Source organism: Balaenoptera musculus, chromosome 5, assembly GCF_009873245.2.
Source record: "Balaenoptera musculus isolate JJ_BM4_2016_0621 chromosome 5, mBalMus1.pri.v3, whole genome shotgun sequence".
In the NCBI taxonomy this organism is placed as follows: Eukaryota; Metazoa; Chordata; class Mammalia; order Artiodactyla; family Balaenopteridae; genus Balaenoptera; species Balaenoptera musculus.
Window position 1 is genome coordinate 71,583,922 of NC_045789.1, and position 72,089 is coordinate 71,656,010.

Here is a 72,089-nt window from a genome sequence, read left to right on the forward strand (position 1 = left end):
TTTAGAAGTATATATTTTTTTATTTCCAAACATTTGAGATTTCCCACAGCTTTTTGTTATCCATTTTTAATTTAATTCAATTGTGGTCATAGAACATACTCTTTAATATTACAGTCTTCTGAAATTTTAGGCAGTTTATGACCCAGCATAGGGTCCATCAAGGTGAATGTTCCATGTACACTTGAAAAAAAGTGAATTCTGCAGTTCTAAAGTGGATTGTTTTATTTCAGATATTCTATACACTTACTATTTTTTTTTGTTTTTTTGGCTATATTTTTTTCTTTCAAATACTAACAGAAGAATATTAAAATCTCCATAAACGGCTCTGGGTTTGTTTTTTACTCATTTAAATTCTGTCATTTGCTGCTTCATTATTTTAAAGGCATATTATTAAACACATACATCTTTAAGATTGTTAAGTCTCTTGATGCATTGATTCATTCATCGTAATGTATATAATATCCCTCTTTATCTCTGATAATATAATTTATTTTGAAGTATATTTTGATATTATTTACATGGTCACTCTAGTTTTCTTATGATTAATGTTTGTGTACTTTTTTTTATTCCTTTTAACTCTTAACCTATCAGTGACATTTTATTAAAATACATCCCTTGTAAGAAGTATGTAATTCTTTCTTGCTTTTAATCAAATCCAACATTGTATATCTTTAAACCAAAGATTTAATCAATTTATCTTTACTGTAATTGATTTGAGTGCATCTAGTTCTACTATCTTGCTGTTTTCTTTTAATCTGCCCAATATATTCTTTTTTTTCTTCTTTCCCTGTCTTCTTTGCATCAATCAAATATTCAAATATTTTTTACCATAGCATATGAGGGATCCCCTGCCCTAAATAGTACAAGATGGCCAAACACATTAAACCTAAATACTGGACATATAAGACTGGCAAGAAATTTTTAGTTACATATACGCATAGCCTCAGAGGAGGTGAACACTGCAAGCCATGCAGGGCTGCAAGGGATTGCATTCAGGAGCAGGGTGAACCAGCGCGGGCCATGGCTTTGTGGTGACAAGAGTGTGGATGACACTTGGCTCCTGCAGGAGAATGTGACTGGCTTGGTTGAATAATTTTGTGGGCTGGCAGAGAAATGAAACTTATTAGGTTACGACTTGGTAGGGTGCAAGTGGTCCAGCTGATAGGGAAACCAACCAGGCGGGGAGATTTTTCTACTGGGTGAGAGAGTAGGGGACCTCAAGTCTAGGCCTTTGGAGCCTTGTGAGGCTCAAAGATGTCAAGGATGTCTATCATGAATAAATATATACCACTTTACATACAGTTTAATAACCTTACAATGGCATAATTCTATTTACCACTCTTTTATATTTTGTGCTAATTTAAGCATTCATTTTATGTCTGCATATGTTATGGACTTCACAATACAATATTATTAATTTACTTTAAAACATTTTGTAAAAGTTTTTAAAAACAAGAAAAATACCTCATTTTACCACATATTTATAATTTCTGATGCTGTATTTTCCCTTGCGTAGACCTCGATATTCATATAGCGTCATCTTTCTTTGGCTTGAAGAACCTCCTTTACTACTTCTTACATGGTTAGCCTGCTGCGGACACATTCTTTCAGTTTTCGTTTTCCTAAAATGTCATTACTTCACCGTAATTTCTGAAGAATAGTTTAGCTGAATATAGAATTCTAGGTTGGCAGTTTCCTTTTTTTTCCTTTCTGCACTTTAATGATGCACTTCCATTGCCATCTGGATTACAGTATTCTTAACAAGAAATCAGCTTTTATCCTTACCTGTGTTCCTGTCAATGTTATGTGTTTATTTTTCCTCTGCTACTTGTAAGATTTTTTCTTTCTCTTTGATTTTCAGGTGTTTGTGTGTGATATGTCTATTAATTTTTTTTGTTGTTTTTATTCTCCTATAGGTTCACTGAGCTTCTTGGATCTGGGGGGTTATTTTTCATGAAATTTGAAAAATTTGTCATATTTGCAATGAATTTTCTTAACACAATATCTATTGCCTCTCCTTCTGGGTCTCTAATTACATATGTATATGATTGTTTGATATTTTTCAACAGGTCTCTGACAGTTTGTTGTTTTTCAGCCTTTTATCTCTCTGATTTAGTTTGCATGGTCTCTTCTTACTTGTCCACAAGTTTATAATCATTTCTTCTGCACCACCAGTTTTTAAATCCTAGGCACTGATTATTTTCAGATATCTCAATTCTCATTTCTAGAATTTCATTTGGATCTTTCCTATAGTTTCTATTTCTCAATTAATATTCTCCATCTTTCTTTTTCCTTAATAGTTTTATCTTTTTCACAGATCCTTAAACATACTTATAATTACTGTTTTAAAGATTTAATCCGCTAATTCAGTAATTTCTGTATTCTTTGAATCTGTACTATTGACTGTTTTCCTGTTAAAGCTCATGTTTTTCTGCTTCTTCATTTTTGATTGGATGTTGAACATTATGGATACTACATGATGACTGTGAATGGTGTTGCATCTTATTTTGGCAGGAAGCTAATTTAATAGCAGGTTAAATTGTCCTTTTGAGGCTTTTAAAAAAGATTTTTAAAGTATGAATCTAAAAAGAAGCCCATAGGGCTTCCCTGGTGGCGCAGAGGTTGAGAATCTGCCTGCTAATGCAGGGGGCACGTGTTTGAGCCCTGGTCTGGGAAGATCCCACATGCCGCGGAGCAACTAGGCCCGTGAGCCACAACTACTGAGCCTGAGCGTCTGGAGCCTGTGCTCCGCAACGAGAGGCCACGATAGTGAGAGGCCCGCGCACCGCAATGAAGAGTGGCCCCCGCTTGCCGCAACTAGAGGAAGCCCTTGCACAGAAACGAAGACCCAACACAGCCAAAATAAATAAATAAATAAATAAATAATAATTAAAGGTGCTAATAATTAAAAAAAAAAAAAAAAGAAGCCCATATTCTAAGGCTAGAGTACTCTTCTCCCCAGGCATGGTTTTTCTGCTGTCTCAACTGAATGCTCTGAGAGTTTAGTGGTCTCTCCACTCTAATTATTTTGGAATTCCTACATCTCCCCTAAATTTATGACCAATGGAATTTCCACTTGGTTTGCAGTTTTCCAATTCTCTGCTGTTCTCATCCTATGAATGCATAGCTTGAACAGTTGGCCTCCTATCTGATTCCTGTCCTGAAAATTACAGCCCCCCTCTGCAGCCTCAAACTTTAATCATCCCCTCCTGAGTAAGACTGCCATACACTGGGCTCCACTTCCTTTTGCCATTGTCCAGAAAGTGCTTCTAGGGTGAGAATCATATATATTTTTGCTCTCTCAGGGTTTATATCCTGCACTGACTTCTGTTCCATAGCCAACAGTTAGTTTGCATGCTTTGTCTGTAAAATGTTACTTCATGATTAAAGCAAGCACAAGTTGTGAGCAGCAATTTTCATTTTTTACTTGTTAGCATTGAAATTACAACCAGGTGATGGTATTATAGTGCCTGAAGCTTATAAAGTTTAGAGATTGATCTTTTTAAGATAAATATAAAATTTTGAACCAAGATTAGGCATGGATAGGAATATTTATCTAAAGAAATTACTGCAAATCACAATTTTTAAAAATCAGCAAGTAACATAAGTATCACACACACAAAAAACAGAAAATAATCTATTGGTTGAATTAATTATCTACCAATAATATTTTTTATCCTAAAATGTTGGACACTTTTAAGATTATCTCTTTGTAAGTCAATAATTTTGTTATAATTTGCTTTAGAGAGAACACCATGGTTGAATGAATTTTGTTTTTTATTATGAATAGTTTAAAATAGTTTAGTTTTACAACTTATAACTGATACTTTTAAGAATTTTTAGATTGTAGTCACATTTGAGAAAAAATCATAAACATTTTAATATATGAAGTACACTATTTCTCAGCATTTAAAATTTTCTTATGTAGTGAATAATGCAATCAAAATAGAAAGACATTCACATTTTCTAATGTTTTTTTCTAATGTATGTGATTCATTCCCTATGTTTAAATGCATAAGCAAATAATAAAAGAGCCTATCATTACGGTTTTTCAAAACTTCTCTCTCCTGTTACCAGATTGCTACCTTTGATATCATGAGAAGTTTTTACAATTTATTTCTGATCTCAAAATAATTTCTAACAATGACATCCCTTGATTTTATAATTTTTTTAGGTTTGACTTATTTTTACTTGATTTCCTTGAAATTCTTTACTGAATAAATGTAAATACACAAAAGAAGATATCTTTCATACACACCCAAATCAGAAGCCTATAATTTCTCATTTTTTTTCTAAAATGTTTTAAAAATGTCTGTGTAACTTGTAATTTAAAATGAACTACTGAGCTTTGGTAGATTTTTGATCAAATTGTTTGCATTTTATTTATGCAGGCTTCCTTCCCATGGATTTGAAAATATATTTTAGGTTCTTTAAAATGTTGTTGTAGCAATGTTCCAGGACTTGCACTATTTTACTATAGGCAGATCATCTCATTACAATTATATTAAAAGGAGTTGGCATGTATGCACAATACTTCAAATGCAAAAAGAAAACCTATTACTATTATAAAATATTCAAAATTGGCAGTAGCCTCAGGGACCGTAAATGCAGCTTTTTTCTTTGATGAGAATGAGGAAATAAGAGCACATTATACATATGCTGCCTACTTGTTAATGTTCATAAAGAGGGCATGCAGCCCTTTATCATCACCTTTCAGTCATATGACAGACCACAAATGTTGCTAAAGGACATTTTACAATCATCCCAAAGAGATTTATTTGGTGAAAAATATCACTGATAGATAATTTTCAGTTGGCAAGAAAGTTCAAAATTGCTCAGAGGGTTTCACATTATAATAGTAGTGCACAGTAATTATCAACTAATTAGTGTTTGTCACATCCAACATAGAAACTAAAATAATACTGTTTAGTGTCTGCTTTATCTGTTAGATTTATTGGTTCATTTTGTCCATGCTTTCCAATTATTTTGTTTAATTTCTTATAAACCCTTTGGGATAAATAAATCATATTTTGTTTCACTTTGGAATTTTTAAAAAAGTGCTTCTGCAAAATATTGATGAATTTCAACCATTATCATATCATTTCCATTACTTGAGCCCCTCTGCATCTTTCCTTATGAAGAGTAACTCTCATTTACTTGAAAACATAATAGACACAACTACTCCTTTTAGCACTTCAGAATAGAAGTAAATGGGGACTTCCCTGGTGGTCCAGTGGGTAAGACTCCGTGCTCCCAATGCAGGGGGCCTGGGTTCAATCCCTGGTTGGGGAACTATATCCCGCATGCATGCCACAACTGAGTCCACATGCCAACTAAGAAGCCTGCATGGCGCCAACTAAAGAGCCTGCATGCCTCAACTAAAGAGCCTGCGTGCCGCAACTAAGACCCGGCTCAACCTAAATAAATAAAATAAATATTTTTTAAAAAATAGAACTGAATGTTCTGTCTTGTATGTTCAAGATACTAGTCTAGTGAATTTTCATTTGATTTTCAAAATCCAAGTAAATACAGTTTTCTCTGACCACTGTCTTCATGACTTTTAAGGGCTATAAAAGTATTCATCTAGTCTGAAGATCAATCTAATGTTTACATGGTCTGTCTTGTTTATAAACAGCTGATAAACAAAAATATAAGCAAGTTTTAGAGTTGGAATAGACTACCAAATATCTGGTAAGAGTTTGACATATTTCCATATTTTTCCAAATAATTTGTTTGAGAATAAACTTTTTTTGCCATTATATATTCTTTGATTCTCTATAAATATTTTTAAGACCATGATTGTGAATAAACAAGCCATTATTAATTAAAGAGTGCTGAGTAAATTTATCCTCATTATGATACTTATTGAAGATCACAGTACTTACCAACATCAACAAAAGTTCATGTTCTGTTTCGACCATACATATTATGTTTTTCTTTATCATTACTGCTGTCTCCTTTCTGGGTATCCCCCGTCATTTGGATGTATCTTCATTCTCATAATTTTCTCTTTTTTCCACTAGCTTTACTGAGATATAATTGACATGTAACACTGTGTAAGTTTAAGGTGTACAATGCGTTGATTTGATACATTTATATACTGCAAAATGATTACCACCATAGAGTTAGCTAATACCTGCATTACATAGTTATCATACATGGTTACATAATTGCCATTTCTTTTTTATGGTAAGAACATTTAATATCTACTCACTTAGCAACTTTCAAGTATATAATACAGCATTATTAACTATAATCACTATGCTGTACATTAGGTTTCCAGAACTTATTCATCTTTTTTTTACTATATTTTTTAATAGATCTTTATTGGAGTATAATTGCTTCACAATACCGTGTTAGTTTCTGTTGCACAACAAAGCGAATCAGCCATATGCATACACATGTCCCCATATCCCCTCCCTCTTAAGCCTCCCTCCCATCCTCCATATCCAGCGCCTCTAGGTCATCGCAAAGCACCAAGCCGACCTCCCTGTGCTATGCTGCTGCTTCCCACCAGCCAACTATTTTACATTCGGTAGTGTATATACATCGATGCTACTCTCACTTCTGCCCAGCTTCGCCCTCCCACCCCATGTCATCAAGTCCATTCTCTATGTCTACCTCTTTATTCCCGCCCTGCAACTAGGTTCATCAGTACCATTTTTTTTTTTTTTTTTTTAGATTCCATATATATGTGTTAGCATACAGTATCTGTTTTTCTCTTTCTGACTTACTTCACTCTGTATGACAGACTCTAGGTGCATCCACCTCACTACAAATAGTTCAATTTCATTTCTTTTTATGGCTGAGTAATATTCCATTGTATATATGTGCCACATCTTCTTTATCCATTCATCTGTCGATGGACATTTAGATTGGTTCCATGTCCTGGCTATTGTAAATAGTGCTGCAATGAACATTGTGGTGCATGTCTCTTTTTGAATTATGGTTTTCTCAGGGTATATGCCTAGTAGTGGGATTGCTGGGTCATACAGTAGTTCTATTTTTAGTTTTTTAAGGAACCTCCCTACTGTTCTCCACAGTGATTGTATCAATTTACATGCCCACCAACAGTGCAGGAGGGTTCCCTTTTCATGACACCCTCTCCAGCATTTATTGTTTCTAGTTTTTTTGATAATGGCCATTCTGACCAGTATGAGGTGATACCTCATTGTAGTTCTGATTTGCATTTCTCTAATAATTAGTGATGTTGAGCATCTTTTCATATGCCTCTTGGCCATCTGTATGTCTTCCTTGGTGAAATGTTTATTTATATCTTCTGCCCATTTTTTAACTGGATTGTTTGTTTTTTTGATATTGAGCTCCACGAGCTGTTTGTATATTTTGGAGATTAATCCTTTGTCTGTTGTTCCACTAGCAAATATTTTCTCCCATTCTAAGGGTTGTCTTTTTGTCTTGTTTATGGTTTCCTTTGCTGTGCAAAAGCTTTTAAGTTTAATTAAGTCCCATTTGTTTATTTTTATTTCTGTTACTCTAGGAAGTGGGTCAAAAATGATCTTGCTGTGGTTTATGTCAAAGTGTGTTTTTCCTATGTTTTCCTCTAAAAGTTTTATAGTGTCTGGTCTTACATTTAAGTCTTTAATCCATTTGGAGTTTATTTTTGTGTATGGTATTAGGTAGTGTTCTAATTTCATTCTTTTACATGTAGCTGTCCAGTTTTCCCAGCACCACTTACTGAAGAGGCTGTCTTTTCTCCATTGTATGTTCTTGCCTCCTTAGTCATAAATTAGGTGCTCATATGTGTGTGGGTTTATCTCTGGGCATTCTATCCTGTACCATTGATCTATATTTCTGTTTTTCTGCCAGTACCATACTATCTTGATTACTGTAGCTTTGTAGTATAGTCTGAAGTCAGGGAGCCTGATTCCTCCAGCTCCGTTTTTCTTTCTCAAGATTGCTTTGGCTATTCGGGGTCTTTTGTGTTTCCATATGAATTGTTAAGATTTTTGGTTCTAATTCTGTGAAGAATGCCATTGGTAGTTTGATAGAGATTGCACTGAATCTGTGGATAGCTTTGGGTAGTATAGTCATTTTCACAATATTGATTCTTCCAATCCAAGAACATGGTATATTTCTCCACCTCTTTATGCCATTTTGATTCCTCCAATCCAAGAACATGGTATATTTCTCCACCTCTTTATGCCATCTTTGATTCCTTTCATCAGTGTTTTATAGTTTTCTGAGTACAAGTCTTTCCCCTCCTTAGGCAGGTTTATTCCTAGGTATTTTATTCTTTTTCTTGCAATGGTAAATGGGAGTGTTTCCTTAATTTCTCTTTCAGATTTTTCATTGTTGGTTATAGGAATGCCAGCGATTTCTGTGCATTAATTTTGTATCCTGCAACCTTATGAAATTCATTGATTAGCTCTAGTAGTTTTCTGGTGGCATCTTTAGGATTTTCTATGTATAGTATCATGTCATTGGCAAACAGTGACAATTTACTTCTTCTTTTCCAATTTGGAGTCCTTTTATTTCGTTTTCTTCTCTGATTGCTGTGTCTAGGACTTCCAAAACTATGTTGAATAAGAGTGGCGACAGTGGACGTCCTTGTCTTGTTCCTGATCTTAGTGGAAATGCTTTCAGTTTTTCACCATTGAGTATGATGCTGGTTATGTGTTTGTCATATATGGCCTTTATTATGTTGAGGTAGGTTCCCTCTATGCCCATTTTCTGGAGAGTTTTTATCATAAATGGATGTTGAATTCTGTCAAAAGCTTTTTCTGCATCTATTGAGATGGTCGTATGGTTTTTATTCCTTAATTTGTTAATGTGGTGTATCACATTGATTGATTTGTGTATATTGAAGAATCCTTGCACCCTGGATAGATCCCACTTGATCATGGTGTATGATCCTTTTAATGTGCTATTGGATTCTGTTTGCCAGTATTTTGTTGAGGATTTTTGCATCTATATTCATCAGTGATATTGGTCTATAATTTTCTTTTTTGTTATATCTTTGTCTGGTTTTGGTATCAGAGTGATGGTGGCTTTGTAGAATGAATTCAGGAGTGTTCCTCCCTCTGCAATTTTTTGGAAGAGTTTGAGGAGGATCAGTGTTAGCTCTTCTCTAAATGTTTGATAGAATTTGCCTGTGAAGCCATCTGGTCCTGGGCTTTTGTTTGTTGGAAGATTTTTAATTACAGCTTCAATTTCATTACTTGTGATAGGTCTGTTTTTATTTTCTAATTCTTCCTGGTTCAGTTTTGGAGAATTGTACCCTTCCAAGAATTTGTCCATTTCTTCGTGGTTGTCCATTTTATTGGCATATCGTTTTTTGTAGTAGTCTCTTATAATCCTTTGTATTTCTGCTGTGTCAGTTGTGATTTCTCCTTTTCATTTCTAATTTTGTTGATTTGCGTCCTCTCCCTTTTTTCTTGATGAGTCTGGCTAAAGGTCTATCAATTTTGTTTATCTTCTCAAAGAACCAGTTTTTACTTTTATTGATCTTTGCTATTGTTTTCTTCATCTCTATTTCATTTATTTCTGCTCTGATCTTTGTTATTTCTTTCCTTCTAGTGACTTTGGGTTTTCTTTGTTCTTTCTCTAGTTGTTTTAAGTGTACGGTTAGATTGTGTATTTGAGATTTTTCTTGTTTCTTGAGGTGAGATTGAATTGCTATAAACTTCCCTCTAAGAACTGCTTTTTCTTCCTCCCCTAAGTTTTGGGTCGAAATGTTTTCATTGTCATTTGTTTCTATATATTTTTTCATTTCTTCTTTGATTTCTTCAGTGATCTCCTGGTTATTTAGTAGTGCACTGTTTAGCCTCCATGTATTTGTGTTTTTTACAGTTTTTTTCAGAACTTATTCATCATATAGCTGGAAGTTTGTACTCTTTGACCAACATCTCCTCTTTCCCCCACCCACTAGTAATCACCAGTCTAATCTCTGCTTCTATGAGTCTGGCTTTTTTAGATTCCACATATAAGTGAGATCATACAGTATTTATCTTTCTCTGTTTGGCTTATTTCAGTTAGCATAATACCCCCAGGTAGGTACATCCATACTGCCTCAAACAACCGTATGTCTTTGATATTCTTCTTTCTCATGGCTTTCCACTGTGTGTGTGTGTATGTGTGTACACATCTTCTTTATCTATTCATCTGTTGACAGACACATAGGCTGTTTCCGTATCTTGGCTACTGTAGCTATGTTGCAATGAACATGGGAGTGCAACTATCTCTTTGAGAAAGTAATTTTATTCTCTTACGCTATCCAGAAATACAGCTGCTGGATCATATCGTAGTTCAATTTTTACTTTTTTGAGGAACTTCCACACTGTTTTCCATAGTGGCTGAACCAATTCACATCTCCAGCAAAAGTGCATGAGGGTCCTCTTTTCTACTCATCTTTGCCAACACCTATGGTCTTTTGTCTTTTTGATGATAGTCATTCTAACAGGTATGAGGTGATGTCTCAAAGTGGTTTTGATTCGCGTTTCCCTGATGATTAGTGATGTTGAGCACATTTTCATGTATGTATTGGTCATTTGTATGTCCTCTCTGGAAAAATTCCAAAAATTTCCAAAAATATTTCTTTGGAAATATTCAGTTCCTCTGCCTTGTTTGTTTGTTTGTGTGTTTTTTGCCACACCGTGCAGCTTGTGGGATTTTAGTTCCCCAACCAGGGATTGAACCTGGGCCCTCAACAGTGAAAGTGCAGAGTCCTAACCACTGGACCACCAGGGAATTCCCAATCTGCCCACTTTAACTGCATTTTTTGTTTGCTATTGAATTGTGTGCATTCTTTACATATTTTGGATATTAACCCTTGTCAGATATATGATTTGCAAATATTTTCTTATCTCATAATTCTCTTTATCAGTTCTCTTCTCATTTTAAAATCTGCATTTTCTTAGCAAGAGTGATTCTTTTCCTTATTTTCATAATTTTTGACCATCATTGGTTTTTAGTTTTCATGTTAAAGTTTTTTTGACATTTTGAATTTCTTCATTTATCTTTTTTTGGGGGGCAACAAAGGTATACGTTTTTGGCATGTATGAAGACATTTTTGGTATAATCAATCATTCTTAAAGTATATACAAAATTATTCTGAATTTAAGGCACACATAAGGACAATCTTGAAACAATTTTAAATTGCTGCCATTGTGTATTGAGCTACGTAAGTGTGTAATCAACTTGCTCGTACACTACCTTGACTTATTAATACATGAAATTTTGTCACTGAAACATTTGGTTTTTTTCTGGCTGTTTCTCCATGTCAATAAAATTTTGGTATTGTTTCACCTGGAATTACCAGAAGATGTGTCAGGTATTCCAAAAGGTGACCCAATATTGTGATCTGTGACTCATAAAACAGGTTATGTCACACATAAACATACTATTTGTTCATAGTACTGCTATGTGTTTTTGCCCTATGAAACCAAGAATTCTGATCAATTTTATTTCTTTTCATTCTGATCAAAAAAGGAAAAGGTGTAATTCATCTCTAACTGTGTACTCTGCATGTCATCCTTATTTATATACTCCAGACAGGATGAAACATCTGTTTTGCTTAGGTAGCACTAAGAACCAAATCCCATGCTTATAACTTTGCACATCCAATGACTGGAAAAATTTTTGACACAATAGCTTCTGACTTCATAAATTTCAAATTTGTATCTCCCCACTATACACATTCTTCTGGTGCCAGGTGCCATAAAACATGTTTATATCACAATAGGACCTTTGTTCCTTCACCTTCAGTCACTTCACTAGGTAAGATATAAAACTGAGCATGTGGAGTATTCTTGGAAGCCCTTACTATGTCAGAACACCTAGCAGTAAATTAATACACAGGATGACTGCAAACTACCTTAAAAAATATCCTACTAAATCCAACAAAATGTATCCCAACTCAATTTCCCTTAGTTAGCACTAAGAATGCTCATGAACACAGTAACACCATCCAACAAAAGTATGACAGAGGAAAAGTTAAAGTGGAGACAAAGATCTTAACCCATTATGGTTAAAATACATTATTTCAACATATCTTATGATATCAAATTACCATGTAAGTACATTGCTAGGATTCTTCCTAGAGACCTTCCTAGGTCCTTGGAAAACACTTGGTATAAACGAGGAGTCCTGTAACTTAAGCTTCGTTAGCCTCATGGCAAATCCACCTCAACCAGGTATTTAGATTGATGTCGTTCTAATGAATTTGTACCGTATAATCAAACTATGAGTGCTCATCAACTGATACATTTTATATTTCTGCCCTCGACAGTACTACCTGTCTTAAAGTGCCTTTAATCCAATACAAGTGGGATGAAAGCATTCATGACTAGCGGGAAGGAAATTTCATGACTATTACAGCAGGTCTGGTTCCAGGTATCTTCTGACTACCCCTCCCAGCAAAACTTTTCCAGTCTGTACTCCAATAATTCACGTTCATTACCTGATTTCTAATAACCAGAAAGATAGTCAAGTGGATTTTAAAAGAAATAGACCAAGAGAGCTGGTTAATCAAGCATTTGCTAAACTTCCAATTAAATTATCTGTCTTAGCTGGATCATAGTTGATGATATATTAATAGATACATGGGCTGTTGCCAGCATTTCTTCCCTTTTCTCAGACTCCTAACTAAACACATTCTGCCCTACTTTCACCAAATCATCTGACTCCTACTTTCCTTAGATTAACCCAGTATTGTTGCCTTCCTTCTTTCATCCTTCAAAAACGAATTCCCTTTATGACCTTGATTCAATTGTTCCCCATTCTTCCTTGCCACCCAGAGTTTTCCTCCTGTAAAATTCATTTATTGCTTTTGGTGAAGCTCTACTTTTACACAAGCTTCTTCCTCTTTCATATAAAGTCTTAGGTAACACCAAGCTCAAAACAAAGCTATTTATTTACTTGAATATTTCTGTGTGCTTACTCTGTGCCAGACACTTGATGAATAAGATAGACCAAGGTCCCTGTCCTTACAGAACATATAATCTAAAAGGAAAAACATGATGAAAAACAAAAAATACATACTATAACTCATGGAGAAATTAAGTGCACTGAAGAAAAAATTAAAGTATAAGGAGATAATGACAAGAAAAGTGGACAAGATATGTTAGACAGAATGCACAAGGCTTTGCTAAGTGAGTGCACAGCTCAAATGGAGTTGAATACACAGGGTGTTTAGGAAGGGCTTTCCTCAAGAAGTGACTTCTGAGAAGATCTGAATGTTGTGAATACCGAGAGAACCAAGGAAAAAGTCAGGGGGAACAGCAGATGCAAAGTCCCTGAAAGGGGAAGGAGTTTATTAGAGGCACAGCAAGAAGCCTGACTGGACCAAAGCAAAGAGGATAATAAATTGGTAATGATTAAGAATAGAGAATTGGTTAAATTAATTATGATAGAGCCAAACAATTGAAGCAATGTAGTCACTGTTTGTTGAATAAATGAATGAACGAATTAAGATCACAGTGATTTTCATCATCTTTTTAAAATAAATTGTTCAAGTAACATAAATACATGTTGTCTAATTTTAAAAAATAAAGCAAAAAATGGTGGTAGTTACACGAATTTCACATGTAATAAAATGACACAACTAGACACACACACTGTACCTATATCAAATTCCTCGGTTTGATACTATGCTAGAGTTAGTGTAAAAAATCACAGATCTCTTGGGAAAAACTGGGAGAGGGAACATGGGACCTCTCTGTAATATCTTCACAACTTATTATGAATTTATAATTATTTCAAAACAAGAAGTTAAAACAATATAGCAAAATATAAGTAAAGACCGTTTTTTCCATTACCACTTTGATTTATAGCCCCCTTTCACACTCATCCCACTTCCCAGATGTAACCACTGTTATGATTTTGGGGTCCATATTTCCATACCTCTTAAAATATTTTAAAATAAATATGAGGTAAGCCAGACATGGGTTCAAGATGGAGGAGTAGAAGGACATGCTCTCACTCCCTCTTGCGAGAACACTGGAATCACAACTAACTGCTGAACAATCATTGACAGGAAGACACTGGAACTCACCAAAAAAGATACCCCACATCCAAAGACAAAGGAGAAGCCACAATGAGATGGTAGGAGGGGCACAATCACAATAAAATCAAATCCCGTAACTGCTAGGTGGGTGACCCACAAACTGGAGAACACTTATACCACAGAAGTCCACCACTGGAGTGAAGGTTCTGAGCCCATCAGGCTTTCAAACCTGGGGGTCTGAAAATGGGAGGAGGAATTCCTAGAGAATCAGACTTTGAAGGCTAGTGGGATTTGATTTCAGGACCTCGACAGGACTGGGGGAAACAGAGACTCCACTCTTGGAGGGCACACACAAAGTAGTGTGCGCATCAGGACCCAGGGGAAGGAGTGGTGACCCCATAGAGACTGAACCAGACCTACCTGCTAGTGTTGGGGGGTTTCCTGCAGAGGTGGGGGGTGGCTCTGTCTCACCATGAAGACAAGGAAACTGGCAGCAGAAGTTCTGGGAAGTACTCCTTGGTATGAGCCCTCCCAGAGTCTGCCATTAGCCCCACCAAAGAGCTCAGGTAGGCTCCAGTATTGGGTCGCCTCAGGCCAAACAAGCAACAGGGAGGGGATCCAGCCCCACCTATCAGCAGGCAAGCAGATTAAAGTTTTACTGAGCTCTGCCCACCAGAGCAACACCCAGCTATACCCACCACCACTTCCTCCCTTCAGGAAACTTGCACAAGCCTCTCAGATAGCCTCAGCAACCAGAGGGCAGACAGTAGAAGCAAGAAGAACTACAATCCTGCAACCTGTGGGGAAAAAAAACACATTCATAGAAAGATAGACAAGATGAAAAGGCAGAGCGCTATGCACCAGATGAAGGAACAAGATAAAACCCCAGAAAAACAACTAAATGAAGTGGAGATAGGCAACCTTCCAGAAAAAGAATTCAGAATAATGATAGTGAAGATGATCCAGCACCTCGGAAAAAGAATGGAGGCAAAGATCGAGAAGATGCAAGAAATGTTTAACAAAGATCAAGAAGAATTAAAGAACAAACAAACAGAGATGAACAATACAATAACTGAAATGAAAACTACACTAGAAGGAATCAATAGCAGAATAACAGGCAGAAGAACGGATAAGTGACCTGGAAGACAGAATGGTGGAATTCACCGCTGCCAAGAGAATAAAGAAAAAAGAATGAAAAGAAATGAAGACAGCCTAAGAGACCTCTGGGACAACATTAAACGCAACAACATTTGCATTATAGGGGTCCCAGAAGGAGAAGAGAGAGAAAGGACCCGAGAAAATACTTGAAGAGATAATAGTCAAAAACTTCCCTAACATGGGAAAGGAAATAGCCACCCAAGTCCAGGAAGTGCAGTGAGTCCCATACAGGATAAACCCAAGGAGAAACATGCCGAGTTACACAGTAATCAAATTGGGAAAAATTAAAGACAAAGAAAAATTATTGAAAGCAGCAAGGGATAAACAACAAATAACATACAAGGGAACTCCCATAAGGTTAACAGCTGATTTCTCAGCAGAAACTCTACCAGCCAGAAGGGAGTGGCATGATATACTTAAAGTGATGAAAGGAAAAACCTACAACCAAGATTATTCTAACCAGCAAGGATCTCATTCAGATTCGATGGAGAAATCAAAAGCTTTACAGACAAGCAAAAGCTAAGAGATTCAGCACCACCAAACCAGCTCTACAACAAATGCTAAAGGAACTTCTCTATGTGGGAAACACAAGAGAAGAAAAGGACCTAAAAAACAAACCCAAAACGATTAAGAAAGTGGTAACAGGAACATACATATTGATAATTACCTTCAACGTGAATGGATTAAATGCTCCAACCAAAAGACACAGGCTTGCTGAATGGATACAAAAACAAGACCCATATATATGCTGTCCACAAGGGACCCACTTCAGACCTAGGGACACATACAGACTGAAAGTGAGGGGATGGGAAAAGATATTCCATGCAGATGGAAATCAAAAGAAAACTGGAGTAGCAATAGTCATATCAGATAAAATAGACTTTAAAATAAAGAATGTTACAAGAGACAAGGAAGGACACTGCATAATGATCAAGGGATCAATCCAAGAAGAAGATATAACAATTATAAATATATATGTACCCAACATAGGAGCACCACAATACATAAGGCAACTGCTAACAGCTAAAAAGAGGAAATCAACAATGACACAGTAATAGTGGGGGACTCTGACACCTCACTTATACCAATGGACAGATCATACAAACAGAAAATTAATAAGGAAACAGAAGCTTTAAATGACACAATATACCAGATAGATTTAGTTGATATTTATAGGACATTCCACACAAAAACAGCAGATTACACTTTGTTCTCAAGTGCGCACGGAACATTCTCCAGCATAGATCACATCTTGGGTCACAAATCAAACCTCAGTAAATTTAAGAAATTTGAAATCATATCAAGCATCTTTTCTGACCACAATGCTATGAGATTAGAATTCAATTACAGGAAAAAAATGTAAAAAACACAAACACATGGAGGCTAAACAGTGTGCTACTAAATAACCAAGAGATCACTGAAGAAATCAAAGAGGAAATCAAAGAATACCTAGAGACAAATGACAAGGAAAACACAACGATCCAAAACCTATGGGATGCAGCAAAAGCAGTTCTAAGAGGGAAGTTTATAGCTATATAAGCCTACCTCAAGAAACAAAACTCTCGGGCTTCCCTGGTGGTGCAGTGTTTGAGAGTCTGCCTGCCAATGCAGCGGACATGGGTTCGAGCCCTGGTCTGGGAAGATCCCACATGCCGCGGAGCAACTGGGCCCGTGAGCCACAACTACTGAGCCTGCGCGTCTGGAGCCTGTGCTCCCAACAAGAGAGACCACGATAGTGAGAGGCCCGCGCACCGCGATGAAGAGTGGCCCCCGCTCACCACAACTAGAGAAAGCCCTCACACAGAAACGAAGACCCAACACAGCCAAAAATAAATAAATAAATAAGTAAATTAAAAAAAAAAAAAAAAAGAAACAAAACTCTCAAATAAACAATCTAACCTTACACCTAAAGGAACTAGAGAAAGAAGAGCAAACAAAACCCAAAGATACCAGAAGGAAAGAAATCATGAAGATAAGAGCAGAAATAAATGAAACAGAAACAAAGAAAACAATAGCAAAGATCAATAAAACTAAAAGCTGGTTCTGGGAGAAGATAAACAAAATTGATAAACCATTAGCCAGACTCATCAAGAAAAAGAGGGAGAGGACTCAAATCAATAAAATTAGAAATAAAAAAGGAGAAGTTACAACACACACTGCAGAAATACAAAGCATCCTAAGAGATCACTACAAGCAAATCTATGCCAATAAAATGGACAAACTGGAAGAAATGGACAAATTCTTAGAAAGGTATAACCTTCGAAGGCTGAACCAGAAGAAATACAAAATATGAACAGACAAATCACAAGTAATGAAACTGAAACTGTGATTTAAAATCTTCCAACAAAGTCTATGACCAGCTGGCTTCACAGGTGGATTCTATCAAACATTTAGAGAAGAGCTAACACCCATCCTTCACAAACTCTTCCAAAAACTGCAGAAGAAAGAAGACTCCCAAACTCACTCTATGAGGCCACCATCACCCTGATACCAAAACCAGACAAAGATACTACAAAAAAAGAAAATTACAGACCAATATCACTGATGAATATAGATGCAAAAATCCTCAACAAAATACTAGCAAACAGAATCCAACAACACATTGTAAGGATCATACACCATGATCAAGTGGAATTTATCCCACGGATGCAAGGATTCTTCAATATACGCAAATCAATCAATGTGATACACCATATTAAGAAACTGAAGAAGAAAAACCATATGATCATCTCAATAGATGCAGAAAAACCTTTTGACAAAATTCAACACCCATTTATGAGAAAAACTCTTCAGAAAGTAGGCATAGAGGGAACTTACCTCAACATAATAAAGGCCATATATGACAAACCCAAAACAAACATCATTCTCAATGGTGAAAAGCTGAAAGCATTTCCTCTAAGATCAGGAACAAGACAAGGATGTCCACTCTCACCACTATTATTCAACATAGTTTTGGAAGTCCCAGACACAGCAATCAGAGAAGAAAAGGAATACAAATTGGAAAAGAAGAAGTAAAACTGTCACTGTTTGCAGATGACATGATACTATACATAGAGAATCCTAAAGGTGCCACCAGAAAACTACTAGAGCTAATCAATGAATTTGGTAAAGTTACAGGATACAAAATTAATCCACAGAAATCTCTTGCATTCCTATACATTAATGATGAAAAATCTGAAAGAGAAATTAAGGAAACACTCCCATTTACCACTGCAACAAAAAGAATAAAATACCTAGGAATAAACCTACCTAAGGAGACAAAAGACCTGTATGCAGAAAACTATAAGACACTGATGAAAGAAATTAAAGATGATACCAACAGATGGAGAGATATACCATGTTCTTGGATTGGAAGAATCTATATTGTGAAAATGACTATACTACCCAAAGCAATCTAGATTCAATGCAATCCCTATCAAATTACCAATGGCATTTTTTACAGAACTAGAACAAAAAATGTTAAAATTTGTATGGAAACCCAAAAGACCCCGAATAGCCAAAGAAGTCTTGAGGGAAAAAAACGGAGCTGGAGGAATCAGACTCCTCGACTTCAGACTATACTACAAAGGCACAGTAATCAAGATAATATGGTACTGGCACAAAAACAGAAACATAGATCAATGGAACAAGATAGAAAGCCCAGAGATAAACACACACACCTATGGTCAACTAATCTATGACAAAGGAGGCAAGGATATACAATGGAGAAAAGACAGTCTTTTCACTAAGTGGTGCTGGGAAAACTGGACAGCTACATGTAAAAGAATGAAATTAGAACACCTTCTAATACCATACACAGAAATAAACTCAAAATGGATTAGAGACCTAAATGTAAGACCGGACACTATACAACTCTTAGAGGAAAACACAGGAAGAACACTCTTTGACATAAATCACAGCAAGATCTTTTTTGATCCACCTCCTAGAATAATGGAAATAAAAACAAAAATAAACAAATGTTACCTAATGAAACTTAAAAGCTTTTGCAAAGCAAAGGAAACTACAAACAAGACGAAAAGACAACCCTCAGAATGGGAGAAAATATTTGCAAACGAATCAATGGACAAAGGATTAATCTCCAAAATATATAAGCAGCTCATGCAGCTCAATATTAAAAAAACAAACAACCCAATCCAAAAATGGGCAGAAGACCTAAATAGACATTTCTCTGAAGAAGACATACAGATGGCCAAGAAGCACATGAAAAGCTGCTCAACATCACTAATTATTAGAGAAATGCAAATCAAAACTACAATGAGGTATCACCTCACACCAGTTAGAATGGGCATCATCAGAAAATCTACAAACAACAAATGCTGGAGAGGGTGTGGAGAAAAGGGAACCCTCTTGCACTGTTGGTGGGAATGTAAATTGATACAGCCACTATGGAGAACAGTATGGAGGGTCCTTAAAAAACTAAAAATAGAATTACCATATGATCCAGCAATCCCACTACTGGGCATATACTCATAGAAAACCATAATTCAAAAAGACACGTGCACCCCAATGTTCATTGCAATACTATTTACAATAGCCAGGTCATGGAAGCAAACTAAATGCCCATCGACAGACGAATGGATAAAGAAGATGTGGTATATATATAGGATGGAATATTACTCAGCCATAAAAAGGCACGAAACTGGGTCATTTGTAGAGACGTGGATGGACCTAGAGACTGTCATACAGAGTGAAGTAAGTCAGAAAGAGAAAAACAAATATCGTATATTAACGCATATATGTGGAACGTAGAAAAATGGTACAGATGAACCGGTTTGCAGGACAGAAATTGAGACACAGATGTAGAGAATAAACGTATGGACACCAAGGGAGGAAAGCCGCGGTGGGGGTGGTGGGGGTGGTGGGATGAATTGGGAGATTGGGATTGACATGTATACACTGATTGTATAAAATGGATGACTAATAAGAACCTGCTGTATAAAAAAATAAATAAAATTAAATTCAAAAAAAAAAAAATGAGGTAAGCCAGATCACAAAAGTGATCTAGATATTGCCATAGACTGAAAGTTGTATTCCCTCAAAATTCATATGTTAAAACCTAATCCTCAAAGTGAAAAAATTTGGAGGTGGGGCTTTTGGGAGGTGATTAGGTCATGAGAATGGGGTTCTCATGAATAGGATTCGTTTCCTTCTAAAAGAAACCTAAGAGAGCTTTCTTTTCCCTTCTATCATGTGAAGACACAGCAAGACTAGGGAAGTCTATAAACCATGAAGCCAGCTCTCACCGGACACCATAACTGCCTGTGTCTTCATCTTGGACTTCCCAGCTTGCAGAACTGTGAGAAATAAGTTCTTGTTTATAAGCTACACAGTCTATGGTGTTTTGTTATGTCAGCCCCAAAAGAAGACAAATACAAAAATTGGAAAAGATGACTCTAGGTTTAGATTTCTTTTACTTCAATTTGCTATAAACCGGAACAAAAAATATCCAAAGACACATACCAAAATCAAGAATACAAATGAGCAAGTAAAGTTTTCTGATGCACTCTAAGATCGTTCTGATGGAAACACTCCTGGAGAAGTAGAATTGTCCCCAAAGTTTGAAATTTGGTTTTCAGTGAAGAGTCTTGGAAGTGATAATCCACTGATGGAGGAGCATAGAAATGGATATTTGCTGCATTTGCAGCAGAGTGGGGTATAAGCGGCCATGCCAGCATGTATGCATCTTCCACCAGTTCTAACATCCAAGGAAACTTTCCCTTGACCACAATTACATAGGTCATTATTCTTTTTTATTTTATCATTGGACCTTTTTCATATCTTGGCTTATTAAACCATAATAAACATATCATGTGCTTCGCATGCTCATTATTTACTTAAATTGTATTATCCTGTAATGAGTATTTACAAATTTGCTTTCTTTCCACTCAAAATATATATTAAAGAAATAGCCACATTAATGACCATAGGTCTTGTTCTTTCAGGTGCTTTGTAGAACTCTAATGTAGCAATGTAGGTATCATTTAGTCATTTCCTACAAAAGGACTTTAGGTCCTATCCAGTATTCTAGTATTGCAATTAATGTTACAATAAAAACATGTCTACATAGCTTCTTTTTTCCTCTGCTCTGTCAAAGATACATATTTAGAAGGGAAATAACCTACTTGAGGTCAATACAATTTTTGTTTTAAATAATACTGCCAAATTGCCTTCTAGAATGCCTGATTCAATTTATATTCCCTCTTTAGTGTCTGAGTAGCCTTTTCCCACAAGTTCACAAGCAATGGCTTTTACTAACTGTTTAAATTTTTCTAAAATTAAGGGTATAATTGTTTTAATCTTCATTTCCCTAATTATCTTCTGTTGTTTTTTCCTTATGTTTAAGCTTTAAATTTATTTAGATTTTAGTTTTATATGGTATGAGGTAAGAATCTAATTTTATATTATAATGATATTTTTAGGTTATAATGATCGCCTTTTTGACATTTATTGAACTGTATTTTCCCATGGCTTTGGTATTTCTTGTTGGTTTTTATTTATATATATATTACCTAGTTGAGGTCAATGAATATTTTTAAATATGAGTAAAATATGAAACATACATATATACATATACACATACAAATATACCTATTTCTGGACTTTCTATTCTATTAAGCTACTTGTTCACTCATGTACCAATATTCTATACTACTAATTTCCACAGCTTTATGATATATTGCTATATGATATAATTGCCACCCTTCTTTGTTATTTTCAAAATTTTTTAAAAACTTTTGCTGACTCTCATAGAAACATTAACCAAGACCACAACACAGATGAGCTTAGGAAAAATTGCCATCTTGATCTTGACAATGTTGAATATTCCATTTTATAAACAGGACATCAAAAACATTAGCTTGCCAATTGAAATCCCACACATAGATAGATATAGTAACAGGATTAGATGACATATACTACATTCCAAAATTATAATCACATTAAAATCACAGCAAGGACCTTGTTTTTCTCCAACACATGGAAAACTACCTGCCACATAGTGTATACCCAGTAAATATTTGTTGAATGAATAATTAATATATGAATATAGTATTGATATTAAATACGAAGCTGCTACATCACTCTCTTCAACAGCTATAACTACAATAGGTATAACTTCAGCCTCTTGAATTTTTTTTTAGTTTTTACTAAACCATGTCTTGTTAGTTTTTATTTTACAACCTATTTCTCAAAAAATAAGATACTTTCTAATTACATATTTACAGTCTCTGTCTTCCTTGTAAGGCTTCACTTCCAGTGGTGAAACCTCATTTAAGGTTCCAAATGTTCTACTGTAATTAAGCCACCCCCCAACATATCTAGATTTACTTTATATAGAAAGTCTTTCCATACTTGTATTGCCCCAAGTACTAAATATTTTAAATATTAAATATTCGAATTCATTTTCTCACCTGACTTCCATCTAAGAAGAGAAAAAAAAACTATCTTTGATCAATTGTATATCTTTATATTACTATATAGTTAGAAAATTTTCAAAGTCAGGTCCTAAATTAGAAAAAAAAAATGTTTTGACAGGATGAATGGATGAGGAAATGATTAGGCTAAATTTGCAAGTAGGAACCTCTGTGAAAGTTGATAAACTGAGCAAATATGATTCAAGAAGTCTCTCAGTCTTTGGCTGTTCTGCAATGCAAGGGAAAGTTTTAAAAAACAGAATTTTGAAATCAAGGTCATGAGGTAGTAAACCATTCTGAGGATAATAATGAGCATTTATGCTGTAGGACTCTCATTAATTTAAAAAAAAGGGGGACTGGCCACGTGGGTAATGCTTATATCTATTTGTGTTTTTCTTATTTGTTTCCTTCACTTTGTCTCCACCCTCATCAGCATGCACATAATCACGGAGGCAACAGAATTTACTGCAGGTCTGCCATAACCCAGATTCTAGACCAGATGTTGAGGATACAATGCTGTGTAAAATCAAACAGGTTCCCTACAGCCATGGATCCTGGAGTTCAGTTCACACACTGAACAGTTTCTGACTTCCTGCCTCTCCCCCCTTTGTCTGGCGATAGGTAAAATTTCAAAATATAAGCAGCCTTATTTTTAATAGTCATCTGTAATCACCACTGAAAGAAACTGTGTATGATCTGGAGGAACAGGGAAAAATTTTTTTTCACTTACCAAATTACAGGCATTTCCCCACTTCCAACTACTAGCCTCTGATTCATGATGTTCTGACAAAGCCCTTTGAAACTATGATATTCCTAGCTTCTCATACACTAGTATGACATCTGCTTAAGAATTTGTGCTACATCATCTGACCTACCAGATAAGGCCCTTTGGAAGTCACTGGGGGACTAAATTACATCGTTGTGTGCTATGATCTCCCCCTTCCATCAAGTGTTATGTTTTCATTCAATTTCTCTGTCATCCTTTTTTGAATATAGCTCTGTCATCCTTTTTTGAGTGGGTCTGCACAGTTGCAACTGCAAAGTCTCATTATGGCTTCTAGAATTTGGACAAGACATAAGAATTTCACAACATGCAATCTTTTTCTCTCCTGTGGGAGGAGAAATCATGACCAAAGGTGTGGTAGGGGAGGGAAACTATGAACACTCTATTTTGGAATTTATCTTTATTCTTATTTCCATAATTCTGATTAACTTTTTCCTTGTCATTTTATACACTAATAAGTAACCCAAATAATAATTTTACATTATCATATCCAGAAGCTAAAATATACTAGTTTCTGAAAACAGAGTTCCCTCAGTATTCTGTAATAACCTAAATGTACAACAAATACAATACCATTATTACACCTAAAATCCCTAAAAATAATTCCTTAGTATCATCAAATATACAGTCCACAATTGTCTTCTGTAATAGTTTGTTTTAATTGGGATCCAAAATTTAGAACTGCTAAAATATCTCTTCCCTTTTAAGCTACTTAAAGGGAAGAGAGATTTTATTTTTCCTCTTATTTTACCTTATATTTTTGTTTTTGTGGTTGAAAATTTTTTTCCTCTTATTTTACCTTATATTTTTGTTTTTGTGGTTGAAAATTCAGGTCATTTGTCCCAAGGGGTTTCCCACATTGTGGATTTTACTGGTTATATTATTGAACACTGTTTAATATGTCTCTCTTTCACAGGATTCTCCAGGAATTTGACAGATCTAGAGGCTAAGTGCGAGTCTATTTATTCAAGGATTTTTTTTCCCCATCACTCCGTGAGTAATACTGGTATTGTGCTCTGAGACTGTTGCTGGTGTAGGGTGGGATAAAGCAAATGAGAAATTACGTTGGTGACACTGAAAACAGAGGGGTTTTTTTTCTTTTTCTTAAGAGAAAGAAGATACAGTTTTAAGATGAATAGGGTTAAATTTAAAAATCCTACTGTCCTAAATCTGAGTTAGAACTATGAGTATAAATTTACGATTTTATATAGATACATACATATGTATACATGGGCAAACACACACACAGAAGTTGTGTGTGTGTGTATATGTGTGTACTAAAAATGCCTAGAGACAGTGACCACTCAGTAGCAATGAGCACAACTACTGTCCAGATCTTCATCACTTAAGTACAATGTCTCACTAAAAGAAACCACATTTTTTTGGAGAAATGGCAGATTCCTGATCTGGATTGAGATATGCACAAAATTAGTCTGGTATATCCTGTTATACCAGAAATTAAGGAAGCCATCAAAGACTACTAGTATCTTGTAATAGGCTCCCATTGGGCCAGATAGAACCATTTGAGTACCAATAAGATAATAAATGTAATGAATTAAAACATATTAAATATATTTAATTCCATCAGTTCGTGATGATATTTAAAACAAAACTCAGTGGTCAAATTTAAAAGATGCCAGGGAACCGAATCATTATTGTGAAAACTGGAAAATAAAGGGAAAAAAACAAAGCATTTATCCTGCCTTTCCCCCTAGAAAGTGTACCTAAGTTAATCAAAATTTGATGAGGACAAGCTTCTGTTTATAAAAGTCATCCAACTAATAAATGAAGAAAGAATGATATAATTAGAATACCATGATTTTGAAGTGCCTGGCAAATTAATGAATCAGGGCATTGATCATCTGTAGCTGCTAACATCACTAAAAGAGAACAATCTGGCATATGTGCCCTCTGATGAAGTGCACAATGCTATCTATGAAATAGTCTTGCCAAAAAAATAAGGGGTGGGGGGGATAATAAAGGAAGAAAAGAAAACCTTAACCACTTGAAAACTTTTAATGGCAATACTCAAAGTAGCTCAAACTTTATTAAACATTTACCAGGCCTCACACATATACCAGGGAAATGACATCTGGTACCTTTTTGGACCTCAAAGAAAATTGAACGACTCTAAGTGAATAAATGTATTTAAAATACTCACTTTGGATTTAGAAAATGAACTGTCAAAACTCTCAGTAGGAAATATTAATAGAAAAAGAGCATTGAACACATGATAACTGATTAAGAGGAGAAAGACAAAGATATAGTCAATATAATTTAAGCATATAGTCTTTTTCCAAGACAAAGCATATCTCTTATATAAAAGAAATAGTAAGCTTTAAAATTACTGTGACTCACTATTAAATTCAGCTTGCAAGCTTCTTTCAAAAATGATCATAATGAAAGGTATTTCTAAAGAGATTTTTGCTCATTGAAGTTTGAAAGTCGGCATGGCCACACAACCCCATGCAGGGGAGAATGAATGTGCTGAGGAGGTGACAAGCTCTTTGTTCACAGAGGAAGAAAAAAACTGTGTCATCCATATCTCTGCAAAAGCCATCCTGCTGGGCAGTAGCTTTGCAATGAGAAACCTCTTTGTCCACCCTCTTGGACTCATGGCTCTGATACACATAATACTATTTCCCATGTAGTCTACAGCATTGAGTATTTTGTAATGTTACAAATTATGTCTTGGCATTTTCTAAGAGATTATACAGAGTACACAGTCACACGCACATATTCACTTGCTCCTTCCCATTTTATTGTAAGAAGCCATTTTCTAAACCAGCTGTGAGTTTAGAGCCAAAGCAAAAATACAATTCTACTTGTACCAAAGAGGCATGTTCAAGAAAGGAACAATTGTGCTAAGTAAAACCATGTATTGGTTTTAGTAAAATTATTAATATAGTTTCAATTAATGAATAACATTTTATTGCCTAACAATATTACATAATCATTTGCATGGTATATAATTACCTTACCATTGACTCAAAGTTCACAAAGGACACAAAACTCGCTACCAACTAATTCTGCATCCTAGGGAAAGACATTTAACCTCTCCAAACCTCCATATCTCTCTCTGGAGAATCCAGGAAAACTGAAGTAAGTCATCTCCAAAAGACTTTTACTTCTAGAAGGTTATCAGTGTATGAAAATTTTTTATTATGCTACCTGCAATATCACAGGCAATGCCTACCTGTGCAATGTCTCTAACTTTGGCTTTATTTATGGGTACGTTAATATCAAGATTACCAACATGTTTTAACATATTTTTCTGGGAAGTCAAATGCGATGTCCACTATTACATGTGGTAAAACAACAACAACAACAAAAAGAATCAGACACAGATCCCACTTTGAAAGGCTCACACAGAAGGGTAAATGATGCAAAGAAAAGTAGATAATTTTCAATGCTCAGATGCAATATTGCTACCACAATGGTAAAGGCAAAAACACCCTCTCAGAATCAGAAAAATATTTATGTGGGTAGCGATACTTGAACTGAATCTTTAATGATGGAAGGGTCTGGTAGAATGTCTCACATATGTCTCCAAATACCTTTCATAGTTCCATAAGAGTGAGTACTATATCTCATTAGTCTTTATATTTCAATGTTGCTAATTATTGAGAGTTAAAAGTGTTTTTTGCATTCAATTGAAAATGGAGAAATTCTAAACCATCTAAAATAGCAACTAAAAGAGACATAAAAATAACATAGAACAATCCAGAGACTAAAAATAAAAATTTGAAAACTCTCAAAAAATGTTATGATTTTAAAACAACATTCTCAAAATTTCAAGAAACTTTTCAAGTTGAAAATAACCTCTGTAGGCAGTTCTGGTAATAAATCATCTTCATAATCAGCATATTTGGGGTTATTAATTACAGCCTAATGAATTTCTTTTAATAGTGATTAAGCCCACTTCTCATCATTCTTTATGGAGACAGAAAAAAGCTGCCACCCTATTGATGATATTCCTTTTTACAAATACAATAAGTTTAAAAATGAATATTTTGGGTATGGATGTCAGACAATTTGAAGAACACCAGAAACATGTCAAATTCGTTTTTTCCTATAATCTTAATTTCTAAATTGAGCTCCTATTCTTTGGATATATTAGATAGAACCTAAAATTGCCACTTTTGTAGTTAGAAAACATTGAATGTTTTTAACTAATAAAACCTTAATCATATTCAGTATAGGGATTTCTCAGTCAGTTTGATCTTTTCTCCACTCTTCTCCTTTCTCTCCCAAAATTGTCTGACTACATTTCTCCAAAGAAGACATACAGATGGCCAAGAGGCACATGAAAAGATGCTCAACATCACTAATTATTAGAGAAATGCAAATCAAAACTACACTAAGGTACCACCTCACACTTGTCAGAATGGCAGGTTTACAAATAAAGAGTAAAAAGTCTAAAAAGTCTACAAATAACAAATGCTGGAGAGGGTGTGGAGAAAAGGGAACCCTCCTACACTGTTGGTAGGCATGTAAGTTAGTGCAGCCACTATGGAAAACAGTATGGAGGTTCCTCAGAAAACTGAAAATAGAACTACCGTTTGATCCAGCAATCCCACGCCTGGGCATATACCCAGACAAAACTATAATTCAAAAAGATACATGCACCCCTATGTTCATAGCAGCACTATTCACAATAGCCAAGACATGGAAACAACCTAAATGTCCATCAACAGATGAATGGATAAAGAAGATGTGGCATATATATACAATGGAATACTACTCAGCCATAAAAAAGAATGAAATAATGTCATTTGCAGCAACATGGATGCAACTAGAGATTATCATACTAAGTGAAGGAAGTCAGAAAGAGAAAAGACAAATACCATATGATACCACTTATATGTGGAAGCTAAAATATGGCACAAATGAACGTATCTACAAAACAGAAACAGACTCATGGACAGAGAGAACAGACTTGTGGTTGCCAAGGGGGAGGGGGGAGGAAGAGGGCTGGACTGGGAGTTTGGCTTTAGTAGATGCAAATTATTACATTTAGAATGGATAAACACCAAGGTCCTACTGTATAGCACAGGGAACTATATCCAATCTCATGGGATAAACCATAGTGAGAAAGAATATTAAAAAAGAATGCATATATGTGTATAACTGAGTCACATTGCTGTATAGCAGAAATTAGCACAATGCTGTAAATCAACTATATTTCAATCAAACAATTCGCAAAAAACCCAAAAAAACCCAAAACTGTTTTACTAAACAAAGAAAAAAAGAGCTTAAAAATAGAAAACTTGACACAGCTCATTAGCCAGAGAGAATAGTTGCTTTAAAAAGTATTCCAAAACAAAGAGCAGGGGTCCCTAAAATGACAATGAAAACTGCAAATTTTGGAAGTGTCTTGAGTCATTTTTCCCAATTACTGCCACCATATGATACTCAGCTATTCACAGTGTGAGGTGAGCGTAAAAGGTTTTGATTATTCCGGGGGGCCATGGAGAGATCATATGGCATAGGAGGCCATAAATGAGCAGGAGCAGTTGAAGCCAGACATGCCCTGAGGAGATTTTTGCCAGGCAGTAAAAGCATGACTGAATGTTGGAGGCATAGGGCAGGAGCAGGTGGTGCTGGTCAGCAGTCCCCGCTTTGCAGCTCACTGTAAGGGGGACCCTGCTCTTCCTCACTTGTAAGGGTCTAAAACGCATTTAAAATCGAAATGAACTTGCAGTCCTTCTCCTGCCTCAATCTTTCTTCAGTGGGAAAAAAAAATCTTTTAAACGATGGGCTTCAAAGTACTAAATGACCCCTCTGAAGGAGTGAGTGTAATTCTTTAAGTGTCGTATATACAGTCGGAGAGCAACAGACACCAGGAAGAATCAAAGTCAGTGATACCTACCAATTTTGTAGAACCTTTATGAGAGACTTGGTGATCAGATGAAACGACTAAAGGGTGAAGTTCAATGAAAGGGCTCATTAATTCTATTATTGATGGATCTGCAAAGGGTCATGTCCATTATGCAGATGCAGAAGAGAAAAGGAAAAAGTCCCAATAGTCTTCGAATTTAGTTTATCATTTTTATCATTTTGGCCATAGCTCTTATTTAATATCAAAACTAATTGAATGTTTAAATCATTTGTTTTCCTTCTGCTTTTTCATATACGTTTTCAAATATATGTATTATTTTAAGTAAAAGACAGAGAAAAGTTCCCTAATTACTATCATATTTAGTTCCTTATGTGTTGGAGCATTTCTTAGTATGTTTGAGACTTTTTCAAGTTTACCTTCAGAGGACATATTGCCCTTGGAATAGATTGATAATAACTTCATACAAGAAAGTTATTTGTTATCTTCAATAACAGAATCTATTTAATGGGACCAAAGATAGACCTTCTTCTCAATGCATTCTCTTTAGAAAATCAGGAAATAAGTTTCATAGGCTGAATAATTCAGGCCTATGCTATTTCTTTATTTAACTAACTACAACAGTGAATCTCAAACTGTATCAGGCATCAGGATCACATGGAAGGCTTGTGAAAACACAGATTCCTGGGCCTCACCTCAGATAAAGAAGGTCTATGATAAGACCTGATAATTTACATCCCAAATAAAATCAAGATGATACCGATGCTATTGATCACTACGTAGACCACACTTTTGAGATGCACTGAATTAGAAGATAGGAACTATGTTGATTTAAATCTCTATACAGAAATGATTAAATGTAGAGAATCTTGGTAGCTGGCATAGGAAGAGACATAGAATCTTATTTGAACAAAGTGCAGCTTCAGAGGGAGCTAATGTTAGCAAAATCTTTTAAAATGAATAAATAGATATTATGATTGAATTGATTGTAGGGGGTTTAGGAAATAGAACTGATGTGTTATCAATAAGTTAACCTGGCATCAGCTGAGTATGATAATAAGTGAAATTAAAAAATAACTACAGCATACATGCACTGTGTCAAACCAATCACAGTTGAAGGTTTACGACACACAACTTGGTGTAAAATGAGTAAATCTCACTCATTAAACACTCAGTAAACACTGTGACTCAGTAAACACATTATGGATGACACATTATGGATGACACTCTGCAAATGTTGAATTTAAATGCATATTCCAGTTTTCATATCGGTTTTGTGAGATCATAAAAGCTATATATGCTAGTCAATTTATTAAGTGTATCTATTACAATGCAAGAATGCTACCTATTACCTTGATGATCACAGGTAGGTCCAATGGTGATAACACCTTAGCAATACCCCAAAGTACCAACAGGAACAATTAGAAATAGCATGACTTTAAATTGATAAAAAAAAAAAAAATCTTAAGATGACAAATACCTAGTAAACTTTCACCTAAAGCTCAATCCTCAGAAGGGCAAATTAGAAACCCACTACCCGGAATGTTTCCCCATGCCTAGAAAAATGCACAAGTAGGATTTCTGTTGTTCAACATAGCTTAGTTAAACAGAGTCAGATTATGTCATTTTTTTTTCTTGGCAATGGACAAGAAAATCAGGACTGTAGCTATAGTTTTGTCATTGGGATGGATCAACCATTTCAATATAGGTGAGTTTTCTCCCTCTTGTGCTCATATGGAGCCTTAACGGGTGGATAAACATGCTTCTTTTTCCTCTCAGAGTTTGGAACCAAGTGAGAGACAGAGAATATCCAGGCAGATGGAGGTCAAAATGAAAACTTCAGTTTTTAAAAGTTATGGGTCTCTTTGCAGTAACAATGGATTTCCTATTACTGTAAACAAAAACACCTTCCTAGTCACAAGTAGAGCTAGACATCTGCAGGTCTCCCCTACCTTACCTCCTGTCCCTATAAATGGACAGGATTTTAAATCCTTAAAATGGTAATGAAAAGAATTATTATATCACTGCATCGGTAAATCATTCCTGATAGTAAAACACACTTTCTGAGGTGAAAGTATCTAAGATAAAAACAGAAAATATATGTGATCAAAGTAAATAGGAGGTGCTATTTCATGCATGCAACATGACTCCTGCTTCTTCAGGAGCCTGGGGAACAAACGGTCCACATTTGAGTGACTGACTTTTATCAGAAGTACTAAATACTGAAAGTTCCCCATTCTTGGGACAATATGATGCTCCTAAATGTTTCACAAATCCAAGTGAGGTCATGCTTTTTACACTGAGGCATCAAATTCAAAGATAGCCAAAAATAATGAATATGGCTGTCAGACCGACTGTTTATCTTAGAAGCTTTAAAGATATAGAAAGTTGAAGTTTTAGAAGAAGAGCCCTGTTTTAGTCAGCTAGGGCTGCCATGACAGAATACCAGTCTGGGTGGCTTAAATAACAGAAATGTATTTCTCACAGTTCTGGAAGCTAAAGCCCAACATCAGGGTGACATCATGTTTGGGTTGGTGAGAGAACTCTCCTCCCTCCCCCCTCCTTTCTCCAACCCTCCTCTCTAACATAGGAGAGAGAGAGAGAGAGAGAGAGAGAGAGAGAGAGATGGAGAGAACAAGTGCTCTTCTTATAAAGGCACTAATTTTATCATGAGAACCTTACCCTCATGACCTCATCTCAACCTAATTATCTCCCAAAGGCCCCATCTCCAAATACCATCACACATATCACATTAGGGGTTAGGGCTTGAACATGAAAATTCTGGGGTAGACACAATTCAGGCTACAGCAAGCCCTAAAAAGGAAAAAATCCATCTCTGAACCCATACTTCTTGGTACGTTTTACAACCAGTGTCAGAACTGTCAGAGGATGGATATATGGCCCAGTATAATTTATGACAAGTGGCACTAAAGATCATGTTTTAGGAGTACATAACGCTCCTTCCTGATATTGATCTCAAAACATAGGTGCATCTTTCCCAAACATGGTGATTTCTCTTAATAACTCGTATCAGTTGTACCTCCAGCTGAAACCTCTGTTCTGGGCTCCAGACACCTGCCAAGTTGTTGACTTTCCATTTCTAGTTGGAAGCATAATAGACATCTCACACTTAACATACCCAAAACAGAGCTCTTAATCTCTCCTATTATTCTCCCCACTTTTCCTCCCACCATCTTCCCCATCTCATTTAGCACACTCCTGCCTTCTCTTTAAGCCCCCAAACCTTGGTTTCATCTTTAACTCCCCTGATTCTTTTATAATTCACACTCTATTAACAAATCTTGTTGACACTAGCTTCAAAATAGATTTGGATTATGTCCATGTCTCACCACCATCACTACGGCCCTGCTTCGAATCAACTGCATCCCTCCACTGTTCAGTTTGATTTACTACTATAGCCTCCAAACTGGTCTCCCTGCTTCTGTGCTGCCCCACCTGTTTCAGACTATTCTCCTTTCTGCAGCCTGAGGGATTCTATTAAAGCATGTCAAATTGAGACACTCTTCCTAAAACCCTCCAATGGCTTAATTCTCTATCTCACCTAGTGTATTTGTTTCCTAGGGCTTCTGTAACAAATTGCCACAGCTGGGTGGCAGAAACTTATTCTCTCACAGTCAGAGAGGCTAAAAGTCTGAAATCAAGGCATCAGCACGGCGATCCTCTCTCTGAAGGCTCTAGGGGAGAATTATCCCTTGTTTCTTCCTAGTTTCTGGTGGTTGCCAGCAATCTTATTGTTCCTTGACTTGTAGCAGCAACACTCCATTCTCTGCCTCCATCTTCACATGGCCTTCTCTGCTGTGTGTCTCTCTGTCCAAATATCCCCCCAGCCAATCTACTATGACCGTAGCTTAAATTGATTATATTTGCAAAGATCCTATTTCCCAATAAAGTCATATTCACAGGTACTGGGAGGTAGCACTTGATCTTTTTTTTTCTTTTTTGTGGAGGGGCACAGTTCAATCCACAACATTCAACGTAAATCCAAAATCCTCACAATGGCACACAAGCCCCAATTTTTTTGCTATTCAAAGTGTAATCTACAGACCAATAGTATCAGCATCACCTGGGAGCTTGTACACAATGTAAACTCTCTAGACTTCCTAAACCAGAATCATTTAAATGTGACATGTAGGTGATTTATATGCAAATTAAAATTTGAGAGGTACTGTCCCTCAAAATGATCCACCTACTTTTCCATTCTCTTCATAAACTACTGACCTCCACATCTCTCCATTACCCTGCTTCAGTCATACTGGCCTTTTTAGTGTTTCTGAAAGGCCTGGAAAATTACTCTCACAGATGTTTACATATAGTATTCCTTTACCTGCTTTGGATCTTTATGCAAATATCACCTCAGGGCAACTTTTCCTGGGTACTCTAAATGAAAGTCCTCATCAACCCATACATTTTTCTTGCTTTTTTTTTTTTTTTTTACTACAGAACTTCCCATCATCTAACATGCTAAATATTTTACTTATTAACTTTGTTTACTGTTTTCTCTATCAACTAGAATATAAACTCTTTCAGCACAAGGATTTGAGTCTGAACTTTAGGCTCCTGGAATGATATGGGACATTCAAGACAGGCCACACGATAAACATGCGTCAAGTGAGCCTGTAAGCTCATTTAATTTATTTGCCCACATACATTAAGTAACTCTTGTTATTTAAATCACCTGTATTATATGCTTCATGTAATGCTTTTTAAAAAAGATATGTAAGACTCATATAGGTGTATGATTTAGCAGGCAAAAAATTATAATTTACCTAAATATTTGTGAATCAATTTATTCTTATGCTTCACTACCTCTCATGGTAAAACACACCTTAGCCCTAGTACAATACATCCTGTGAGAATAGATAAATGCTTTTATGCATTCTAAATTTATCCCTTTTAAGCTTCACAGGATGTTCCTTTGTTCTATGACATAGAAATATGGTCACCAAGTACACGTGCACCATATCCTGCCTTTCTTACATTTTGTCCTTTTTCATTATATTTTCTTTCCATTTTCTTCTTCTCAAAATGAAGAGTCCTAATCTCATTTGGTCCTAATACATTGGGTCTCCTGGGAATATACTTCTTTCTACAATCATGACCTTTTAAGTAGAATCTCACAGATAAAGTTATCAAAGCACAGCCAAAAGGGAAGAACGCAGGCACCTTCCTCTCTCCCCTCTCCATTGAATCCAAGTGGGCTCAGCCTATGTTAGGTTTTGTCATTTTTGTTTTTTTCTCTGGAAAAGAAAATATAGTCTCTACCCTAAAGAAATGTACAATCTAACTGGGGAGATGTGACTTCAGAGTAGGGGATTTCTTAGTTTTAATTTTGACCATCTTACCTTCAGATATTTGGAAAGGCCAAAAGGCTGAACACCTATGGACTGAAAGCAGTATAATTGAAAAACAAAAGTAATAAATGTACATTAGTTAACAAATGCTTACTGAAGAAATGTTTACATTGAATATTATTAAATACGTAAATAAGAAAAAGCAACCGAGCCAATAAAGTTTAGGTCCCAGAAACTACTGGTTAGCTATGACCAAAAAACTCATTGAGACTTAATTCTCTATTGGTGATGCAGAAATTCATGAGGTTATTGGTTTGTAAGGACCCAAGCAGGGGCTAAACAATTTAAGAGCACAGAGATCTTTTCAAAGGATAGAGAACAACCTCCTTGTTCAGATGATGCTTTGAGATACGGCCACCCATTTTGGCTCCCTCTTTGCGGATTCCACTTGAGACCTTAAAATCCAATAGCCAAGAAAGAAGTAGGAAACTCAGTGTTTAAGCATCAACTTTATGCTATACACAGTATTGGATGCATATACATTATATGATTTAATCACGATAACAATACTATAAGTTAGGAATCATAACAGTATCCCAATTTTACAGATGAGGAAACTGAGGCCTAGACAAGAAGTTGAATAACATGCCCAAATTCATACAACTAATCATGGCAAAAACAGCAATTAATTTCAAGCCTTTTAATTTAATTCTTCATTTAATACTTTTTATTTTGAAATAATTTGACTCATAAGGAATTTAAAAAATAGTATAGAGAATTACTATTTTATCTGCACCTAGCTTCCCGCAATGATTGAATCTTACTTACATAACCATAGTGCATTGTCAAAACTAGGAAACTGACATTGGTATAATACCATTAATTCAAGTCCAGATTCTATTCGGATTTCAAAGGTTTTTACATTCAACCTTGTGTGTGTGTGTTGTGCATATAGTTATATGAAAGGTAGATTTACGTAACCATCACAAAAATCAGGATACAGAACTGTTTTGTCACCACAAACAAAATACCACGTTCTCATATTATGCCTTAATAGTCTACCCTAATACTTGGCAACAACTGATCTGTTCTCCATCACTCGAATTCTGTTATATAATTTAAGCCTTCTTAAAACCAAAGCCCATGATTGTTTAATGAATGGTCATTTCTTTTCTTAAGTATTATTTGCATTCTTCATAAATGGTATACCACAGCACATATTCAAATGTGCATATACATGTATAGGTGAGCTAAAGATTGAACATGGATTTAAATGCACAAAAGAGAAAAATATTATATGCTTTCATCTCTATATCCATATTTATAATTGTTCTAAAAGCTAGTTTTGGCTTTGTCTTTTATTTATAATATCTATCTGAATTATAGTCATTACTAAATAAGACTGTTTAAAACTTTATACATATGCCTGAATTTTGCATTTTGCTTCACAACTTTAAATGGTATTTAAAAGACATTTTTGGGGCTTCCCTGGTGGCGCAGTGGTTGAGAGTCTGCCTGCCAATGCAGGGGACACGGGTTCGAGCCCTGGTCCCGGAAGATCCCACATGCCACGGAGCAGCTGGGCCCGTGAGCCACAACTGCTGAGCCTGCGCGTCTGGAGCCTGTGCTCCACAACAAGAGAGGCCGCAATAGTGAGAGGCCCACACACCGCGATGAAGAGTGGCCCCCACTTGCCACAACTGGAGAAAGCCCTCGCACAGGAACTAAGACCCAACACAGCCATAAATAAATAAATAAATAAAATTTAAAAAGACATTTTTACATTTAAATACATCTAACTGATGGAAAAGGTAAAAATAAGTGATCTCAAATAAAATATAATCTTGGAAACTGCTATTTTTCCATTTTGAATAACACCACTGTTAGTCTTTAATAATCATGTATACTCCATGTAAAATCATGATTTCTCAAGAGGCAATAGACAGTAGAGAACAGGTCTACTCTAAGAAAACTTTTAATAAGTCAAAATAATTTTTGTCATCCTCTTTTCTTGTCCCAACTCCAGGTACTTGCACTCTGAGATCCACTTTGTGACACACATCCCAGCTGTCCACAGAGTCAGGGCATCCTCTATCTGCTGTTCCCTGGAGATGTCAGTAGACCTTGCCTTAGCTAGACTTTCTCAGTGCCTGCTTTCCTATTAAATGTGCAAGTCCTAGGGACTATTCTCCTAAGTTCTTGAAGGGTAATGCATAATACATCTTGTGCTAATTATCTGATGAGAATCACTAAATTAATATTTTATCATATCAGATAAAATATCCTTAGATCTAATGGTACAAGAATTTCCAATTATGTTAGTCCTTTGGATTAAACTCTGGGGCCAGTTTGAGGACTACATCACAGTGTGGAAATGCTAGGGACAGAAAATAGGATTTGTTCCCAGTTGTGACTGGACTGTCACTAAGACCACACTGCCACTCATTGCAGAGTGCTTTTCAGATAACAAAATAAATGCATTATTAAAATGAAAACTTGCTGTAACCCTGTGTGACAGGCAGGACCGATATTATTATTCAAAGTTTACAGATGAAACAGTTAGGTTCAGTAGTATTAAAAGATTTATCTCAGGTCATTGGTTTATTAAATGACAGGCTAAGATCAGAATTAAGTTTTATACTCATATTAGACTGTAGACAAGAGAGCTGAACCAAATAAATTATAAAATTTTGTTACAGCCCCAATAACTATAATTGACCATCTAATGATTTGTTTAATACCATCTATAAGACAAGGTCGATGTGACAAAACCAACATAATCTATTGATTAGATTTGGGTAATTTTTTTTTTATTGTTTGCTGTTTTAAGTTATGTTTTATCACACTAGAAGACACATTAATTCATGTATTTTTCCTTTATATGCTCATTAAATGAAATAGAGCAACTCCTTCCATGTTATTAACTAAAGGAACACCATTTAATAGTTATATTTATTACTATAAAAATATCACTTGGGTATGTACCTTTTGCAAAGCAATTTCTAGGCACAGAGATTACAAGAGGAAGTAAAACAGAGCCCATATTCTCATGGGTTTTATATTTTAGTGGAAGGAGGTAATGTGTAAATACACAAATAATTTAAGAGAATATCTATAAAGAACATCTATCAGCAGTAAGTACTACAAAAAGAAATAAAGCCAGGTAAAAAGATAGAGAATGGGGCTTCCCTGGTGGTGCAGTGGTTAAGAATCCGCCTGCCAGTGCAGGGGACATGGGTTTGAGCCCTGGTCCAGGAAGATCCCACATGCCATGGAGCAACTAAGCCCATGCGCCATAACTACTGAGCCTGCGCTCTAGAGCCCACAAGGCACAACTACTGAGCCTGTGTGCCACAACTACTGAGGCCCACGTGCCTAGAGCCCAAGCTCCAAAACAAGAGAAGTCACTGCAATGAGAAGCCTGCGCACTGCAACAAAGAGTAGCCCCCACTTGCTGCAACTAGAGAAACCCCGCGCATAGCAACAAAGAACCAAAGCAGCCAAAAATAAATAAAATAAATTTAAAAAAAAAAAGAAAAAAAAAAGATAGAGAATGATAGGAGGTTGCCCATTTTAGGTTGGGTAGTTACCAATAGCCTCTCTTAGGTGACGACATTTGAAGAAACCAGAATGATATGAGAGTGAACATGTAAATACCTGGAAGAAGATCTTTCAGACTGTTGTAAAAGCAAATAAAATGATTTTTAAGGTGGGAATTAATCTGTTGTGTTTGAGGAAGAGAAAGAAGGCCAATAAAGCAGGGTCAGACTGTATGACTAGAAGAGAGACAGAAAATGGGGTAAAAGAAATAGCCCAGAGTCTCATGGTGTCCTCATTTGTGGTATTGTGGGCCTTAGGATTTTACTCTAACTGAGATGGGAATCCATTAGAAGACTTTGAGATCCGTGCGTTAGGGGGTTGGGAGTATGGACAGGTAAGCTATGATATGATGGAGACATTTTAAAGTTTTAAAGGGTCTCACTGTTATTTGAATAGAGAACTGTATCAGTTTGCTAGGGCTGCCAAAACAAAGAACCACAGACTGGGTAGCTTAAAAAAACAGTACTTTATTGTTTCACAGTTCTGGAGGCTTAAAGTCCAAGATCAAGATGTCTGCAGAGTTCATTTCTTCTGAGGCCTCTCTCCTTGTCTTATAAATGGCCATCTTCTCTTTGTGTCTTCACATTGTTTTATCTCTGTACCTGTCGTGTCTAAATTTCCTCTTCTTATGAGGACACCAGTCAGGTTGGATTAGAACCCACCCAAATTACCTCATTTTAACATAATTAAAACTTTAAAAATCCTACCTCTAAATACAGTCACGTTCTGAGGTAATGGAGGTTAAGACTTCAACATGTAAAATTTTGGAGAACACAATTCAGCCCTAAACAGGAATGAAATGCAGGGAGTGTGCTGCTGGGACACATAAGACATTTCCTACAAAAGATCATTTTTTTCAGAGTGAAAAACAAGGTCATTTAGAAGGCTGTTGCATTATCCACCCACCCCCCCACCCCACGCCAAAAATGATGCTACTTGGACTACAATAGAGGCCATGTAAATCTGTCATTACATAAGCTACATAAAGAAAGGAATTAAGGACAGAGTTCCCAAGATGGTGGAGTAGAAAGACCCTGAGCTCACCTTCTCTCATGCGTACACCAAAATTACAACTATTTACAGAACTATCAATGAAAAAGACCAGAAACCTACCAGAAAATATCTTCTACAACTTAAGATATAAAGAAGGAAACACAATGAGACAGGTGGGAGGGGCAGAGTCGTGGTATAGTAAAGACCCATACACCCAGGTGGGCAACCCACAAATGGGAGAATAATTACAACTATAGAGGTTCTCCCCAAGGAGTGAGGGGTCTGAGCTCCACATGGGCTCCCCAGCCCAGGGGTCCTGCCTCAAGAAGACAAGCCCCCAGAATGTTTGGCTTTGAAGGCTAGTGGGACTTACTTTTGGGAGACCCAGAGGGATGTGGGAAATAGAAATTCCACCCTTAAAAGGCACACACAAAAACTCACATGCTCCAGACACAGGGCTAAAGCAATAATATGAAAGGAGCTTGGGTCAGTCCTACCTGCTAATCTTGGAGAGTCTCCCAGAGAGCCAGGAAGCAACTGGACTTCACCCTGGGGACAGAGACCCTGGTCGTGGCCATTTTTGGGAGCTCATTCTACCACATGGACACTGGTGCTGGCTAGCACCATTTAGGAATACTCTCTCTAGCTAATCAGCCTCAGGACCCACACCTGCCCTGCCCACCAGCCTGTAGGCACCAGTACTGAGATGCTTCAGGCCAAGCAACCAACTGGGCACGGACCAAGCCCCACCCACCAGCAGACAGGCTGCCTTAAGACCCCTTGAACCCACAGTCACCCCTGGACATTGCCTTGCCCACCAGAGGGCCCAGTGCATGTCACCGCATACCAGTGCACATACACTAGACCTGGGATACCTGGGGCCCTGAAGTTAAAGACCCTGACACCCAGCTCCACCAATCAGTTGGCAGGCACCAGCCCCAGAAACCCCTCAGCTCTGGCCCCACCCACCAATGAGCTGGCTCTAGCCTTGGGACAAGCTACATCTACCAGACAGCCCACAGTAGTCAGCCCACCACAACAGAAGGACCCACAGAGCTCACATAGGGGGCACTCCTAGAGCACATGGCTCTGGTGACAAGAGGGGAGTGTGCTGCTGGGACACATAGGACATCTCCTACAAAAGATCACTTCTCCAAGGTCATGAAATGTAACCAATCTACCAGGTACATAGAAATAAAAACAGCAAGTTAGGTAAAATGAGGTGAGAGAGGAAAATGTTTCAAGTGAAGGAACAAGATTAAAAACCCCAGAAGAAGTATTAAGTGAAGTGGAGACAGGCAATCTACCTAAGAAAGAGTTCAAGGTAATGATTGCAAAGATGATCAAAGAACTTGGAAGAATGGATCAACAGAGTGAGAAGTTGGAAGTTTTAAACAAAACTCTGGAAAATATAAGGAACAACCAAACAGATGAAGAATACAATAACATGAATAAAAAATATACTAGGAGGATAAAACAGTAGACTAAATGATACAAAGGAATGGATCAGTGAGTTGGAAGACAGTAGTGGAAATCACTGAAGCTGGATTTAAAAAAAAAAGAATAAAAAGAAGTGAGGACAGTTTAAGACGTCTGGCACAACATCAAGTGCACTCATATTCACACTATAGGGGTTCCAGAAGGAGAAGAGAGAAAGAGGTAGAGAAAATATTTGACGACATAATAGCTGAAAACATCCCTAACCTGGGAAAGGAAACAGACATCAAGTCCAGGAAGCACAGAGTGTCCCAAAGGGGACAAAGCCAAAGAGGACCACACCAAGACACAGTGTAATAAAAATGACAAAATTTAAAGATAAATAAATACAGAATATTAAAAGCAGTAAGGGAAAAGCAACAAGTTTCACAGAAGGGAACTTCCATAAGGCTATCAGCTGACTTTTCATCAGAAACTGTAGGCTACAAGGGAGTGGCACAATATATTAAAAGTGATGAAAGGGAAAAACCTACAACCAAGAATAATTTACCTGGCAAGGCTCTCATTCAGATCTAATGTAAAGATAAAAGTATTACAGATAAGCAAAAGCAATGAGAGTTCAGCACCACCAAACCAGCTTTACAAGAAATGTTAAAGGAACTTCTCTAAGCAAAAAAGAAAAGGCCAAAACTAGAAACATGAAAATTGGGAAAGGAAAAAGCTCATTGGTAAAGGCAAATAAATACACCAAAGGTAGAAAATCATCCATGTACAAAGCTAGTAGGAAGGTTAAATGACAAAAGTAGTAAAATCATCTATATCCACAAAAAGCAGTTACGGGATACACATAACAATTAGATGTAAAATATGTAAGAAACAGAAATCTTGAGGGGAGGAAAGTACAGATGCAGAGTTGTTAAAATGCATTTGAAATTAAGAGATCGGCCACTTAAAACAATCATGTGGGTAACTACAAACCAAAAATTTATAATAGACACACAAAAAAGAGAAAGGAATTGAAAAATAACACTAAAGACAGTCATCAAATCACAATAGATGAGAACAAAAGAAGAAGGAACAACAACAACAAAAAAAAACCTACAAAAACAACCCAAAACAATTAACAAAAGGGCAATAAGTACATACATATCAATAATTATTTTAATATAAATGAGCTAACTGCTCCAATCAAAAGAGAGTGGCTGAATGAATATAAAAACAAGACCCTTATATAGGCTGCCTAGAAGAGACTCACTTCAGATCTAAAGACACACACAGACTGAAAGTGAGGGGGTGGAAAAAGGTATTCCATGCAAATGGAAATCAAAAGAAAGCCCAAGTAGCAATACTTATATCAAACAAAATAGACCTTGAAATAAAGACTGTTACAAAAGACAAAGAAGGACACTACATAATAACCAAGGGATCAATCTCAGAAGAAGATATAATAATTGTAAATATATATGTACCCGACATAGGAGCACCTAAATATATAAAGCAAGTATTACTGGACATAAACGGAAAAACTGACAGTAGCACAATAGTAGTAGGGGACTTTAACACCCCACTTACATCAATGGACAGATCATCCAGAGAGAAAATCAGTCAGGAAACACTGACCTTAAATGGCACATTAGATAAGACTTAATAGATATGTATAGAATATTTCATTCAAAAGCAGAATATACATTCTTTCAAGTGCACATGGAACATCCTCCAGGATAGATCACATGCTGGGCCAGAAAATAAGCCTTGGTAACTTTAAGAAATTTGAAATCATATCAAGCTTCTTTTCTGATCACAATGTTATGAAACTAGAAATCAAATACAAGAAAAAAAACTGCAAGAAATACAAACACATGGAGGTTAAACAATATGCTACTAAACAACCAATGGATCACTGAAGAAATCATAAGAAATAAAAAAATACCTGGAGACAAATAAATATGGAAACATGACGATACAAAATCTATGGGATGCAGTAAAAGCAGTTCTAAAAGGGAAGTTTATAGTGATATAAGCTTACCTCAGGAAACAAGAAAAAACTCAAACAACCTAACCCCACACCTAAAAGAACCAGAAAAAGAACAAACAAAACCAAAAGTTAGTAGAAGAAATCATAAAGACCAGAGCAGAAACAAATGAAATAGAGACTTTAAAATAAAAAATAGAAAACATCAATGAAACTAAGAATTAGTTCTTTGAAAAGAAAAAAAAAAAAAGATAAACTGTTAGCCAGACTCATCAAGAAAAAGAGAGGGCCCAAATCCATTAAAGCAGAAATGAAAAAGAAGAAGTTAAAACCAACACCACAAAAATGCAAGAGATCATGAGATTCCTATGAACAACAATGTGCCAATAAAATGGACAACCTAGAAGAAATGGGAAAATTCCTAGAAATGTACAATCTCCCAAGACTGAATCAGGAAGAAATAGAAAATATGAACAGAACAAATACCAGCAATGAAATTGAATCAGTAATTTAAAAACTCCCAACAAACAAAATTCCAGGACCAGATGGCTTCACAGGTGAATTCTACCAAACATTTAGAGAAGAGGTAACACCTATCCTTCTGAAACTATTCTGAAAATTCCAGAGGAAGGAATGCCTCTGAACGCATTCTCTGAGGCCAGCATCACCCTGGCCAAAACCAAAACCAAAACCAGAGAGATATAACAAAAAGAAAATTAAAGGCCAATACCACTGATGAACACAAACACAAAAATCCTCAACAAAATATTAGCAAACTGAATCCAACAATAAATTTAAAGGATCATACTCCATGATCAAGTGGGGTTTATCCTGGGGGTGTAAGGATTTTTCAATATCTACAAATCTATCAATGTGATATACCACATTAACAAATTGAAGAAAACAATATGATCATCTCAATAGATGCAGAAAAAGCTTTTGACAAATTTCAACATGCATTTATGATAAAAATTCTCCAGAAAGTGGTTATAGAGGGAACATACCTCAACATAATAAAGGCCATATACGATAAGCCCAAAGCTATCATCATACTCAACAGTGAAAAGCGGAAAGCATTTTCTCTAAGATCAAGACAAGGATGCCCACTCTCACTACTTTTATTCAACATAGTATTGGAAGTCCTAGCCACAGCAATTGGAAAAGAAAAAGAAATAAAAGGAATTCAGACTGGAGACAGAGAAGCAAAACGGTCACTGCAGATGACATGACTATACATAGAATATCCTAAAGATGCCACCAAAAAAATACTAGAGCTCAACAATTAATTTGGTAAAATTTCAGGACACAAAATTAATATACAGAAATCTATTGAACTCCTATATAGTAAAAAGAAACTATCAGAAAGAGAAATTAATGAAACAATCAAAAATAATAAAATACCTAGGAATAAACCTACCTAAGGAGTAAAAAATCAGGAGGTTTTCCTGTGCTTGGAAAACAATAGGACACTGATGAGAGAAACTGAACACAGAACAACAAATGTAAAGATATACCAAGTTCATGGATTGAAATAATTAATATTGTTAAAATGACCATACTACCCAAGGCAATCTACATATTCAAAGCAATCGCTATCAAAATACCAATGGCATTTTTCACAGAACTAGAATAATTTTAAAATTTGTATGGAAACACAGAAGACCCTGAAAAGCCAAAACAATTTTGAAAAAAAAAAAAAAAAAGAACAGAGCTGGAGGACTCACAATCCCTGATTTCAGGCTATACTACAAACCTAAAGTAATCAAAATAGTATGGTACTGAAACAAAAACTGACATAGATCAATGGAACAGAATAGAGAGTCTGGATATAAACTCAAGCACCTGTGGTCAATTAATCTGCAACAAAGGAGGCAAGAATATACAATGGAGAAAAGACAGTGTCTTCAATAAGTGGTGCTAGGAAAACTGGACAGCTAAATTTAAAAGAATGAAGTCAGAATATGTTTGCATACAGTATACAAAAAGAAACTCAAAACAGATTGAAGACCAAATGTAAGACCAGAAACCAAAAACTCCTAGAAGAAAACATAGGCAGAAGACTCTGACATAAATTGTAGCAATATTTTTTTGGATCTGTCTCCTATGGCAAAGGAAAGAAAAGCAAAAATTTTTTAATTGAGACCCAATTAAATTTAAAGCTTTTGCACAGCAAATAAAACAATCAACAAAACAAAAAATAACCTACTGTAAAGGAGAACATATTTTCAAATGCTATGATCAATAGGGAGTAATATCCAAAATGTGTAAACAGCTCACACAACTCAGTATCAGAAAAAACAAACCACCCAATTCAAAATGGGCATAAAACCTGCATAGACATTTTTCCAAAGAAGACATACAGATGGCCAACAGGCACATGAAAGGATGCTCAACATTGTTAATCAGAGAATGAAAATCAAAACCATAATGAAATATCACCTCACACCTGTCTGAATGGCTATAATTTTAAAAAATCACAAATAACAAATGTTGGCAAGATTGTGGAGAAAAGGAACCCCTTGTACACTATTGGTGGGAATGTAAATTGGTGTAGCCACTGTGGAAAACAGTATGGAGGTTCCCCAAAAACTAAAAATAGAACTACTATATGATCCAGCAATTCCACTCCTGGGTATATATCCAAAGGAAATGAAAACACTAATTCAAAAAGATACAAACACCCCAATATTCATAACAGCATTATTTACAAAAGCCAAGATATGGAAGCGACCTAAGTGTTCATCAATAGATGAATGGATAAAGAAGATGTGGTATAAATATGCAATGGAGTACTACTCAGCCATAAAAAAAGACATTTTGCCCTTTGCAATATGATAACCTGGAGGGTGCTATGCTTAGTGAAATAAGGCAGACAGAGAAAGACAAATACTGTATGTTATTGCTTATATATGGAATCTGAAAAATAAAACTACTGAATATAACAAAAAAGAACTGACTCAGATATAGAGAAAAAACTAGAGGTTACTAATGGTGAAAGGGAAGGCAGGAGGGGCAAGATAGGGGTAAGTGATTTTTTTATACACAGTAGTTTGTACCTCTTAAACTACAAGTATATATTGGACAGCATAGTGAATGTAGCCAATATTTTATAATAATTATTAATGAAGTATAATCTATAAAAATTTCAAATCACTTTGTTGTACACCTGAAACTAATATGATATTGTAAATCAAATATACCTCAGTTAAAAAAAATTTACACAGAAAATGAAAAAAAAAGAAAGGACTTAGGGTGTTTACCAAGATTATCTCATGAAATCCCCCTAACAACATTTTAGGTCTGCTACTGTTTTCCCTATGTTGACTGTAATTCATGCATAAGGTCACACAGTTAGAAATTCACAAGCTAGAATTCAAATGTAGATGTGTCTGATTCCAAAGATCACATTCTGTCCTCTCTAGCAGGCTTTCTGGAGGTTGAGTTTTATCCTCTTAGAGGTATTTAATAGTATGTGTATACAAATTCTTTTAATTGGGAGGTCTTTTACCATAGAACTAAAGGAAGGGGGGGTATTTATTTTTTCTTAAAGAGATAATGTATATTTACATTGTGGATTCCATAATAAATACTGTGAGGAGTCAGAAGATATGGCTATTTTTGCTTTGAAAGAATGTCTCATGATGTTGAGAATAAAGGTTGATATAGGCACATAAAAATATGGTATTTGCTGGATACCAAATGAGTTAGCTGACAAATAGTACTAGAGGAGGTCAAAAGAAGAAAATCACTCCAGGCTTTGGAAGAGTAAAAATGAATTAGGTTTAACTTCCAAGAATCTGTACAAATCCAATCAATACATAAGGCAATTCCTAATAAATTCAAGTTTACAAAAGTAGACAATCTTACTCTTTTCATTCCAGGTAGGCAAACGTCTTCTCTCTTGAAGTTCTTTGTAAAAATGAAACCTATGGTTTAGGCTTCCAATCCTGTCTTTTGCCTTCCTAGCGGTCCTCATGTTTGTATTTTTTGGTTTGTTTGTTTAACATTGGTAAGCATCTTGAAAGCTGGGACAGATCATATTCTAATTCCCTTTTTACTCCCCCATTACACAGGAAACATTGTGGGCAAGAAGTCAATAGATTAGGTTCAAAGACGTAAAAAGTTGGCAAGAATAGTAATCAGATAAGTCATTTATACAAAATGAAACTATTCGGAGGTAATTTTTCCTAGTCACTTCCTTATGAAAATATCAGATGATGTTATGCATACTAATCCACACATTTTTTGTTTTATGGCTTAACCACAAACTATGAATGATTTCCCATATTAGTAAATACATGTAAATAACATTATAATGGCTCTATAATATTTTATTGTGTGATTGTGTGAACTCAGTCAATGAATGCCTACTGCTGAACATTTAGGTTCTGACTGTTTCCTTTTACAAAAAAATGGCTACATCATATATTTTTGTATGTATTTTAAGATGTGTAGATGCTGGGACTACACAAGATGTGAATAACTTTAGGGTCTCTGGTAAATACTGTCAGAACTCTCTCCAGAGAAGATATAGTAAAGCATCTTTACATTTCAGTATAACTGCCATATTCTTCTGAGGCTTCCTGTACTTTTTGGTTTGCAGGATTTTTTCATTTTTTGGTTTGTTTTGGGGTTTGGTTTTGTTTTTCAAGTAGGTTGCAGTATTACTTAGTATTCAGTGGACATAAACATTTGAAGAATAATTTCTCTCTTTGAAAGTATTCCTCCAACATATACAAATACCAGTGTATTCTTTCTCTAAAGGAAAATATAATGCAGAGAGAAATTAAACGCTGCTCAAATTCTGAAACTATGAATATATAACATAGAAAGTTTTTAAGCTACGCAACGACTTTAGCAGCTGGTGGATCCTGCCATGCCGGTTTTTGCACAGAATGAAAAAGACACAGCAGGTTCCTTTGGAACATCAAACCGAGAAAATTGACTACAGCTTTAACAGACTTAAAAGAATTTTTTGGCAGAACGAATAAGTATGCATAATGGAGAAAAATACCTCAATCTGTAGGAAAAATAGATATATGAAGAGGCTAAACAAGAATGTTGCTGCCTGTTCTTTTCAAAGCAATCTTCCACCTGTCCCCGACTGCAGTATTTAGGGAACAAAGATTCAGAAGTATAAAAGAATAGCAGGTTGGTGAGTCTAGGATGGAGGCAGTATAGGGCTGTGTAAATTGCAGAGGACTCAGAGCCAGAAGACCTGAGTGACATGCAACAGTGGGTGGGCTGGGAAGCAGGAAGCCAGCCTTAAATCCCAACTCAGCAATTACTAATCCTGTGATCCTGGGCAAATAATGTGTCCCTTCTCTGGCTCAGTTTCCACATTTTAAAGTGAACACAGCACTAGTGACTAGCTTTCTCAGTGCCTGGCTCATATTAACTTTATTAAATATTAGTCATTATTTTATAATATAGTGTGAACTCAGGTAAGTCACTATCTTTTGTCTCAACTTCTTCAGCTATAAAATTAGACAAAGTGATCATGTGATGTCGCATCTAGATCTGAAGGACTATGGTTCTAGGAGGACCACAACACACTGGATGCTACCATTAGAGTTGGTTTGTTGATAACTTGAAGCCAACAAAGTGAATATAAACAAAGGATTGAAACAAGACAGGGGGGAAGGAGAGAGGAGAAGTAAAAAAGTTACCTTTATAAATAGGGTTTTTTAATATCTACATTTATCATTTCATACTATAACTACATAAAAATTATGATACATTACATAGGAAGTAAAGTTAATACAAAATAATCATTTGTTCATTTCAAGAATAGTGGGTGTTTTTCCAACTTCCTTTCTTCCAATATAAAGAGTCCTCCTAGATGTTTTCGATTTTCAAACATTCAACTGTTCTCATGGTTCTTTTCTTCTCTTAAATACAGAATACTATATACAATAATTTTGACCATCCTAAATACAAGACTTAAGTTTCACTTGAAATTAAGAAGTGGCAACATGTTGCTGGCTTTTAGCTGGGTTATAATTTCAACCCCAAACAAGGGCTCCTTAACCTTGAGTTTTAGTTGCAAGGAATCCTTAAAATGGACAATACTTTGTATATGTACATGTAGGTATTTTCTTGGAAGAGTGTTCATAGCATTTGAAAGATTTTCAAAGGCAAATTTGTTGCCAGAAATGTTAAGAATCATTGCCAAACTGAATTATTTCTTGAAAACATGACCATAGTTATTTTCTGAATCATGAGAGACTGTCTAGTGCCTATCACAGACAGCACTCCAAATAAATATTATGAAATCAATTAACAAATGACTGAGTAACATTACTTGGCAATGAGGCTTTCCTTGACCATCCTATATAAAACAAATCCCCTGGTCTCCATATCTCCCTTACTCTTTTTTTTCCAAAGCATTCATAGTCATCTGATATAACATACATATTTATTGATGGTCTTTCTCTTAGGACTAGAATGTAAACTCCACAAGAGCAAGGACATTGTGTTTTGTTTTGTATTGCTTTTTCACTGCTGAATCCACAGTTAACATAGTAATTATTCAATAAATATATGTTGTATGGATATCTGATGAAACAATGCACTTTGCCCTGATTTCTTCTACAAATTATTTGTGTCACTTTGAAGTTCAAAACTCTTTTACACATCATTTTCCTTCTAAACTCTACTTTTAATATCTGTCAGCTTCAAACTTAATGAGTATACTCTCTGTTCAGGTGAATAATAAAAATCTTTTAGAAGAACTGGAGTAGGGAATCTATCATGCAATGTCTAGTTTGATCGTGTTATGTGCAATAGGTTATTTGATATCTAAAACCTATAATCTCTTTTGTTTAAACAGATTTAATTCAGGTTTTTGCTAACTTCTTTTATAATGCAGATTCTGAATCCTAATGTGCCTAGAATTAGATAGAAAGCACTTGATATGTGGGGCTAAAGGCAGGTGGGATGGATGATTCATTTTACTACTTAATATGCGGTAGGCACTCTGCTTGGTGCTCTTCCACTCTGTAGGTTTATTCTCTATTTTAATGCTAACAATATTCTTGTAAAGCAGATATTTTGCCCTTATTTTTCATATGGTCAGAAGTCTTGCATTTGAATTCTTACTCTGCCAGTAACTGACTGTAATCTTTGACAATCATTTTAAGCTTCTGTTTCTTTATGAATAAAATGGGGAACATAACATTCAATGCCTATCAAAAGAGTGATGAAAATTTGAGACTATTTGTGTAAAATTATTTATGAGATCCAGATATTAATTATTATTTTCTATCATGCTATACACATTTGGACTTGAAAAAAGATCATTTCTTTATTAAACTTGACTACAATAAAACCCTCAATACTTAAAATTTCAAAAATTTAATTTATCAATATTTATATCATATTTTTTGCCTTCTCCATTAAAAATAATAGTAAGGTATAAAAAATTATATACTGTGATTAGCCAACATAATTCATTACTGGAATAGGTACTACTAAAGAATCTAGAGGAATCTATAATATTCAGTTTACTTCTTCAAGCCGTACACTCAAATAAATTATTGGACACTTCATCAAATACATATCGAGTGCTTCTCTGTAGTGGCACTACTAGGTATTAGTAGTAGTTTATGTCTTAAAATAACCTTATGAAGTGTATTTTAATATACTAATTTTAGGGGTGAGAAAACTAAAACCAGGTAAATTGACTCACTCAGTGTTATAGTTACTAATGAAGATGAGATTCAAATCAGTTTCTTTTAGAAGTCAAAGCCCATGTTTAACCATGAGGCTCTTTCCTCTAGTTTTCCTGGTGGCTTGTTATTTGAGGCTCTTGTTTCTTGAATTCCAGCACCTTCCATTCAGGCAATGTGGATTTGACTCAAGTTCCATTCCTAGGTTCTACCCTTCACTCTAGATTCAAGTCTAAATGTTCTCAACAGTCTGGCCATGAACCATTCCTAGTACGAATTTTCCTATGTTAAAAGAAACTTTCCACAATTTACTGATCTAGTAGGCTTTTATTCAGTGATTCATGAATCAAGCACATAGAGAGGAGCTCCCAAGAAATGTACAAGGTGAGAGAGCTTTATAGACCAAAGTGAGCAGGAACAAGTAAATTATTCTGGGCATTTGCTGACTGGTTAAATCTGGGTAACTTTATATGGAGAAAAGGGAAGTCTTGGAGCTGGGTTAGGTAGCTTGTGCTGAACAGGAAAGCACTGGTAAGTTGACCTAGGCCTTCCTCTTCTGAGAGAGCTAAGCACGGAAACTTAGTTTTGGCTTGTTGTCACGGGCTTAGCATGAGCAACTCCATCTTGGGCCTATTCTGGTTACTTTAACACCTATGACATGGCTTTTCTTCTGCATGACAATGACTCCTTTCAGGATGTATCTCTTTGTTACTCTGGTATAGCACTGGATGAACCTTCCAATGGATACCGTATTAGTCAGCTAGGGCTGTCATAACAAAGTATCAGATTAGGGGGCTTAAACAACAGAAACTTATTTTCTCACAGCCCTTGAGGCTGGAAGTCTGAAATCAGCACGCCAGCATGGTTAGGTTCTGGTCAGAGCTATCTACTTGACTTGTAGATGGCCTGGCCAACTTCTTGCTGTGTCTACACATGGCAGGCAGAGAACAACCCCTCTGTTGTCTCTTTTTATAAGGACACAAATCCTACTGGATCCGGACCCCACCTTTATGACTTCATTTAACCTTAATTATTTCCATAAAGGCCATATCTCTAAATATAGTCACACTGGGGGGTTGGAACTTCAACATACGGATTTTGGAGGGACACAGTTCAGTTTATAGCAAATACTTAAAGTGTTTACTATTCATGACAATTTGTGTCAGTTTTTCACTACCCTTTCATTCTTTTCCAAACCAAACTCTCCCATGCAAGGAATGCTACTGATTCTTAATGAAAGACAAAAGGATATACTGCTATAAAGGAATAACCTCTGTGGTAGACAATCCTTAAAATCTTAAGTGACCCACAATGATCTCTACATTCTGTTATTCACATTCTTAACTAGTCCCCATGCACAGTTCACTAGGGCTGGTCTTCCACATAGCATATGTGGAGTGATGATAGACCAGTTCCCAGATTAGGTTATAAAAGACTGTGGCTTCCATGCTTTCATCTTGAGTTCTCTCTCCCTCCCTTTTTCCCTCATTCTCTCTCTCCCTCCTTCCCTTCTCCCTCAAATTCCATTGATTAGAACTAAGTCACAAAGCCTCACCTAAAGAAAGAATACTAAGGAATGAAGTCTATCTGTATATCTAGTAAAAAGAAAAAGGGATTCAGTGGTCAATTAGAGGTCTCTTCCAAAACTGTGGCTCTAAAATTGGTCTCTCCATTGAACTCCATATATGAATATCAAATTGCCTGCCTGTTGGACATTTCTACTTACAGCACAGTTTCTCAACCTCAACATTATTGACCTTTGGTCTATATAATTCTTTGTTGAGGGGATACCCTGTACATTACAGGATTTTCAGCAGCATTCCTGTCCCCTACTCATTAGATGCCACTAGCACTAAGCCATCAATTGTGAAAAATGAAAATGTCTCCAGACATTGATGAATGTTGCCTGGGGGTAAAATAAGTCACCACCCTGATGTTCAGACATTGAAACTACTCTTTTGAATATAAACTCATTATCTCTTATAATATACTTTTCTTCTGAGTTCCATAATCCAGGAGATGGCAGAAAACTAACCCAGTGTCTCGACACCAAACTGATTTTTATGCTTGATTCTGTTTTCTCCCTTAATCCCAGCATGAAGATAATCATGAAATTCTTCCAGTTCTACTTCTTCAACATGTCTCAAATTATTTTTATTCTCTTTATTGCCAATGCCAACATAATAGTCCATACTTCCTCTTATTAAAGGCTTTCAGACTAGTCTCACAACCCTCATTCTTCTCTTCCTCTACCCCCAATAATCAATGATCAAAGAGAACTTCTTTAAAATGAAAATCTGGGTGGCTACACAAGAAATGACATGACACTCCTGCAATTTTTATTTTCTGCCTAAGCTCTAACCAAAGAAAAAAAAATTTAATGAAACAGTGAATAAGTAAAATCACAAATCATATGTTAAAAAGAATAACTGCCAAAGATAATAAGGTTCATAAAATTTAAACTTGCAAAGTCTAGTACTCTTACATTCCTCTAGACCTAGTTTTCAGGGGAAAGATTTTTCTAAAGTAAGTGAAGCTACCCAGTAAAGCACTACCTAAATTTATTTTACTTAGAACTTGGAATTAATGAGAGATGATTAACAGGTTAATGATAAAATTATATTTTTTAAAAGGGACATAAAATATTAGATGTAGAAACCAAATCTTCACAGGCAGGCCATGGGAAAAGCTTGAGACATCTCTATAATTACCTAGCTTTATATCTCAGAATGTTCCAGAAAAACTGTCATTCTACATCAAGTGGATGGTCATTTTCTCCCTTCCTACAAGGTTACAAAAAGGACCTCATGAATAAAAAGCAGGGTCTGTCTCTGGAAGTATTCCTGTTTTGGATTCCCGGACTCAATTCCAATGTGTGTGTGTTTAGGGGGAGGTCCCCAACACCAATAACAAACGATGCTCTGGACACCAGCTAGGTGTCCTACAACTCAACTCAATCCTAGCACTATCTACCCAGAAGTAGCATCATATTACACAGTTTAAGGGTTCAGCCCTACAAGTCTCCCATCCAATGCCCACTACAGACCTTAGTTGAAAGCCAAGGTTGTTACCTTTGCTTCTGACCAACTGGTTACAATTTGGAGGTTCCAACAACCACTTCCTCAGACTTCAGACACCATTCAGAAGTCCAGGTTGTTACCTGTAGTTCTAGCTATAAATCAGAGCTTCCCACAAGCCCTCCTTTGGTTTGATTAATTTGCTAGAGTGGCTCACAGAACTCAGAGAAACATTTTACTAACTAGATCACTGGTTTATTATAAAAAGATATAACTCGGTAATAGCCAGATAGAAAAGATGCATAGGGCAAGGTAGGGGAAAGGGCAAAGAGCTTCCATGCTCTCTGCAGACACACCACTCTCCCTGCCCCACGATGTGTTCACCAAACCAGAAACCCTCTGAACCCTATCCTTCTGGGTTTTTGTGGAGGTCTCATTATACAGGCATGATTGACTAAGTCATTGACCACTGGTGACTGAGTCAACCTCAAGTCCCTCTCCCCTCCCTGGAGGTCAGGGGGTAGAAGAAAAAGTTCCAATCCTCTAATCATGTGGTTGGTTCCCCAGGCAACAAACCTCCATCCTTAGTGAGGTCCAAAAGTAATATCATTAACATAACAAAAGACACCTTTGTTGCTCTCATCACATAGGACATTCCAGGAGTTTTAGAAGATTGGTGCCAGAAACAGTGACTAAAACCAAATACAGATTTCTTATAAGCCACAATATCATACTCCCTAAAATAGGTTTAATACCCTGGTATGGCAGAAAGACTGCACTGAATTTGGAAACTGGCAATTATACCCGTGTTTGCCAGCAGGCTATCTTCATGTTAGAAAAGAGGGAAAATTCTAAGTTACAAGAAGCTCTGCACCTGCCAATTTTTGTCATCTGAAAAGAAGGATGTATCAGGGGAGAGACTGTTAAAAAAACAAAACAAGCAAACAAAAAAAAAACCTACAAGACTTCATTCTTTCAACTTACAGGAAGTTAAATCAAGTCAAAAAAGGCAAGTGTCAATGAGAAAGTTTCCATAGACCACAGAAGGAAGCTCTAACTGCCTGTAATTACTCCTAACTCTCCAGACACATACAGCATTATTTACAGAATAATGATCTGATCCCAGAAAAACCTTGATTTAAATACAAGTAGTTTAGAAATATCTATGTAAAATCACCATACTAGAAAGAGAAAATCACAAATCAAAGGCAGTTGAGGAGCACATAAAAAAGTCTGTATGTAACTAGTGAAAATTACGACTACTATTCCTTGAACTAAAACATGTCATGGAAGAAAATATGACATCCGTAAAAGTAAGAACTTCAGGCATAGCTGAAAGATATCAACAAAGATATTCTGTAACAACAGAGGGATACCAACAGAGAGCTAATTATTCAGCAAGAAAAAAAAAAGATGGGGGAGGGTGAAGGAACTTCCAAATATAAAGGTTAAAAAAAAAAGATTTATGGATATTCTGGATTTACATGTAGCCTCTCCTGCATAATGGTCTCACTTCCTCCACCGTCCCTGATTGTCACTAAAGAGAATGTCTCAAGACAACAAGCTGAAGTTGCATGGCCTTTTCTAACCTAGTTTTGTAAGTTACACAACATCATTTCCACTGCATTTGATTGGTCAAGAGCAACATACTGTTTACCCAGATTCAAGCAGAGAGGTCAGAGATGGCAGGTTGGCAAGGTCAGATTGTAGAAGAGCATCTGGGATGAAACGTATTGTTTCATCCATCTTTGGAAAATATAATTTGCCAGAGCAAGATACATCAGGGCCACCTAGAAATAAGTGTTTCACACATGGTGGACATCCATCAGTTATGTTTTATAGAGAGAACAGAAAAGCAAGGGTTAAAAGAAGCATTAAGTAGAGATCAGTTAGAAAAGCTTCTAGTATAAACTTATAACCCTATTTTTTCAGAACAAGGAATGAGAATTCAATGGAAACCATTTGGAACTGATCAGTTCAGTAAAAGAGGTATACGTATTTCATTCAAGGTGTATGGTACCATCAGACGAGCTATAAATAAGGTAACTGGATGTGGAAGCTTTAGCAATAATAATGCAGTCAGATAGTTAAGGTTGGGTAAGCTGGAAGGACATGAAAGCACACACATTACCTTATTCTAGACTGTGAAGTCAACAGATCAGGCCTAAAATGACTACGTTAAGATTCAGTGTTCGCTATACCACAGGAAGTACACAAGGAGATTCCCCAGAGTATCAAAATTAAATACTGCCATTTCTATCTGTATTTGTTTGTATCCAGAATGAGAAACTTATTTTCATGTGTTTAATATAAATACTGAGAATTTTACATATAAAAAGTACATAAAAATTTTTACACATATTGGGACTCTTTTTGGGACTTTTTTTTTCTTTTTTTTTACTAATAGTGGTATATGATCAAAATAGTTTAAAGATTACTGATAAATAGCTATGAAGTAATCACTTGAAGAAAGTAAATTATAAAAGCTTCACATTCGAAAAATGAACAAACAGGCACACACATACCAACTCGAATACAACAAAGATAGAGTGAGCGATTTTTTTTAAAGGCACAATAAAAAGAGAAGATATAAGAAAAATAAATTATAGGCATAAATAGAAACTCTTCTGTCATATCAAGATATCAAAACATTCCATTAATAAACAAACAAACAAAAAACCTCTAAAAATGGCTCAACACAAAACACCATTGTAACCTTTAAAAAATAATCAGACTCATCTCATGAAGAAAACATAAATAAGCAAGCAAATGAAAATATATTAAAATCTGAAATAAAATATGAGCAAATTAAAACCAGTAGTACTTAAAATAGGGAGACAAATAGTTCACTATCAGGAATTTAATATAATCAGTGATATTTGTCAAAAAGTTAAAATATTACATTCTTCTCTGTAGATGCCAAGAAGGTTATATGTATAATAAGGGACCGACCACATAAATTATTGTAGAGCCATATGAGAGAAATATCTGCAGTTTTTAGAAAGATTAAGCTAAGGTTATAGGTACTCCGAATTGTGCACTACCTATTATTAATAGGGTTGAGGAGGGGAGCTTGTCACAGTAGAGTGTGCATAATATAATTCCTTAATATTGTCCGGGAGGAGGAAATTTTCCTTCACTCTTCTAAGTTCTTCTGGCTGGTCTAAAAATTAAATTGACATGAGACAGATTAATAAGAGAAAAACAGTTTAATAATATGTATACCTTCTGTATACACAGCAGAGCCCCAGGAAAACTGAGTAACTTGCCAAAATGGCTGAAACCTTCACCTCAAATACCATCTTCAGCCAAAGACAAATGAGGATGTCCGGAGTAAACGTTTGGGACTTCAAAGGGGAGGAAAGCAATTCACGTGGCATTTGGGGTGGTCCATGCAGAGCCCCAACATTTAGTGAGGGTATAAAACATTTAGTAGTAGCATAAATGAGTACAAGCCCTTCAAAGAGCAATTGAGGGAAAGTAATCAAAATTAAATACACAAATACTAGAAACTTCAAAAGTAACATATTTTACAGAGAAACCCACGTATGCTCACGGAAGCGTGTTACTAGAAATATCTACCCGAGATAGTCTTTGTCTGATTGCTCCAAAACTTGGTTCACCATCCCTATTAATTGTTCTCATGTCTCCCTTACTTAGCTTTATTAAGGCACTCATCTCTCTGTATCACATTTACCTACTCTCTCACCATCTTTCTTTCTACTTTTAATTTACTTAAGGGCAGGAATTATTTCTAAATAATTGTATATCCAGGAATCTTTTATAATGTCTGGGAAAAATTAAGTGCTTAACAAATACTTCTTGAATAAATATTGAAGAAGAACAATGTGAGTAAGAAATGAAGTGTATCACTAAGTCACTGGTAAGGTAATATATTGAATCACTTTTAACGCTCCAAAATTTTTCATATTCCCACTTGGTTCTATTTCAGAGGAAATACTGTGCAGATGCTATAGGTATTTTAACTTCCGTATTTCTTCATTTCTTCCCTTTTGTTCTTTACACATCTCAGGTGAGAAAACAGCTCGCAAGTGCTAGAAAGTGCTGTGTTTATCATTCACAGAAATAACAGCACTGGAAACAACACGCTCCTTGCTCTTTACTCCTGTGTGTTCTGTTGTGTTTTGTCTTTAATATTTGCCTTTTCTCCAAGCTTCCATGTTTCCTTTACATTATGTAAGATTGCTTTCTGATTAGTAAAGTCCAAGGGAAAGGTGAGTTAAGTGAGAAAGATACCCACTGTAGAGGCCAGTCTTCCTTTACGTCAGGGTTAAGGAGATGAGCAGAAAGTTATTGCTAAAGGATAGAGGAAGCACATGGCTGGTGTCAGGTAGGGGAATGTGACAGCATGAGCCATTTGGGGGCACTCAGTGATGGTAGTGTGGAATGGGGATACGGGCAATAGATATAAATGTGCAAATTTGGAAATTGACACAAATTGCAGAAAAGTTAATGGGAAAGTCTGAATACCTGAATTAGTGTTAAAGGTAATTACTAAGATCAGTACACGTAGTATTAATAACAAAGAATATTAATAATCTTACAGAGTTGATTTATTAAAAGTTGCTGTTCCAGGAAGAAAACATATTTTCTCCCATCCCAGGGCAAAAAGCTTTAAAGCCAACTAACTGTGAAAGACTCAAAATTTGCATAATGGCTTTTGTTTGCTTTGTCCTTACAGTTGCCTTAGCTAATTGCTTGAGCATTCCACTGATTTTCCCAGAATCGCTGTGAGAAACCAGCCCTTCTGAGCTCTAAAATGTAGGCTACTTGTTGTCAGCGCTCAGTGTTAAATGTATTAGTGGTGGTGTAGTGTACCTTGAAATATCAAAGCATAAAACAAAGTACACAAACAAGACAGCATCTGAAACACCTCCTTCCACATTGTTGTTCTGTGTGCTGCCCTAACACTGGGAAGGAGAAACTCAGAAAGTTATTAAAATACTGCAGCTTTATGATCTTTATGAATATGGGTATCTCTAAATCAGGCTTTCTGCTGGAACAAAACCTGGTTCCTTAGGCTGACAATGTCTTGTGCCAATAAAATCTCCACAAAAACCCTGGCCAAAGTTCTGTCTCATAAATTTCCCATGATTCATAGCGAGCCATGGTCGCAGTAAAAGGAGTAAGAGTTTCCAGTATCAGTAGCAAATGTGTATAAGACTTAGTTTAAACAACATGTTTTGAGCCTGATGAAATATTAAAGGAGCTAGTACCCCTATCTCCCCATCTCTGTGGGAGGGTAAGAGCCAAACTCCTACAGGTGTTAATTAGCAAACAAAGATGGCCTAATCAAAGAAAAATAGTTTGCAAAATCAGGAATAATTCATTGCGCAATAATTCAATTGCCCATTGATTAACCTCTACCCTCAAGTCCTCCAGTCCTTTTCTATTAGCTCACTCCAATGCTTAAAAAATGCCCCGCCTTTTATCTCAGGGTGATATCAGTATCTCTCTTCTATTGCAGTAATCTTAAACAAAGTCTTCTTTGTCCAGAGCAATTTTACTTGACAAGCCCAAGATGAATGCAATCTGGGCTAGGGAACATATTTACCCATTTGAATGTGGCTTTGTGAATGATTTTAGTTTTTGCCAAATGTTGGCAATATATCAGAATTGCTTCATACCTTCCAAAAATACAAAGTTTACACATCATTCATTCATACAGTCTGTGGTAATCAGAAATAACTAAAGCATGACTCTGAAGGTAGCATAAATATCTACAATAACTGCTATGTAAAAGAGATGCAGCAGATACCTGGAAACATGGGCTGTGAAAATTTTGTATATTCAATAGGTTTAGGAAAAATAAGAATAAAAATATCAGTGAACACCAGAAAGCTGCTTTAGTTTTGACTTGTAAAAAGTACCATGATATTTAAAATTAGAATTTTGATTGCTAGGCAGCAAATGATAAACTAATATACTATATTTTATAGAAGTAGAAATGCTTTTAACTATAGAAAAGCATAAGATTAACAAAACAAGAATTTGAACTACAATCTTGTCACTATTAATCTAAAAAGTAACATGAAGCAGCCTTGCCATTAGATCCCTCTACCAATGACATTGGGATCCCTCTACCAATCCCCTTCAGCCTTTTTAAAAACTATTTGATAAGAGTTTTCACATATATTCATTTGATTGCTTTTTATTTGGAAAATATAAGTGGATATAACATTCTTAAATTTCTTAGTATTTCTGTGGCATCAACAAAAGAATAAATAGAAGTACGGAACAATCACTTATGTCCTAAATCCTAGCCTCCTTGATGGATATGCAAGTTTGACTAATGGTTAAAATGAATCATTTTTTTCTTATGTGTTGAAATGTTTGTGGTGCGTTTTATAAATTCAAGTGCTGAATAACAGTTTCCCCACAAAACACAAAACGAAAAATATCTGGCATACAAAAGCTACAGATAAAAAAATAACTAGAAAAAAAGTCATGTACATGAATAAAAAGATAAATTAATCAGTCATTTCTCTTTTCAAAGAATGTATTGTTTTATTTAACATATCTGTCTTCATTAAAGACTTTAACAGCTGGATGTGTGGATTCCATACTGTATTATATTCAAATGAAATTTCAAAATCTTTCGAGAACTTTATGAATCTTGGAGTTTTTGGTTTGATTGTTCCAGTAGGCTCACTTTAATGGAATGCAAGCACTAGTGAGGACACAGCAGAAACCATTTTGAACTTGGGTGTGTCTCTATTAAAAAGGATTTGCTCCGTGTTCAACCAAGGTCAGCCTGGCCATTTGAAGATAAATATACACATAGGTGAACGGATATACCTCTCTAAGTAGGCTGCAACATCTGTTCAAATAACACATTTTCCATTTTCATTACTCAAGTCACACTCTCTAATGGTGTGTTACAGACGCTGCGAGTTTTTAGTAACACTATTCTGCTAACTATTTTTTTTTGAAAGTATCACTGTTTAATGCATTGCTACTCTGAATTCTTAACATTTGCTTTGGTCTAAAAGGCATGGTTGCAAGTCTGTCTCCCGCTTGCTATCTTATTTTAGTGGAGGAACGTTTTAATATCAACTGGACAAGAGTTAAAAAATAACATATCACATAATCTTGAACTTATTCATATTGTTTTACCTGAGTGAGGTAATCTTACCAAGTTTATGTATATCTCTTTTAAATATATATCATTGTTTTTGCTTTTCCATTATTTACCAAACCAAGAATGAATGTGAAATACCTTTCAACCAACATAGTTTTTACATTATGATACTACTACATCTCAGAAATTCATAAAAACTTGATAAATTTGAGATTTTAATTGCCTTGGGTCTTTTGAATACATTCATTAAAAAACATTCACCAAACTGTCTAAAGCATCTGTATTACATTTACTCACAACAGTTGTTATAACTCAGAGGCTTAGGGTGAAGCACAGAGATCTCAATCACTAGAGATAATAAAGTCACAGTGTCATTAAAACAGGAAAACTGGGCAGGCTGATGAAATGTTCAAATGGGCAAATGCAAGATGATCTGGACAGGTGTCAATGACTGAAAAACTAAAATCTGGGAGGGAGAGAGCAGTAGAATAGAATGTGGATTGATAGAACAAATTCTTGAAGACAAGGTGAGAAGAAGAATCAATGTCTTGGGCAGCTGATCTACTTAGAGAGAGACAAGGTAGAAATCACAGAATTCAGCTCCAAAGAGGAAAGGGCTCTCAAAGCCAAGCGTTCTCAGGTTTCTAGAAAACCAAGCTGCTGTGACTCACCCCAGGATTCTGGCCTCCAAGCCAAACCTCATAGTATAAAAGACAAACAGGACAGAAATTTTCTCACCTTGATTTGGCAAACGTAGTAGAAAAAATGAGTAGATGTTCTAACCTTTAATACTTAAGGGTGATCAGGGCTTACTCTATGAAAACAGCTCAATAATATCACAATGATATCCAGACTTCACATAGCTCAAGCTGTTCATCAGTTGTATATAGAAGCTGGTTTGAACAATCAGGTGAGCAAGTGTGTACATCTCTTCCCAACTTCATGGTCAGCAACTTTATGACAGTAGCTTGAAACTGATTATGTCTGGTGTATTGATGCACTGGAAATTGGCAAACGCTACAAGTCAGGGCTTTGGGTTTTTTTTTCTTTTCCCCAAGAGCCTGTTGTTAAACATTTACCAGTACATTCTAGTTACTTATTTACCTCTTCCAGTCAGAGATAGCTCAAGACCTGAGCCTGGCAATGAAAATCTTCATCCAAGATTCAAACTGAGAGGGGCTAGAATGAGAAATTTGACCTTCTATTTTCCCTAACTACTATTTTGTCACACAAAAGTCAACAAAGAAATCCACAAAATACCCACTTGAGTATCATATATGTAACAAATACAAAGTTACAAAACAATCAGAAAAACATTTTAAAGCCTGTTAAGTTACTGTGTTGTAACAATAGCATGAATCTTCTTAAAATCCTAGAGTTGTTTAGCAGTCTCAATCAAGATAATTTCATTTTCTGCATCTTAAAGATTAACCATTCAAGGGACCAAATTCTTTTTTTCTTAAAAATATATGTATGGGGCTTCCCTGGTGGTGCAGTGGTTGAGAATCTGCCTGCCAATGCAGGGCACACGGGTTCGAGCCCTGGTCTGGGAAGATCCCACATGCCGCGGAGCAACTAGGCCCGTGAGCCACAATTACTGAGCCTGCGCGTCTGGAGCCTGTGCTCCGCAACAAGAGAGGCCGCGGTAGTGAAGAGGCCCGCGCACCGCGATGAAGAGAGGCCCCCGCTTGCCTTAACTAGAGAAAGCCCTCGCACAGAAATGAAGACCCAACACAGCCATAAATAAATAAATAAATAAGAGATCTTCTTTAAAAAAAAAAAAAAAAAGTATGTATTTAAGAGAAAACAAAACTAATAACTTAAACCAGTATTTTCCCCACGTTTTCAGTGAAACTTGTCCCACTACATTCTGAGATAAAAAAATTTTTTTTTCATAGTTATCTGGAAATATTACTGAATATACAGAATGTATACTGTATATTTGGAAAACAGAATGTATACCATTCAAAGAAGCATCAGCGCAGTTGCAGACCACCTCAAAATCTCTGTAGTTACAAAAATGGAAGCAGATTTTCTTCTCGTGTCAGTTTATTACTGGTCAGTTGCAACCGTGTCTTCATCCAGGGACTCAGGCTTAGAGAGCAGCCCCTATTTAGGACATGCTGGCTGGTGACAGAGGAAAAAGGGTTTGTGGAAACATGTGATGCATCTTAAACTTTTGTTCATAAATAGCACGTGTTCACTCTTTTATTCCCCGCCCCCCCCCACCAAAACCAGGTCAATGGAGGAGGAATCATAATCCCCTCAAAGGACTCATAAGTAATTGGAACAATAATATAATCTAATTCATGCACCACATCATATTCTCCTCTTTTGTATTCACATGTTGTGTTAATGTTTTGCAGAATTTTGAATTAAAAAAAATAAAGACCTTTAAAATTGACTTCCATTTATATTAGAAGTAGGTTGCCATTTATCAGAAGTTGCCACCATTTCTAACACATAATTAGGATCCTAGAAAGTCACTCTTTTCATTGTTGGCCTGTCAGGTTAGAATTTCTGTAGATATACAAACAATCCAAGTTGCCAGTTTCATCCAAAAGGCCTGAGTTTTCCTTTTCATCAGGAAAAAAAAAAAAATAATGAAAACTTTTCTTTTTCAAGGAAACTTGAAATCAGTCCTACCGTGCCTCACTTCGCTCTGATATTTAATTAACATCCAAAAAAGGATTCCCTCTAGTCTTCTTCTGGTCCCATAAGGTTTCACAGTCATACTGCTCTGTGCTTCCTTGGTCTGGATACAATTTCCCACTGTTGTTCTCTCTTGCAAAACTTTTCCTCTGACCTTTTTAGGCCTTGTCTCACAGTAACCAATAAGTCTCTATATTTAATCTATTCTTAATGTCTTTTCTACCTCCTTGTCTTAATTCACCTTACCTGAACATACTTCTCCTTGATATTATCTGTCCAGACTCAGTACTACTATTCCCACCTGCTAAGCAGCGCATCATCACGTATCATAAGGGACAGAGGTTGGGAAAATGATTTCCAGACTCACTGGCCAGCAGGGTTCTGGTTTAGAGTCCACTAACAAGAGTCATTCGTATAAGACTTGGAAGCTAGAGGAAGAGCACCAGTAGGCTGGCATTCAGCTGACTGGGCATCTGAGACGTACCCAGTGGAGTTGGTGCTTCCTCCTCTTAATCTCCCACTTCCGGTCGGAGGGCAGCTATCACTATTAGCAGTGGTTTCCTCAAGTTTTTTTCTGTAGTAACTTCCTGAATGAACAGAGCAGCTTCCGCATTTTTGTACGCCTCTGATTCTCTGTAGTAAGTCCCTTCCTTGAAATACTTAGAGGCTTTAGTTCTCCTGCAGATTGCTGGCAGACAAAATGCTACTTTCCTTACAAAACCCTTTTAAGTGCTGAACTCTCAGTCGCCCATATCCTACTTTCTTCAGAGTCCAGAAGCAAGGGAACTGCAGGGCAGTCGTTCACTTCACAGTGCTCATTTTGGACCATCACTGCTTCATCCTCACTATTCCTCCTCTGCATCTTTGTAGCTTCCTATCAATCTCTCTGACTCATCAGTGACCTTGGCTCCTGGCTTGCCATCTTCCTTTTTATTCCAACACTTACCCCCATCCTCAGTAAACTAACGACCAAGTGACAAAGTTATCTGAATGTTGAGCCTTTATTTTCTGGTTTCCATAATTCCAGCTATTTCATGTCCATTCCTTTCCCCTGTCCGCTCTGGTGTCCACATTCTGGACTATGTTATCACCCAACAAGTCTTCTGCTTCTGAAATCTTAAATTAAAAGATCTCACTCTGATCATAACATCCTATCCCTTCTAAGCTTAGGCTTCTAGCACCAGCTTATTTCCATCAAAATTTAACCCTAAATCAAAAAAGTGCATCATTTCTATGGCTACTCCCAAGTAATGAACACAGCAATGAAAAAACATAGCTATCCAGACTGATGCTACTGAAATACCATAATCTTCAACAGTAACACGGCACAGCACTTTTTCTTCTACCCTAGTCAGCTTTCTTCCATATCGTCCTCTCTCTTGCCATTATTAACTGATGCTCAGTGGCTAAGAAAAAGTTCCTGATATAGTGTCCCAAACTTGATAATAGTCTCCCAAAGTGACACCTACCAAGCCCTGGCCTCTGAATTCCAAAGCTTCCCACTTGAGCATCATTTCTGAGCACATCCTAAGAAATAGTTACATTTTAATCACACAGAAATCTGGTGACTCCCAAGTCACTTCAATTCAAAATATACCTCAAAATTTCAGCCAGTTTCTGCAGATAAGTAGCTAAGGGACTGTTTTAAATAATATCTTTCAACATTAATTTCCTCTCCTATGTAGAGAAAGTGATGTTAGACTGTCTCTAAGGTCTATTATATTTCTAGCCTCCTCTGGGTTTATTTTAATCAATTATTATTTATTGTGTACCGAGACAATAATTGTGGCAACAAATATTTTATAGTAATTATGTTTAGTGGCAATTCTTTATTGTACATTCAACAGCAGAAAATCATGAATCAATGAAATATGCCAGAGTTTTTGGTGGATAAAAGACAAAGACTTTTCTGCTATTCATTATACTTAAAGAGCTTATTTCTTTTATTGCATGAATTTTCAACTTCAGGAAAAATATGAGACACCCTATCACCGGGTATCATTTCCAAAAGACCTACTCATCCAAATTTCTTTGGTATAAAATCATAAGATATTTCCTTCTGGTCCATCAGCTTATCTTTTCTACAATTGCTGTGAATCCCTGTCATACAACACAGACTTTCAGTCCTGCCATCAGTTTATCTTATATTTATGTCTAACAAATAACCCAATCCAATATGATTGCAACCTTTAGCAGAGAGAAATGCAAATCCTTAACTATTCTATTCTATGCAATTTTATTTAGTGTTTAGTAATCTAGTGATTTTTTTCCTTATCAGTGTCCTTTTAGGGTACCAAATCTTTCTAATTTTGCTTTTTGTTCTTTTCCTGACATTCTTGTAGTATTCTTGACAGCTTAAAGCAATTGTTACCTTCCAGACTTCAATTAATATGAGACTCACAGCAGATAAATTTAAATGTAACAAGATAAGAATCATCTGTTGAGAAAATGACAGAACTAGAAAAGACATCTTTGCTAAGACCTTTACAGTGGTTTCCAATCATGAGTGGTACTACCTCTCCCACTCTACCCCATGCTCTACATAGGGGACATTTGGAAATGTGTGGATTCATATTTGGTTGCTACTATGACCAGGGCACAGAGTTACTACTAGTATTTACCATTTGGAGGATAGGGATGCTAAATTTCCTAAAATGCTAAATACAGTCATGCAAAATTTAGAATTATTCTGCTCCATATGTTAAGGTGAAGGCTAAAGATAACATATCTAAAAGATAACATATCTTTTCCTAGCAATGGCTGAAACAGTTAGGAAATTTAAGCAAATAAATAAGGGGGAAATTAAATATCTTTACTAGTTCTCTGTGACTAGATCTTCCTAGTATAATTTCATTCTTTGTTTGAAGTGTGGTGAATTTTTCCAACATCAAACACTTTGGGGCTATATTCAAGCATATCTGTAAAAACTCAATTTCAAGAATTCTTCCATTTAGGTAAAAAACCAAACTATTCATATTTCTTGAATCCCAGAGCTTTAATCCATTATTGCAAATAATTCGTAGTTGACTATAAAATCCATATAACAGTAGACACAATTAAGTCTCAGTGATGCTATTAGCGATTATCAACCAAAGCTCTAGATGCTGATACACCTGTGGTTACGAATTTATAATTGGTGTTTCATTATTTAAGGGAGTCAACATACTCATGGATGATAAAGGTGCCTGAGATAAGACATCTTATCTGACCAAATGAATGCACATGTCAATGAGTGTCTGAACTTAGAACAGATGTCTGGAGACTGCAGTAATGACAAGACAAGCAGTTTCTATGACAACCACGTCAACGATCTGTGCAGAAGGGTCCACATTTCACAGATAATGTTAATTCTGCTTAGGACCAGTATGTCAATGATATTAGCCATATTTTTGTCTCTCTTCAGTTAATTGCTTTGTGGCTTGCATTAATCATAGGTCTGTCAGTAAACACAATTACTTTGCATTAAAACCATAACTTAATTAGAATTTGAGAAGGGTTAAAATGCAACAATAGGTTTACAAATCTGTGATTGCGGTCTCCCAAATGGAGGCACAGAGATCAAATCCTGGAGGTGAGTACAGAGAGCGCTAATGTAACCCTTAGGGTCTGTCTCTGAACCCTGGTCAGCCAAGGAACAGTCAATCATGAAGACTCTTCATATTTTTCTCCAGGCTGGATGTTATTAATATTGATAATATGGTAACTTTCTTAACAGTTAAGGTTAGAATTTGCACTTAACTAAAAGTATAAATCTAGATAAGGTTGCTCTCTGTGAAGTTTGGGAGCAACTCCATTACAAGTAGGAAAGAGAACAGACATGAATATCACCCATTCAGTCTGGTATTTGGCATGGTTTTCCTCTTTGCCCTTGCAGAAAGGGAGCATTGGGGATAAGGGCAAGAAATCAGCCTCCAAATTCTACTAATTTACAGCCCACCCTAATATGCTCCAGTGATCCTTTTTTTTTTTCAATATGTAGTTGGATTCCAGAGTTTAGAATAAACAGATGTTTGACTCGGTCTATAACCTTCCTAAGCTAGTTCTTTCAACAATTTGTAAAAATGAGTATGTCAAGTTCTTTAAGTTCTTGCATGTCTTTTCACAAAGTTAAAACTATGATTTGTTGAGCCCCTTACTAGAGGGGGAAATAAAACAAAGGCAAAGTGCTATAATCTGCAGCCACCAAGCCTCTTAGTGAGTAACCATATATTTATTGGCTACATATGCCATGTAACTAGCACTATGTCTGGATCACTGTAGTAAACAATACAGGCTCTTGAGCTCATGGAGTATATAGACTGAAAAGTAGTCTCCAGAACTCTTCACTTTTGCAATAATAACCCTATAGAAATAAAAACACCATTTATCTTTTTTCACTGATGCTGAGAGAATATGGAAAATGCCTATAAAACTCTCCGAAAGGCAAGTACACAGAATCTAGAATCTATGATAATGTTGTAGCTAAAGCACAAACATGAATAAAGAAGTCAGAATCCTTTGGGTTTTAAATCATCTAAGTGTTCAATGTCTGGAAGCCCTTGTGGACCATTTATGGGTAAACGTAGGACTGCTTCTCAGACCAGAACAACTCTCTGCAATGTCTTTTTCTGCCTTTTTTCAGGCATCAGGGACATAACCTGTTCTTTCCTCCTGTCATTGGTATCACTCTTTAGAACAAGAGCCCTTTTCTTTAGCTTTCCCTTTTTTGTTCCTCTACAGAGGGTCACAGTTGTAACTAAGAGTTTTATTGCTATTTGTCACAAAGAAATAAAAGATGATAAAAATAACATCAAGAATTCACAAATCCTAAGAAATGTTACTAAACTGTTAAAGAAATAATCCCAAGTGAATTCTTTTTTTAAATTTCCTTGCTATGATAGTGATAGAAAGCGTTCTGATTTCTACATTCCACTTGTCTTCCTGGGTTAGCAGAACCCTTCTTCTCCACCATCCCAGTATTCTGACCTTTCTTGAATTTAAGACAGAAATTGAAAATGTATCCAAAACAAACTTTGATTTCCCCCATTGCTTCAGCTGGTCAAGCTTCTTCATGAAGATTTCAAGATTGAATATCGCGCATACCTCTGTGCATGTAACTTATATAACCATATAGATTAGATTTCACAAGTTTATGGTAAAATTCAAATTTAAAAACAGTACGATACAAAGGTTGCCTACTGGAAATAGTATCATCTTTACTGCCAGGCAGTAGAATCGCTCTACAATATGTTGCATGGTTATTAATTACCAGCTATTGAGCAGCCAGAGGCTGACATGCATTTCTCTATTATCAGAAGAAGATAGGGTTAGCTAGATTAGGATAGCTAGGAGATTTGGAAGGTCTAAAAATGAAAGCAAAACAAAAAAATTGGGGGAGGTTATAGCTACAGATAGAAGGTCATCAAATTGGTTAGGAAGAGTCAATTGTTTAGAGGATAAAGCCAGAAATAAGTAGGCATTAATAGAGGCTAGTTTCAATAAAATGCGAAATGGCAAATCCAGCAGATGAGTGACAAGATGCCTAAGATGATGGCAAAAGCCTAAGATTATGCCAGGCAAAGGGCAGTCAGCACTAGTGCATAGCAAGACTCCGATTACAGAAGGGGCACCAGAAACAGGACATTTGTTGTGCATACGAGTGAGTGGTGGCAGGGACAGCAAGGTGAGAGGAAGTAGATGATCACTCAGAGGAAACTGGTGAAGTAGAGAAGGGACATCATTTATAAAGACCTAGGGAGGCGAAAATGAGTAAAAGTATGAGGAGCGAAAGAATGTTAGTCAAAGCACCTCTCACAACATATATATTAATTACAAAGAAAAAGTTGGTAAACTTCACTGTGAAGAAACTAGCAGATGCCACCTTAACCAAGTGATCAAGATTTGCATCAGCATTGATACAAATCAGCATCATTCGTCATAGTACAAAATAACTGGCCTGTATCTTCAAAAATGCCAATGCTAGGAAAAAAAGAAAAACTAAAGAATTGTATGAGATTAAAGGAGACTAAAGAAATAAGACTACTGGAAGTATGATCCAGGATTGTTTGTTTTTTGGATTATTTTTTTTCTTTTGCTATAAAGACCATAACTGAGACAATAAAATCTGAATAAAAACTACAGGTTAGATACTGTTATTGGTCTACAGTAATTTCCTGATTTATTTACGTCAACTAAGCAAGATGATACACTGTTTCTTTAGGAATAACACACTAAGGATTTAGGGGTGAAGGGGCATCAAGTATGCAGCTTAGTCTGAATTTATGCAAATCATGTATACATAGAGAAAGCCAAAGATGAAGCAAGCATGGTAAAATGTTAACATTTGGGTGATCTGGGTATAAAGAAATTCTCTGGACTATTATACAAATTTTTTTCTCTAAGTCTGAAAATATGTCATGGTAAAAATACAAGAGGGCTTTTTAACTAGGCAATTTTTCAAAGCAGGTACTCAGACACAGGAAAGCAAGATGAGGGCCCACTTACTGGAACTAGGAAGAAACTGAAGTCTCAAGAGCAAAAGAGTGTTACCAAAGACTTTTTATTGTTAGTAATAGAAATATAACTAGAATTCATTTAAACAAACAACAACAACAACGAAAAGAGTTTGTAGGGATACTAGGATAAATCACAGAATCAGTGGAGAGGCTGCAGAAACCAGGGAAGTTCTGGTAATCTCAGTGCCTAATACTAAGCCAACCTTCTATGAATACATTTCTCAAACCCTCACCTTAGCTTATCTCTGAGTATCTGCCTCTTATAAGAGATTAACTCTCAGGGACAGACATTGGTTTAACTGGCATTGGTCACTCATTGGACCTATCACTTTAGATGGCAGGATAAGCACTATGATCAACCCTCTGTGGGTGGAGGGGTGGAGCCACGACTACTGTGGAGTACTGTGATTAACAGCTATATGACAAATCATAGAGTTGCACTGGGTGAAGGATCAAGTCCCTAAAGGTTAGGAGAAAGGTAAGTATTGCAATGTTACAACCAGAGGTATGGTTTGAGTGACGATTTACTCCAACCCCTCATCAAGGGTGGGCGCTAATTTTTCCAACCTAATGCACTGGATAGCATGCCTTGGACCAGAAGGGTTGTTCGGGATGAACAGGTCACCCAATCAGAGCCAGTATGGTACAATGGAAATCCTTCTGAGGCTTTGAGGATGTTGGCAATACTCTCCTCCACTGAACTTGAACCTGAAAATTTGTAATGGGAGTAGCTGTCATCTTGACACCACATGTAAAGCCAATACACTGATGAGACTTGAACAAGAGGAGAGAAAAAACTAGATCTTGGTGCTTTTTGAGCTCAAGGAGACCAAACTTGAAGCCAGTTCTACCACTGAATTAATTAACAGAGCCAATAAACGTTTTTGCTTATATCCATTTGGGGGTAGTTTTCTGTCACTTGTGTCAGAAATATCCTGATGCAAGGATACTATTAACAAAAGAGGGAAATACTTGGTGTTCCTGCAAGACACACACACACACACACACACACACACACATCAATGGAGAGTTTTCATCACTATGAGGAGAAAACAAGATCAAATCAAACACAAAATAAGCTCATCTTGATGGTGAATCACTGTAACTCAATTATTCTTCAGATCACTTGACAGAATCCATACTGATCTTAGTGTCTGAGGTGGGGCCATTTTTATAAATGAGGAGAAAAAAGCAAAGAGTTTTGAGAACAGGGAACAAAACATGTGATAAAAAAATCATTTTGACTTGAGAATTGAATAATTATTACACTCCTAAATTTATATCAGCCAAGGGAACTGACTTTGTAGAAGTCTTTCAAGAGATGCATACTTTCCTTAACCTATTAGCAGCCATCAGTTTGAACAAGAATTCAAATTAGGTCTCAAGGAGTGCATTGATTGATGAGTTTCAAAATTTACCTTCATTTCTGTCATTTTATTAACATCTCTAAAAGAGAGACAAACAAACTTATGGTTTGAACAGTTAACAGATATTGGTCATTCACTGTTCTCAAGCCTTAATAAGATGTGAAGGCTGACATTTTGAAATAATAAATGGCTGACTTACTACATCTCTCTGAGATGGTTGCTTAATATCTATTTCCATTTTCATCTGTAAATGGTGTTAATTATACTTTCCTACCTCCCATAAGAGCTATGTTAATTATTGTTGGTAAAGCACTTAGGTTCCCATGGATAAGGGAGACGGTGTAAGGGCAATGTATTATCATCATCATTATCACTGCCCTGGGCAGCTGCTCATTAGTGACTGCATTTCGAGTAAAAAACCCATGAAAGGTTTAATTGATATGAGACAGAAATTGGTCAACCTTAGCCACATTCACTGCCAAGTTTAAGTCCAAGGAGGAAAACTTCTCTTTAATTAGATCATCTCAAATGTCATCACAAAAGGAATACAATAGTTTTAAAGTGTTTTAACAATTCAGCATTCATTCATTTAGTGAACATTTATTGAATATGTCTGTTATGTGCCAGGCTCCGTCCTGGGTTCTGAGCATATAATGCTGAAGAAAAAAAAAATTGTCTTTGTGGAGCTTAACCTGTAAAGTGTGTGAAGCTTAAATTCACCTGGGCTATTGTTTTTTTCTCTTCTGATCCAAATTGTACTTATCTTTTAAATTTTTTATCAAGCACTCTGTCCCTAATGCCACCTTCTATAACACATCCCAAACCACTTTTACTTTTTCCTTCTCTAGAAAAACATTTAGGATATATATTCCTAAACAATAAATTGCTGCACATTATGTAAAACTTTCATGTTTGCCTGACATTTTCCCCTTAAAAGCACTGGATCCTTCAGTTGCCCGAGGCACCGACTTAGCACAGTACTGTATACATAGTGTGCTCATAAATGATTCCTTAATTAAATATGCAATACCTGTTATTAATATTTCTCTTATTTACTAATTAGCAAAGGGAGGCTTATATAATTCAATGAGAGTTTAGAAATGATTTCCAGGCACATGCAACCCTTTGTTATGTAGCCAAGAAAGACCAGCGTTTGAAAAAGTGTCACATTTAGAAAAAAATATTTTCTGGCTCTGCTCCTTCACTGCCCACCTGCTATTGCAGGATTTCCAGTTTTAAGCACAACATTCCCTTCCAAAATCACTCCAGTCATCCTGCAGGGTATTTCCTGGATATCATGACCATGTCAATTAGCAA